The 56017-nt window shown below is 36.5% G+C and overlaps 1 protein-coding gene across 2 annotated transcripts; it reads right to left on the reverse strand.

The window, feature by feature from the left end:
- Window positions 1-6567: 6567 nt before the first annotated feature.
- Window positions 6568-27158, reverse strand: LOC148676321 (cell surface glycoprotein CD200 receptor 1-A-like). 2 transcript variants are annotated; one of them, XM_088606293.1, is made up of 7 exons: window positions 26929-27157; window positions 14906-14980; window positions 13508-13813; window positions 12206-12469; window positions 11732-11843; window positions 10847-10898; window positions 6568-8601 (listed from the first exon to the last, which is right to left on the reverse strand). In XM_088606293.1, the coding sequence occupies exons 1-7, from the start codon at window positions 26999-27001 to the stop codon at window positions 8515-8517; spliced, it is 969 nt and encodes a 322-aa protein (XP_088462419.1). In that variant the 5' UTR covers window positions 27002-27157; the 3' UTR covers window positions 6568-8514. The 2 variants fall into 2 exon arrangements, with proteins under 2 accessions (XP_088462419.1, XP_088462426.1); XM_088606300.1 differs by lacking the exon at window positions 14906-14980 and having other exon boundaries at window positions 26929-27158.
- Window positions 27159-56017: the final 28859 nt, after the last annotated feature.

A 56017-nucleotide genomic window follows, 5' to 3' on the forward strand; every position in this document is an offset into this window, starting at 1 on the left:
TATAAGTATAAGCTATAAAGTACGATTAGTAGTAGCAGTTTGCCTATTATTTAATTTACATGCATCCAACACAAAGTATAACACTACTCAACAACCCAAAATTGTGACTCCCCATCATGCCTGCCTTACTCCCAGTGGTTCAGGTGGGTAGCTGCATCAGCATGCGTAGGCTGCAAAGGAACAAGTAATAGGTTTATTCCATGCTGAAAAAAAGAAGGTCAGTCTTTTCCATATTTAGGTTACATTTCTGCCAGTTCCCACAAGTTTTGATAAAAGTCCTGATTTTTTTTTATCTCTGTGTTTGAGCATTTTTGCACTTCAAACACTTTTCACGTTTTATTGCCCAGAATATATTTATCTGAATTTCTGCCTGAAGTTAAGTGAAGTTTAAGTCCTCTTCTTTCCATTCACTAACTGGACTTTTTCATAATTTAGTTTCATGCATTCTTGCATAAACCTCTGCTCCTTTTAAAAATATGCATCTCAGTTATTGACCACCACATTGGTGCAATTAACTTCACTTAATTCACCCTTTCCTGAACTTCTATTGCAAGCAGAGCTGGCGCCAGCTGTCTCCTGTGTATCTGCAGCTGAAATTTCACTGCTCTCCTTCCTTCTTACTCAAAGCAAAGATTTGGAGCTAAAATCCTCATTCTTCAATTTTCATTAAAATTTACCTTAGCAGGCAATTTTCAGCTCTGCTCTCTTTGTAGGCTTTCATAGTTTTTGTTCAGATTTAATTTCTATACATATCTTTAATTCCTCACAGTAATTACTGAAGCCGTTTTTTTTTCCTTCTCCTTACAAACCAAAAAAACAAGGCTGCCAGATTCACAGAGGGGGAAGGGGGTGTTGCATTACTGCCTCCAAATGTGAAACATGATCGCCTTAAACGAAAGACTAAAACGAGTAGTCGACATTTGGAAATGCCTTTCACGTAAATGCGGCCTTGTTCCTGATAGGTTGAAGAAGTTCAAGTAGGTAGCTGCGTCAGCATGTGTAGACTGCAAAGGAACAAGGTTTATTCCATGCTGAAAAGAAAAGAGAGACAATGTTTCAGCTGTGGAGCCTTCTTCAGGTGTGAGGGAGAGAGAGAAACAGGCAGTTGATAAAGCATGGGAGAACAAAAGCCAGGAGTGGAGAGGAGGTGGGAGACTTGAGTGGTGTGAAGTCAAAAGCGATAAAGAAAAATGTGAAGTCAAAACCTGCATAGACCTTATTAAAAAGAATTAGAAGGAAATGTGTCTATCGTTAAGAGAAGGGGGAGGGTGTGATCCTAGTTTTCAGGATAATTTATGGTTTTGGATGTCTTTTTGCAACAGGAGTTCCAAAACCCCTCTGTGAGGATGCAGACAGAGAGATCAGTATGATTTTTAGAGGTGAAATGTGCAATTATGAGTTTGGAGAGATTTGATCCTCTCAGCCCTGAAATGTTCCCTGAAATAGTCTCCCAGTCTCGTTCCTGTCTCACCAAAGTAAACATTTTCTACTCATAGCTTAACATTTTCTACAAGAGATGCAGTTAATAAGGTTGCTGGAAATAAAAGATGTCATTGAGTGATCCAGAATTATCCAGAATTGTCCAGGCCTTGAATGTACAGTATGTGGTACCGGATATATATTTACAGGTGATGCAGCGAGTTCTGTTGCAGGGGAAGGTGTCTGGTGTGGATGCTCTGCACAGTCAAGGGAGCTTATGCAGATTAGGTAGTTCATGATATGAGATGATGGGGTAGTCAGAAAAAAAGGTACTAGTGAAGGGATCATCTTGTAGATGGGGACATTGTTATTAATGATCCTAGAGATAGAAATAGAGTGGGAAGGATCCCCCTTTCTGAGAGCGTGGCAAGGAGTTCTTCTCATGAACCGTAACTGTATAATTCCCCAGATATCAATGGCAAGAGCCCCACTTGTTTGATTCCAGTTTGCCAGGTGCGCTCATTAACCGCCTTCTTGTTTACTGCCATCCCGACCCGGAACACGACCGAGACTGCTACCAATATTACCCTACTATAATCTTTCTGTGATTAGTTGAACAAGAAGCCAACCTCTGTCTCAGGAACTGCTTTTAAATTAATCTAGAGATTCCAGGTACACCCAATTCAGTGATTTTCTCGTGAGAATTTGAAACATGTGCCTCACCTAAATGAGATGACCTTGCTCCTTGTTGATTCACCTGTGCTCCCAACACCTGCTTTCTACAGGGAGTTAGGGTGATAGGGAAGCACCAATGGAATGAGGTTGTGAGTCCAGCAGTTCCTAATTGGGTTGATGATCCGAGGGCTAGTTTTGACTCAGGAGAAGGCCCTCTCAATAACGTGTGTAGGGTATCCTCTGTTAATGAAAAAAGAGTGCATGGCTGATAGGTTTTAACTTCTGAAACCTGACTCTACTATTGAGTCAACTACGCTCTGTCCCTCTTTTACTTTAGATAGATTGACAGATTGTACACAACTGATGTGTGCAAAAATCAATATTTTGTTCAGATTTGAAGTTATCTCTGGCAACATTTTGGGGTTTTTTTACATTTCTTTTTGGATACGGTTTCTGTTGGGCCCAACCCACTGGGCAATCATTTCATTAAGCAAGATATTTAAGTCAGAATTCACACCTTCATCGGCACTCTGACATTAGAGCTACCATGTTAGTTTTTGCTGACATGTGTTGTAACAGGTTTTCCTTTGTTACTTTGTTATTTAAAGTTCAATAAACATCAGTAAAAAAAAAAAATATTTGGATTTAAAAACTAAAAAAATATTTACTGAATTTGAGTTCCTGCATATGTAGTTTTTACTTCCATTCGTGTTCCAGATCAAATTCATGATTGTGTTTGGACAAAGGGCTTAACGAGACATTTTGTTGCTCGGTGGCTCTGGGACATCCAACAGCTCCTGAGGGGAGAAGCTCTTAAATCTGTAGGTGGCATAGTTGGCTACGTCACCTGCAAATGGAGTTACTATAGTGATATTAGTCTTTTCTAATATAAGAGACTACAAATACCACAAGTAAATAAAACAGCATATAATGTTATTGTAGTGATCTGCTCCTCCCCAACATGGACTCTTGCTGTGCCCCTTGCCCTTCCCTCTCTGGCTCTAACACTTTCCCACCTTTTACCCCCCATAATATCACTGAGAGACTTCTGCATGCTCTCTTCCCTCCTGGAACGGAACAGCATCTCTCTCTTCTTCATTTCATCCTGCTTTTCCTACCCCCCACAACTCCCCCCTCCTTCAATAGCAAGCCCTCTATAAATAAAAAGAATAATAAAATGTCCTAACGATTCCTGAAGAGCCAAGACATCAGCCTCCTCGCCTCCCTCTTTCCACTGACTGCCTAAAAAGCACGGTTACATTATATTTCTTTCATTAGCAACAAGCTCTGGTCTTCCAATATGTGTAAAACATATATGTACAACAGTTATATCGGAATATGTACAGTGAAGAAGGCTCCACAACCAAAACGTTGTGTTTTTGTCTTCTCTTTTCACCATGGAATAAACCTTTACTTGTTCCTTTGCAGCCTACGCATGCAGACGCAGCTGCCTACTTGAAGTAATTAATAACAGCATGTTTGATTTTATGATATTATGAATATCACATTTTCAGTGACATTTTTAAAAAGAAACATTTATTGTTAGAGGAATAAATACTAAATAAGTTATTTTAAGTTAAGTGTGTGATCCTCCTTGATCTCGCTTAGAATTATTTTTTTGCAGTATTTTCTAAACACATGCTAGAGCGACCTCTTGTGGCACAATATTATACAACATAACATTTTCTTGGTTAAGAGCTTACTCATCACAAAGGATTTATTTTAGTTACAAAATCTGTAAAATTGTAATGTTGACAAAACATTAAGTATACAGTCTGAATCTGTGTTTATAATACAAGACATAAGAGTATCTCGTGGTAACTTTCAATAAGGACGCTTTGAAGAGCTTCAACACTCTTTACTGTAATTTAACGAACAGTTAAGAACAACTTCTCAAACGGCAGTGCAGTCTACTTGCTTGCACTCACTTCTCTAATAAGAAAAGGCAGACGACCAACAGATCCGGTTCCAAAGTTAAATGACCTTTGACCTTTAGGTTACGATAATTTACAGCAACTATAACATATCTGATTCTGGACAGTTCTACACTACATACTGAAGTACAGGTTTGTGATTTATTTTTTCTAGGCAAACCCCAAAGACAATAATAGAAAAGTCTGACTGATATCGAATAACTTATTTTAATTGAACTGGTGTGTAACGAAATTGACATAATATAAAAAGGAAAGCTTTTTAAAGGGATCAAATTCTAACAAGAATCTTACAATTTTACTTTTTTTTTTACATTTTATAAGTGTCAGTACAAAACCGTAACAGTATGCAAGGTGTTACAGGCATACTTCATAATGAGAGCGCAAGTCCAAGCTTTTATTTTGACAAAAAGGAAAAAAAAAGCTCTTAATGTGGTTGGTTTTCTTCCAACCATCAGGGTCACTCAGAGCCCAACTGTGTAGATTGCCTTTGGCTCCTCCTTCACTTGCTGAAGAGAGCACCAGGGTCTGTAGGCAGAACCACAGCTACCATCAGTCACCTGTGCACCCCATGGCCTCAGCAGCGCCAGCCCTTACCCTTCAGAAGGACTCCTGGAGTCCATGTAGCCAGCAGGTAAACCTTTGTAACTGTCCAACATATGAACCCTACAGATTAACTTCTGTAGGGTTAAGCTTTGCAACATACAGCACTGCAAAGGATGTTACAAATCTCATTCTACTCATATTATACACAAGAAAATGAGAACCTTTTAATTCTTGAATGAGGAGATTAGGAGATTACAGGTATTCAAAATCCTCAAAGTCATGGAAAAGGCCAGCCTAGTAGTTGTAGCAGACAAGAGGAGTGGTGACTCAGCGGCTAAGGATCTGTGCCTGTGGTTTGAAGGTTGCTGGTTCAAATCCTACAGCTGGTAGAGGAATCCTACTCTGTTGGGCCCCTGCGCAAGGTCCTTAACCCCAGCTGCTCCAGGGGGTGCTGTATAAATGGCTGATCCTGTGCTCTGACCCCAAGCTTCTCTCTACCTACCTTGTGTTTCATGGAGAACTACAGCAATGCTGGAAAGTTGTTATGTGCACTGAAAAATTGGGAATTAAAAATTGAATAATTATAAATTATGTAAATGTGTCATCTGTAATGTACTTAATCGGTTTCATAAAGCCTGAGACAGGTTTTCATATTTTCTATTTGAATAAAATTAGTTCATGTGTCAAATACGCAGCCTAAATACTTAGCTATGTCGATACAGGGTGCGCTAATACTTGAGCTGAGACACAGTTTAGTGCCACATTCGCCAACAGAACAAATGATCGAAAATGAATACCTCACAAAAGTCAAGTATTATGTCATGGCTGAAAGGAATTGACGCCATGTCCTGACGCCAGCTCCGATAGATCACGCACACCTGTTGCAAGCATCAGAAAATGGCTACAAGGCGATAAGATCCAAATTATCTAAGTGCTCAGTGCTATTTTTATTATATTTGTGAGTGAGTGTGTGTGCGCGCCCGCTCAATGTGGTTATTGACATTTTCTGTGGTTCCTATGAGACGATAACTTGTAGGTGGTACTTGGATGCTTTGGTTTGATCAAGGGTGGTACTTGGTCCAAAAAGTTTGAGAACCACTGCTTTAGTCTATTCATTACAATTAGTTACAGAGAGTGTACTATGAGTAGAATTTTTCCTAGTCGAGGAAGCCGTGGGGTAACGGGGAATTTGCTGTTCAGCCATAAATGAGACCTATAGAGATAATTAGTTTCATTTTGAGTTGAAAATCTATGTGGGGCTGGTAATGGTGGTTATTATAGGTGGTTGACTGTGGGTAGCTGAGGTAAGTAGATTGGTCATTTTTTCTCCACAGACAACACAAAAATACATTTATTTTTAATCATTTTTGTTTTTCTATTAATATATATAATTTTATTAATATTAACCATGAGTTAGGGGCAGTGGAACTTGTACATGAGCTACTTCGATGCACTGTTTAACTGAGCGTTTGATAATAAACACTCATTTGAATGTGGGAAAAATAATAGTAGGTTTATACAGATTTCAATCATCCACAAGTGACTTACTTAGAAATAGGAAATAACACATCTCTAAGCACAAATGGAATGTTACAAACATCCAGACATTTGGCTATGGACCTCAAGGAAGACATTAGAGATGTTTGATGTTGTGGAAAGGTGCATGATTTCACTGGTCACATGCTGTTCTTTGTAACAAGGCTAGTGTTTCAAAACACCTGCCTCATCACAGGAAGAGGAGGTTTGAACCCCATCCCTGTTCGGAGATAAATGAAACAAGCGGTACTGTAGCTATAAGTGGGGATGGAGTGGACATGGGATTCTTCAGACAAATGCAAAGGGAGGTGTTTGTGTTCTATATATACTATATCTAATTTCTGTAACGATGGTGATTAGGAACAGCTGTGTGAGATGACCTTGTCATTGTTATCCCTCCCAAACAGCAGTTAATAACTTCCATTGAATAGCAGTAATTAAAATAGGTTCTACTCAAGGCTGAATTCATCATTTAACTTTTAATGTTAAAGTACAGACACAAATAGTATGTTGATAATTTATATTAACACCATTTACATCTTTTCCCATGATAGGTAACATGAAATTGGAAAAATGATAACCAACATTATTTTCAAAGTTCACTTTTAAATGCAGAAATGTCCCTATTTAGAGAAAAGCATTCAGATTGCACACTTCCCCAAGACTGTCCATTTAAAAGGAATAACACAAGAAGAAAAGAAACAGTACAATAGAGTTAACAGGGCACACTCTGTCCACTGCCATTCACACTTCTAAATGGAACTCTTCTCAATATGAATAACATATGGGACTTGCATCAATAACACACATCAATAAACAGAAAAGGATGAGCCTGTTTTATACACAAGGTTTAAATAATCATGTGTTACAGGAAATGCAAGACACAGATCCTGCATTCTGGACTTTAGTTACAAAACAGAACCAGAGTAGACTGTTGCCCTAAAACACCCTGCAAAAACATTTTTAAGGCTTGTGTCCCACACAAACATTTTCTGTTTTCATTTTGTACAGTTCAACCTGCTCTAGAAGAATTGCTACCATTTGAGGATAACCAAAATCAAAGAGAAGGTTTTTGCTGTTACATGTATTTGGATTTCCAAGCAACCTGCTGTAATGTCAGTCGATCCAGCCAATCAAACCACTAAGGATGTGGGACCAAGAGCTGTCACCTGTTTCACCTGGATGCTATAACAATGTGAATCTCACAGAGCAGTTCTGTCTCAGCTATGTACTATTTCCTAAACGTAAAATAAAGAGCTCCCCAAGGGGGGTGAAAGATCATATAATGAAAAATTATTTACAAGACCTTGTTTTGTCACTATACATCACTGTGTAGAGAAAACTGAGGAGTGAAATGTTACATCTAGGCACGTGTGTTCTGCAGACTATTTAAATCTATTGTTATTTAATTTGTGTTCTTTTGACAGTTATAAGGATTCAGAAGTTTGTTCTTTAAAGACCTAATTGGTTTCAAGAGATCCCAAAGCAGTACATATTCGTGATGTTGTCATACAAGGTGAAAAAACAAGTGTTCATTGTGGACAATGTGTTTCCAGACATGCAATTCTGTAGCATTCAGTAAAGTTTTTATTGTGACTTTTGAAATTTGTGACATCCTAATATCTTCCTGTCCAGAAGAAAAAAAAACACAACATTTTGACTGTGCAGCCTCCGTGGGTGTCAACATTGTTTCTTTTCTTCTCTTTTCAGCATGGAATAAACCTTGACTTTTTCCTGTGCATGCTGACGTACTGTAGCTTCCTACTTGAACTCTTTCTGCCCAGTTTTGTTCTGCCACTAAAGTCCCGTGAGCCAATTTAATATGTTCCTGTGGGGATACCTAAAGAAAGGGAATGGATTGCCCATACATTACGAAGGACCTAAAGTCAGATATTGACAGTTTGCTCAATTTCAGCTGGCACACATACAGTAGGAGTGTATTACAGAATCAGGAGGTATGTCTGAAACAGGGTAATATTGTGTATCCTTATGATATAGGTAATGAATAAATAAAAACATCAATTTTTAATACCTTATTCATTGAAAGTGAATACAGAGTAAAGTGTTCTCCCATTTTGGGGTCTAACTATTCCCATTCAAGTCTGAATTGAGTTAACAGGTGTGAATGCTGTTGCAGTAAAAACATATGCATAATGGCCTGTGCACAATTTTCAACTTCACTGTTACAGCCAAAGCTGAGAATTCAAAATGGACATTTTAGTTTCATGGCTATAGTGTAAAGAAAAAAAAAGTCTGAGGTTTCCTCCATTGAGAACAGCAGCTTACTGTCACCAAGCGTCTCCTACAAATTCTATTTTATGTTTCTTTCTCTGATTCCATTCTGAGGAACAGCTCTCAGCCCGAGGTTTTGTATGAAGATGGCTGCTGGGTTGCATCAGTTACAAGTCTATGCATTGCACAGCTCTGCTGATGAGTTGTAGATAGAGTTCACCCGTTCAACATAGCTTGCATAAGGCTCGAGTTCTTCCACATCCTGGACGGACAAAAGATGAAAACAGATAATAAAATGTTTAGGTTTTTTTCACATGTACAGTTTGTTTTAACAGACACAGCTTGAACACGCACCCAAGCTAGGTTTCTGGTTATGTTGTAACAAAGAAGCATTTTTGAGAATACCATAGCAGCTGCAAGATGAAGCCATTTACAGAATAACACTTATTTTTCAGATTCATTTGGTGGCAAATTTTCTGTCATTCACAGGAAGACACACCCTAGAAAAACATTTCGGTCCTAAATCCGAAAGAATTTATGCACATTTCGCTTTTTATATCATCATAACATCCTTCACAGGAAATCTATCTGGAATGGACCTGTATATTGTCATTGACTTGAGGAGTTGTTCCATCTGTTATTAGCGGCTGAACCATTCTAAATAAACAAATCTGACAGTCTGATGCAACACTTACTTTAGATGTTTTGGTCCCCACGTTATAGAAAAGACTTAATGCCTGGAATCAGTCCAGAGTTCAGTAACATGACACATTCTCTGCGATAATGAAATGTCTTACTTTGTGGAGCTGAATTAATTGTATTTTTTTAAAGTCTTGAACACAGAAGGCTAAGAGGAACCTAATACAAGTATTCAAAATCCTCACAGACATTGACCAATTGAACCCTGTGGTCTTTTTGAGAATCAGCACTGAAATGGAACAATAGCTGTCTCTGCTTACTATCCAGAAACCATTTTCTCGCTCCAAACACACATTTTTTTAAATTCCTAACATCAAAAATGAGATATTATGATTTCATAAATTATTTTTTGTAAAGCTTAATTGTCCTTTTGCGAAGTAATAAAACACCAATTTACATATCTGTGAATGTCTTTTTATCATTCAACGCAAGTTTAATTTAATGTCTGGTAACCACCACAGTGATAAGAGATTATTTGTTTTCTAGGTGTTTTTCACCTGAACTGTAATGTTCTTTATATTTAATGTACTAAATACAAAGGTCTTTCAGGACTGAAGCTGGTGTTTTAAAAACAGTCACAGAAAAATAAAGGTATAGGTATAGGTAAAAATAAAATTGAAAAAGAGAGGTAGAAAATCATTAGGCTAAGTTATCATCCCATGAAAAACCTAAACAGTATCTTTTGTATTAATTTTTATCAAAAAGTGAGTCATCCTCAGACAGACCCACTATTACTATACCCTCTTATGCAATGTTTTAAAGAAATGAGACTTCTTTGAAACCACAGACTAAGACACAATGTTTTGCTTAAAGCATTTGTAACTGAGGAAATGCACGCTTGCAAAAATATCAGAAATAATTTATGTTGGCACTTGAACTGGACAAGATTTGCTCAAGTTGTTTTTTAGAGACCGTTAACTTGCAAATATCTCACCTTTCTGATAAGCTTGAGCTGAATCGAAGATACACACTTAGTGCAATAATTGATTTTTTTTCTCAGTGGCAGTTGGTATGTAGGGTAGATGACAAATTTAGGGGATTTTTTAATATTCTACACATTATACAAAATTTAGACTGTGAGATATCACTTGTAATAAGGAGATGTCTGTTAAAAAAGTGTTAATTACAAAATGACATCACCTGCCTACACTCATCTTCATTCTGCAAGCTACTGTCACTACCAGTCCTTGATAATGGGGAACTCATCTTTTGAATATGAGTTTAGAAACCTCTCCTTGCATTTCATTTATTCATTCTATCAAAAAGGAGATGTGCCTCTGCTGGATTTTATTCTTACTGAAATGGAAAGATGACTGATAAAACTCAATATAGGAAAACCGTGATCATATGGCCATATGGACTTTAACATCTAGGCTGTTGATCTTCAGTACTAGGCAGCTGTGGCGTCTGCTGATCCTCAATCAACCAGAGCTACTTACGATTATCTAATTATCTACTGAACTGAACCAGTTTAGTCTTTATTCCTCTGAGTTATTTTTCATTTCAAAAGCTGCAGGACTTGAGTGACACAGCCTTTGTCCTACAGTCTGTTTCTTCCAATCGGCAGATTCTTTCATGAAATTGATTCTCTCATTGCAGCTTTCCTTCTTAAACTGGAAGAATTGTTCATATAGGAGTAAGGTCACTAGCAGACATCTGCTTGTTACTTTATCTCTGCTGAGCAATAACACAATATAAAAAAAAATTAGCCTGCTCATTCCAAATGTTCCCATCTCCTGAAAGAGGAAGGAGACAAGATTATAAGACAATGCAACTATCCATGTGGAATTATCTGACATTTCACTCACCTGTTTTCTGTTGGCTGGAGGTGGTGCAGGAATGCTGGATTTGCAGCAATTTCTAAGGAACACACAATATTTAATTTGATTACAATTACTGTACTAGCAAATGTAGAGTAGAAACTAGCAGGCAGTGCATTTTGTGGGTAATTTTTTCCACTCTTTATTATAAAGCATTGAACAAATTGAGATCCAGCATCACACACTTCAGAAAGAGGTAAGGAAGGTTTACTGACAAGTGCAGATGATCACATCTGATCCTTAAGTGACTTGTGAAAAAACAGAAGAAACAGTGGGGAAAACAGCCAAGAAACAGCCATCTGCAAGAGCTTAACCATCTACTGTACCTAATGATAACCACGATTATGATTTGTTAAAGGGAATGTTCTTCCCCATCTCAGTTGTTCCCTTCCTTTAATTTTGTTTTTTCCCTATACTGCATATAGAAATACCCTTTTAATGTCGAATTCTTACATTCTTTAGACCCCTTCATAGATAATTAATTAAAGTTATGGAGTCAGTGTCACCTAATAGCAGCTTTACTTTTTTCCATAACAACCTGCAAACATAGTGTTTAATTCTAGATAATAGAAATATAATAGTTCTAGATAATATTAGATTTGACCATTACCTAGTGCTTAGAAACATAATCAGATTATTAGACTAACACTTTCACAAAACACAAGGGTTTTGAAACAGAACAGACACCCATATCTAGTAATACTCTTGAATTGATCCTGCTGCCTACAGTGAACTACAAAACTATCAGAAATACCCTGTAACAGTATGGTCTTGTTCTGCTGTGCGCAGTATCTTTATTACACTTAGTAGCAATATTAGTATTATTTAATAAACCAGAAGAAAGATGTAGAACAAAAGACCAATATTACACACCTGATTTTGCTTAGATGTTTTCTTATAAAGAAGGATGCTACAAGAATGAGAACTACAAATCCGGATAAGCTTACAGAAATGATCGTCCACGTGAGAGGGAAAGAAGGGAAATCTAAAAGAAAATAAACCATTCAATATTTTAAGTGAATATCTGTAAATTAAAACAGAAACAAATTGTTGTTTTTTTGTAGAAAAAGATCAATTAAAGAAGCTGCAAAATGTTTATTCGTGAGCAGATTTGTCTGAAAATAATAAAGTCAGAATCTTAAAAGTGACACTGATAGAGAGCACAGAATTGGTGAATGGAAACACTTGAGACTTTACTGCAGTGCTCTCAGTTAATAGTTACAAATTAAATTATTATTACTATCAAAAGTCATCTCTCTCCTTTTTACCTACTTCTTGTTTACATCTAAACTTGGAAAACTAATGACAGACTCTTCACTGTAAAGTTTTTAGTAGCATGTGACATACTTTCAAGAGGTAGTCCGACGGTCTTATGTACACCCTCCTTCCAAACTGGGTGCTCAACTACACAGGACACATTCTGCAGGGATGTGTTGTCAGGGATGCTTGCCAAGCTCTCCACAGTGTATGTGTGATCTGGGTTCTTGGTGGTTTTCTCGGTCCAGTTCGACACTCCAATCCAGGAAATGTTGGCGGCTGGTTTACTGTTCGCTGCTGTACAAGTGGCCATCTTCTGGGTGATGTCATACACCAAATTTATCTTTGGTGGAACTTGAGGAAGAGAGGCAAGATAGCTGTCAATTCAAAACTTACTCCAGAAAATGTTCACATCTGGATATTCTGAATATATGTTCTAAAGATGAATATATTGTGACAGCCCACTGGGCTTGTTGTAACAAGATATTTAAAATAGGGTTTAGATCACATGGTCAAGGACAATAGACACACATATAGCTATAATAGCTGTAAGGTTAAAACCAGAGCTATTCTGTTTAGAGTGCAGGGAACAAAAAAAGACATCACAAACCAAACAAACACCAAACAAAAATCTAAGTTCCTCTATAAGCTACTGACTGAATGTTTTCAAAAACTCTTAGTTCTTTAAGTACCTTCTCAGCTCTTCTCCCTCAGGCTAGTAGCATGCACAGAGTATCTGCCTTCTGACCTCCAGATTGCAGACTCATCAAATGAGCAACACAGAAAGTCCATATAGGAATCTCCATTTTATCTGGACTAACTGCTTTCTCACAATATCTTATACAGTCCATTTCATTCTTGTAGAAAGCTGCTTTCAAAACATAATAAATTATACTTACAATTCACTTGTGTAAGGTGAAATGAAAATTTAAAAGTTCAGTCTTTCTAACTGACCACTGGAGTTTCCAGAATCCTGTTGAGCTGTTGAACTCTGAGGGCTGTTCAACATAACTACTGTACATACCACAGTGGAACTGCCTTCAAGAAGAACAGAACTTTCTTACGCCTTGAAATGCATTTAAATATGTCAGCTAAATGTCACATTTCAGGCTTTACCAAAGCAGGTGCAGAAAGCACTGCAGTGGGATGCATGAGTTTTAGTTCCAGAATAATTTATCTTTGCATACTGAAATGTGATGGAGATGGTTGTAATGATGATAAGTATGTTCATAAACAACTGGAATCTGATTTGTGAGGGACAGTCTTATTTTTTAGAAAACAAAATCTTTCAAATCATTTCTAAGTATTCCATTCCATCATAATGTCACAGTAAAACCTAAAATTTGTGGAGACACTTTATTAAAATCCTTCGATTAGATAGATTTTTCTTACCTCTAGCAGACACGTTGATCTGTGAAGTGTGCAAGCCTCCCTGATAAACTACCTCACAGTAGTAAATCCCTTCATCCTTGTACTGAAAATGAGGGATGTGCAGAAATGTTCCATTCTGTCTGTTTTGTATCCTTTTTCCATCATTACAGGAATTAACTTCTGGCTCAATGGTTCTCTTTGCTATATTACACTCCTCTTTCCCTCCTTTCTTTTTCTTCCAGACAACAAATATCGTGTTGTTCCAGGTCTGGTTTGTGCACATCAGATCAACACTCCTGTCCAGTTCAACAATCTCACTTCTGTGTTCTGTGTAAATAAAACAAAATGAACAACATATCAACTTTAAAAACATATAAACTTTAGATATATCATTGATGGAGATAAGTTGGCTTGATGTTTTTAACATTTTCTTACTGTTGTTTAAGCATTTTACATATTGTTTTGTATCATGCTATTAATTACAACACTTTGTGTCAAATATTAGTATTATAAAATAATATATTGTCAGTGCTATACAGTGACCCCGCCCTTCTTTGATTAATCTTACAGTGTTTTTACAAGATAGATCACCACAATCAATTGACATCATATTGACTATAGCCATGATGAAATGACATAAAGTGACATCATATACTCCATAAATAGCTATATTTCTATTTCTTGCCGATTCACCCTATTTCACTCTATTCTTGGAATATTTATGTGTTAATATTACACCCTTCCACAGAATCCTCTGCAGCTGGATAAGTGATATTATTTATTGACACTGAAGCCTGGCAAAGCATCTGAAATTGTTACACAAAGAGCTGGGTGTGTTCAGTTGGCCATAGACTTACAGTTATGCTGTTATTGCCTCAAAGTCATATGGAATCAAATACTAACTTTTACACTGAAATGAATCAAAAGTCAATACATCTCAGTATTTATGATTACTGGAAATCACTGGGTTTAACAAAAGTATATTTCATACCCAATGTATATTTCTTTTAATATAATCAAATGTATGAGGGAAATTACCCCAAAATAAACTACAGTACATTATCTTATTCTACAGTATATTATTATATCACTCATATAAATCTTCAAATTCCCTGATTGTAAAGCAAAAATAAAAAATTTAACTTAGTAGTCCAAATACTTATGGACTGAACTCTCATGAAGAACAAGCGTGGTTGCTCCAGAATAGTTCTATTCCCTAATTTGATTTAATTAATTTGTAAAGGCATTCAAATATCTGTTCTTATTTCTGTATTTCCAAATAATTTTAATACAGGGTTTCTGTACCAGTCCACACAGTCTGTTTCTTGCTTTGTTCATGTCTTTCTAACACATCAAACAGAGAAGCATTAAAACTGACATTTTTTAAAGTTTTTACAAATGAGCATGATAGTGAATTACCCATTACTCCCAAAGGTTTAGTCGATGTTATATGCGTTGACAGTGGCGTTGTTCCAGTGAAATTAGAACCACTTTCTAAAATAGGAATGAGAATTAGGCGTGATAATACGTTAGTAAAACATTAAAAACAGAAAATTTCATGCATGTTAATAAATAGTGACATTAAGATAGTAAATACACATAAACATGCGATTGTTACTGATCAGATATACTTAAAAAGGTTAGGAATTAGATTAAAAATTAAAGGAGTATCATTTAGTTGTTAGTACAGATAATTAGTTAAGAAGCATTGTACAGTACATTCTGCAGGATCCACCTTTCCTTTGAACAAAAGCAAGAGCTTCATTAAAATACATTTTGACTTAGTCTCTGTTTTATTCCAATGAACGTTAGTGCATCTCAAAATCATATGATTTGTTTATCTTTCGCTGTACATGAAGAACTGGAAACACAGATATTTTTTAGAAGTGTATTCCACAGTCTAGTTCCGAGGTTTCAAGATACAAAGTCTTTCATCATACTTGAATCAGTAATTTATATAGAATAATAATACATAAGTGAGATTGATCAAAGTTAAGATAAACATAGTAAGTTAATTGGTTAATTGAAGTCTGAAATAGTTACCTGTGGTCATAAAAGGATAGGAAGTATGGGAAATTTCATTTAAAAAGATATCTAACCTGCTTAGTTAAGCAAATCACCTGATTAAGTGGTCAAAATGAAATTGTTCCAGGTAATTAGAAATGGATGGTTTAAGGGCATGCTAAGTTGTGCTAACTGAATTTTTACCATTTGGATTTCAAGAAAAACACAGACTCACTGTGGGAACTGTCATTCCCAACTGCCTGTTCAGAATCAATTGATTACCTAATGTTTTGTCAGAAATAAGAGAAATGTCTTAAATAGTTCGTTGAGGAGAGACTGTAAGCAAGAAGTTCATTCTTCTGAAGTGAACCATCCATTATCTAACTGCTTCACACAGTGTTGCAGGGGTCCTAGCAAGCAATAGGAGCAAGGCAGGATACTTCCTGGACAAACAAATACTTCCTCACACATACCCTGGCCAATGTATCCAAAACTCAAGTATGTTTAAGGACTATAAGAGGAAACTGGAGCACCTGGAGGAAACCCACATATACACATGGAGAACAAGCAAACTTCATGGAGACAGCACAACAGGAATTGAATCCAGGACTGAATGCAAAAAGATATCTTGCTGGTAACACTGGTGATTGAGGGCTCAGTTGTAGCAAAAACCAGCAGGCACAGGATTACGCTAAGATAAGAACTGAGAACCACTGGTGCATTGACATTCTATGACCTACTGTATGGTGCTCAGTCTGGTCCTTAAGACTGGAGTGGAGCTAAGACTGGGCGAAAGATCAGAGAAGTAAATGAAGGATGAGACATGTCACTGGCCCATTGCAAACAGGCTGATATGGACATCACAATAAAGTCAGGAGAAAAAAAATAAACAAATAACATTTTATTTGTTTTTTTGACTGACAAGTTCAGTGTTAACATTTTTTCTATAGTATGTTATAGATAGTATGAGCTTTAGAAAGGTTACAAATGAGAGGGCAAATCAGCCCATTTAGTATTTTTCTTTAAAGAAGCCAGGCTTCAACAACATGGCTGAGTGTCTAATTTTGGACTCCCACAAGTGTAATATAAGTATAGTATAAAATTAATTTAACAATTTTGTGTTAAGGTCAGGTGTAATTTTTCAAGACAATGCAGTATAAGATTAAACAGAAACTAAAATCAATGTACAGTAAACATTTCACTCTTCTATGACATTTTAAATGTTGTTTTAATAACTTTGCAGTTCTATACTCAAAAAATCACAAGCCTTCCAAATGTGAAGACTTGTCTCATTTGCTTGCCAGTGCTTGTATTTTGCCCTTTTATGTTCTGGTTTTAGAGCTCCGAAACACTCAACCTGGGTTTCAGAAAGTGTGTGGGAAGTTTGAATCAGATTAACAGTAAATACGACTTGACAAATTTAGCACCTTGCAACCACAACTCATTATATAGACATTTTTAATTAAATTCTAGGTGACATTTCTTAAAAATATTTTGAAACTATGCATCAAGAATGAAAATAAAATTCCACTGTTCTCCAGGATTAAAACGGCCACCTAAGACAATATGTAAAAAAAAGAATTCGTAAACACTGGTAAATCAAAATGAAACTGAAGAGATTGTGATGTTGGACACCAGTTTATAACTGTGTTTTATTTAGTAGCAACCACTACATAATTCCATTTCCTATGGTGAAAAACAAATTTTTATTAGTGAAAAATGGAGGCGGCAAATCAGGCAGTTACTGTAAAGCATCCCACAGTTTCAAGTAGGTGTGTTTTGCTCTTGAGAGAATCCTGGTGTAGCATTATAGTAGTAAACTGTTCCACACATAAGTGACTTTGTATGTAAAACTTCTGTCATCTCTTCTGAATGTGCTTTCAGCTTTCACTTTCCATCCTTTTATCTCCATTTTTCTCGCCTCACATTAGTTCACACCTGAAGCTGACAGCATAAAAGATTTTGAAGACCATAAAGATATCACTCAATAGCTCCTCATAAATATATGTTTGTTTTCATTCTTATGGGATTCTTTGCTCTGTGATCCTATTAAATTAACAAGCAAACTTGTATTTAACTGTACACTCCCTCATAATAGATTCAACCACAGAAAAATAAACTTCCTGAGCACTGCTGATGTCTCTTGTGAGATTAATTCTTGTTTTGTTTTTTAAAACTATCTATTACGAAAATTACAGATATAACATCAGGTTTAGTAAATGTGTTTTTCAAAGTTTTTGAACACGTTAACAAAGTCAATCCAATAGACTTCTTCAGAGTCCGTAGTGAAACACAAAGCAGAAGTCAACAGTGGACACTATGAAGAAGTGTGTTTAAAACCCAGAACAGGAGGCACATCATTACACAAATGGTTGTAGAAGTATGGAACAATGTACAGAGCCACCTTGTGGTAGTGGATAAAGAGGATACCCATCTTCTTTCAAAAAAATGTCATATGAGAACTTTGGTCACTTTTCTTAAAGCTTTGCATGTGTTTTACCTAGCCTGCTGTCATTGGTGAGGTAGAAAGCTAATTGTTAATTGAAGCTACCAAATGGTAGATCCAGACAGCACAGTGGCACGGTGTTGCCACTATCTGTGTGGAGTTTGTTTGTCCTCCCCATGTTTCTTCCGGGTGCTCTGGTTTCCTCCCACAGTCCAGAGACATACCAGTATGTTAACTACAGAATTAGTCCTGGTGTGAGTGTAAGTATTTGTGTCCGTCTGTGTGTGTCCTGCAATGGACTGGTGCCCCGTCCAGGGTGTTTCCTATCTTAAGCATGTTTGCTTGCCAGGCTGCTTACTGGCTCTCCCCAACCTTGTATTGGATGAAGCGTTCAGAAAATGGATGGATGAATGAATTGTAAATCTACATGGTATAGACTGGTGCGCTCTGAAAGAAGCCTATAGCATTAATAACAAGATTATGCTTGCCTGATATCTAGATAAGGATACAGCAGAATCTTTTAAAAGCTAAACTGTGATACTGTAGGTCTGTGGTTATGACAGCCAGCAACAGATTAGAAATGTTGGTGATTTCAGTGTTGTTGGTGGTGAGGTTCAGTTCTATAACTGATCTTGGTATTGTTTTGGTCTGTGTGTTGTCCTGTTAAAAACATCAAAATGGATATTTTTTCTGTGTAAAATTCTCTAGTTACAGTCCTTGCTCTTTCTATCTGATGCTGAAAAAATTGAATCCTCCATCTTCAATGTCCACTTAGTCTGATACAGTGTATCAGGGAGCCGGAGTACAAGAAATGTGTTTGCTTGTGGAGAGGAGCGGAGTGGACAGAGGAAAGTGGGCTGACATCATACTGGACACTGTGAGAGAAACATTAGTTCCCGTCATAAGGATGTGGTCTACATTAAGAGTACAGAAGATACATTTAAAAAAGATAATTTGTTGAATTGGTATGATTACTAGCCTTTCTGCTGTATATTTTAATTTTCAAAGTGTATTTACCTTCTCTTTCTCATCTGACCTTTCATTTTTCAACTGTGTATATGTTTATCTTGTTCAGTTTATACTTTCACATAATTTTTGACAACTGTCGCATTATCGTTCTTCAGTATTGGAGCTTGTGCTGCCAAAAAATGCAAATTATGATTCTTAATGAGAAAAAGCTCCTGATTTTATTAGCTTGTGACTGCAGCTAATAAAGAATCCTTAATTCTTAGGAGACTCTGCTCTAAGACAGATCACTGAAAATATGCAAGATATCCCGTATAATAAAGTATAATAAAGGAGAACAAATTAAGACCTGGTCACCACTGTTCACAACACTGTTCTGTACAACAATAAAATTGTACTTTCATTTTGTCATCTCAGTGGAGAGATAAAGTAAAAAGGAGAAAATATTTCTTTACATCAGAGGGTTTAAGGTAAAATCTGAAGTCATACTTTTTATTATGCCAAACCTTGAGATTTATATAAAATAGATAAATTGAAAAATATTACTAAATAGGATCCAGACTACAGTTTGAGTTTGTGGGACTTCAATATATATTCTCTCAATAAATTGGAATCAATCTGCCTATTAACAAAAGACTCATGTGAAAGGAAGCTAGGACTTTTGAAATTAAACAGCAGTTTAATTCTTTTCTTTTGATCTTGTACTCTGCACTAATAGCAAATTGCTTAAGCTTGCTGAATGCTGACACATCACAAGCAAGGTATGAAATTCAACTCTTAAGAACATTAAAGTTGTTCAGGCACTTTCTAAACCTAAGTGAAAAACCACAGTTAGAGCTAATTATCAGATTTCAGAGAACTGAATTAGCTAAAAAAGTGAAACAGTTATTTGTTTTTTTTTCTTTGTAATGGTGACAAATTCCTTGAGTTAAATGAACACATCAGTTAGTGGTATAAGACTACTTCATGGAGTATTTTACCTTTTGTTACTTATTAGATCCTAAATCTCACAAAGTATATGCTTGAAGTGTAAACTGACATTTTCTAGTAGCGAAGCAAAGGTCTGAAATAAACAGTCTTTTTGTCTTTCATGATCCAAGCTCTACTTGTTTAATGTTACAAAATCCATTCACTACAATACAGTATTAAACATACTGTAGCACATTCCTTATTAACAAGCAACCACCAGCTCTCTTCATGCTTACCCAAAACGCCAAACGTTATCTGTAAGCTGATGGTACAGAATTTACTGTACTGTATGTCAGTGGAATCTGTCTAAATGAAAAGCATCTTTAAAGGAAGAATCACAAAAAGAACAGAGTGGTTTTACAATGAGTAATACTTAAACAAAATCCTGATTTTGTATCCAGGAGCCTAAATTGTGCAATTAATTTTATGATACTGTACGTCATTGTTTGGCTCTGTAGAATGCAGAACTCAGAAAAAGCATCTTGGCCTTAGTGTTTTAGAGTATTAAAATAGGAATGATATATTCAGCATTTGCTACATAAATGCAGAATTAGATTTGGTTTGTTGTACAAAGATTAGGAGATGTTTTTCAGACGGGGACATTCACACTGGAAGCTCAGATACCTTCAAAGGTTTCCATGGCTAAGTCTTGTACGTCCCTGGCAAAGCTAAAGCTATCTACAATGTTGCTGGTCTGATTATACTGATTATAACCATCCCCTATTGGTTTAGGATGGTAGAGGAGATTTACAACAGGACGATTTATTTTGGGGGTTCTACTGCATGTAAGACATTGTCATTCTGTCTATTTTAAATCTTTTAGAGTTGTGTCTGTAAAATGCATTACGTTCAGAATGATGTTTAAAATTGTACACCCTTAATATATTTGTTTAATTAAATGCACACATCACTCAGAATCATGTAAAGGGGGAGTCATTCAGAAAAGAGACTTGTAACCACAACTGGCTGAACCTAAGTTTAACTGATATCATAGGTTCGAAGGTGGGTCATCTAATTAGCCTTTGACCTGGATTCTCCAAATGGTGGAGTACAGTACAGTTGGCTGAGCTCTACCGAGAGTTGTGGGGATCTCAGCAAAACAGTGACTTAAGGTCAGTGCAGATTGGTACAATAAGCACAAACTCTCTTGAAAGACACTGTGCAGCAATCAGTGTCTCTTAAAACATACAGTTCGGATAGGTGGGCAGGTCAGAGGCACTTCTCTGCCTTTCTTCTTTCTTTCTGCAGTACAGGAGCTGGTGCTGGTACAGTATTTTATGGTATAATAACACAAAATAATATATATATGTGAATCATAAAATGGGGGATTTTTCTTTAATTTAAATGTCATTATTTCGATGGGATTTGAATGGTTATCTATTTAACCATTCCACAATGGTTATTATCTAAAAAATACATATTATCATCTCCCTGGCATCTGGTGATCTGTGAATCACATTACTTGCTGCCAAGGATAATAATAATAATAATAATAATAATAGCTGCTTACACTTATATAGAGCTTTTCTGGACACTCCACTCAAAGCGCTTTACAGGTAATGGGGACTCCCCTCCACCACCACCAATGTGCAGCATCCACCTGGATGATGCGACGGCAGCCATAGTGCACCAGAACGCTCACCACACACCAGCTATCAGTGGGGAGGAGAGCAGAGTAATGTAGCCAATTCATAGATGGGGATTATTAGGAGGCCATGATTGGTAAGGACCAATGGGAAATTTGCCCAGGATGCCGGGGTTACACCCCTACTCTTTTTGAGAAACACCCTGGGATTTTTAATGACCACAGAGAGTCAGGACCTTGGTTTTACGTCTCATCCGAAGGACGGCGCCTGTTTACAGTATAGTGTCCCTGTCACTATACTGGGGCATTAGGACCCACACAGACCGCAGGGTGAGCGCCCCCTGCTGGCCCCACTAACACCTCTTCCAGCAGCAACCTTAGTTTTTCCCAGGAAGTCTCCCATCCAGGTACTGACCAGGCTCACACCTGCTTAGCTTCAGTGGGTTGCCCATTGTGAGTTGCAGGGTGATATGGCTGCTTAGAGGATAGACTCTAACTCCCCTGCCACCTGAACTGGAATAAGCACCCTTATAATCTGGAAGAAGGATGGATAAATTGCTTGCTGCACCCGATTCATACTATATTTTTTAAATTTAAGGGATTTACCTGTATGTAATGCATGGCAATGCATTGTGTTTTTTCCTTGCATACACATTTACAGTAGTGTTAAATAGTACTCAACTTCTGTTAAGAGTTAGCCTTCCAGCTTTAAAGTAATCCACGTACTGAATAAATTGAAGTCAATTAAACTTGCTAACAGTGATGTACAGTAAGTGGTGTGAATTTTTAATTTTGCAAATGGGAAAATTTAGGTTAAAGAGTAACTCATTATTACGACTTGGACTGCCATATGAAGATGGATGGAAAATGGGGCAATTCCAGTTTTAGACAGCGAATGTGTCCACAGTTCTGCTCCCCCTTACATGTACTGTAGCTGGTGTCAATATCACATCTTGCTGTAAGGTAAAGAAGATGCACAGGAAGAATTGTCAAACTGAGCCACATTATGAGCAGCCTTCACCAAGCACAAGCATTTTGATGATGCTCAGGCTGCAGCAGGAGTAAGTATTGCTATACAGATGTGACAAACTACAGCTCCGTTCTGTCCCTGTCAATCCTTGGCTCTAAGCATGTGCAACACCACATCCTGCTCACGCATATAACTTCACTATGCGTAAAGACCGCCTTCTCAGCAGCAGCAGAGTTCTACGCCATTTAAGTTTCAAGGGTTAACGTCACCTCGCTCAGTGCACTGAACCCTGTTGCACAGATCATGGGCAGCTGCTTTCATGAGTCTGGTGGAACAGTGACCCACAGCAAATGCTTGTGTGTGTGTTGCTCACATGTAGGCAAGAATACAGCAGGGATTCAGGGATCATTCCTGGGATTGAACACTGGTGCCCTTGTGGAGAAATATAGATTGCTGCTGTGGTCAAGCCTTTATGAAACATGAAGCTGCAGTGCCCATTAGAAAAGGAGGAGCGTCTGTCATAGTTCAGACTGGAGCCATCATGCTCCAGGACAATGAACTGCAACATCTCAGTTGGTACTCTCACTGCCGGTTCTTACTCCCAATTCCCATCTAATAGCGGAATCATATGCTAGTGCAACTAGCACGAATTGTGTGCCTCCATCAAGCAAGCTTCAAACAGTGTCTACGTTCACCAAGCACACTGACCTAAACACTGCTGAGCTCTCCAGAAGTGCCTGTGAAAGGGCCAAATTCACAGAGGGCTGGAAATTCTGATTGCTGGGGTGTTTAGGCACTTTGTGGCTGGTTAGAAAAACACAAGAAAGATCACAAAAGAGAGGCCAACATTCAGGCCATCCTATCCATCTGGTGGTTGCTACACTTGCAGCTTTTATTAGAGACGACCAAACAAGGCTTTCTGAAGGTTAAGATCTATAATTCCTCTCTCACCCATTCAGTAAACACTGCTGTGAAACTCCTCTTCATTAAAAATCCTCGTATCTGAGTTAAACCTAGCAGTCGGAAGCAAAGACAATTACCCACATAAAATTACCCACAAAGGTGTGTTTTTTTCTGATATATTTTTTTAATCAGCAGTGTTATAATATCTTTAGTAAGAAAAAGAAATTGGCAGAAGAAAAATTCTTCAGAAATGGTCAAAGAACAAAATTAGCAATATCACATCATACAGTTTACCCAAGAAAAATGCTTACGTCAGTCATAATTAAAGAAATGCTAGATAAAATGTGGTACATTATGTAGGAAGAAAAAATGTTTTGAGAAATTCTTTCATTTTCTGCTCCATGCTTGAAAAACACACACAGATTGCTTGGAGTTAGGGCCCAAGAATCAGTGCTTTACTGATACAGTGCTATGAAAATTCCACATTTTCTGGTGTGTTAATGTACTCACACAGTGCTCTTTACTTTCTAAGAAGTGACTACAGCTTTCAGAGAAGTGTAATCTTGCATATTTTAGACTGAAAGTAAAGGCATGGTTGTGGTTATTTTTTTCCTTAAACACCTAACTGACATTTTGGACCAGGAGACATGATGGTAAAGCTTTCAGTTTTGCATGAAGAAAAGTCGCTTCACACTTATCTTACTTGGTCATCTAAGCTGCCTGTGTAAGATGGGGCTTGATGGTGCAGATATAAAACAGAAATGTTTAAGAAGAATGGAAGTTAACATAGTTAACGTTCATAGTTAATGTTCTTGTAGTCTTAGTTTTTTATTGCTCTTTTTCTAGCAAAGAAAGTAACACAGCATCTTTTTAGTGCGTTTCTGTCACTTACACTACTTAGTAACAAATCAGAAGTTTCTCCTCCTCCACAGCAGATCTACTCAGATACTTTTCATTACTGCTGCTCTTCAGAGTTAATTATGTGATATATCATTATTCTTTCCACGCGTCTCCCCAGTAGTGACAACCGGGGGTCCCCATTATAGATACACCTAACATGTTCATTTTCAGGCTTTCAACACAACATCACTACTGATTTATTATTATTTTAAGTCTACTTTTACAGCCAGTTATACCAAATGCCTAAAGTGACTGGAAACCCCAGGAGCTGGAGACTGGGGACTCAACTTCATCCAGGGACAGGGACTTTAAAACAATGATGTGTTATATTGCAAGGTGAATATATTTCAGGTTAGCTACTGTACATCCCACAGAGACTCTACCTGGCAAATGGTCCCAATTCAACATGTTACAGAGCTGGGCCCCTTTGACGATCTCCTTTAAGTTGGGAGGTCCATGAGAGCCCTAGTTGAAATTTATCTGTTACTGTATCTCATCATCCCAGCTACATATTCTTACTGTACATAGAAATCAACACCTTCACATAAAAGGTAATCAAGTCTTTCCTGGAAATTCCAGACAATTATAGTTTACACATGTTACACACACTTATTAGAAATTGGCTACCAAAAAGCTAAATATCATATCCTTATTATGTTATCTTTTTACGTTATATTTAAATCTTTTCCTCTCATTAAACTATACTCCCCTTTCCCTTTTTTGTTTGTACTGTAAGAAATCAATATTCACTTCAGCCAGTGCATGAAATTGCTCAGTGTGCTTAGATCCAAATCTCTCAAAAGTGTGGAATTAGGTACTGTATATTTTTCACTATTTTTTAAAAAAGGTTATTTGTCCTCAATGCAAGGACCATATCAGATTTCTAAAGCCAAAATAAAATAATAAAATAGAAGATTAAAAATTAAAAAAGAAACAAACTTGAACTACAGTAGTACTACAATCATAATACACAATCATAATAGTAATGTGTAAGCCCCTCACAATGAATGTTGGATATTCTTGAAAATTAGTTTCTCACATTTTACTAATGTCTTCACTTCAGAACCAAAGCGATGAATAGAATCAAATTTCCACAAATTAGATGCTTTAAATTGTTTTTGTATCACATTTTCAGTTAGGCCTTCACAATATATAACATTGACGTAACTTATTATTTCATAGTCTGACTGAAAGTTAGTTTTTGTTAAAATTCTAAGAAAAGAAAAAATCTTTCACAATATAATGTTGAAAACTCCCTGAAACTGAGGAGGAGTGAGGGACCACTATATTAAATGTGTTTCCTTAACACTGCAAAAAAAAACAATAAGTCAGACATCTAATGTGCAAAATATTTTACCAAATGAGAAATGCAATTACAGTAGGGTTCAATTCCAGATGTGGGGTGCTATCTGTGTGAGTTTGTTTCCACTGTGTTTGCAGGGGTTTCCTGGAGTTTGTGTGTTCCCCCCATATGAGCTTAGGTTTCCTGGTGTGCATGTACAGTATGTGTCTGTGTGTACCCTGTGATGGACTGGCGTCCCACCCAGGTGTACCCTGCTTTGTGCCCATTGCTTGCTGGAATAGGCTCCTGCTCCCATATGATCCTGAACTGGATGAAGTGGTTAGAAAATAGATGAATTAATAAGTGCAATTAAATTGTAGCAAACGTTTGTATAGTCAGTAAAAGGTTGCACTAAGCCTCTGTTTTCCACTTCTTGGTGAACATTTTACTCCTGCACAATGATAAATATATTCCATGACTCCATTGTGTTTGCAGCACAATTTTATTTCTCATCATCTATACTGTAAATCACACTACTTGATAGTATGACATACAAATTATAGTTCTGTGTTAATTCCAGTGTCTGCACGGAAACTGGATCAAATAAGAGTCAATACATTTTAGTATTTTTTAGAAAAAAAAAGGTGAGTCAATGCCTTATTGGAAAAATAATTTTTAAAAAATCACAAAGTTTTACAGTAACCAAGATTTAAAATAATACTTATTAATCAATGAAAGATACATCATTTGATTAAACACCACTTACAGAACAAATATTTACTTTTTTAAAATTGAAACACAATCCTGTTTTGCCATATATATATACATATCTAGACATATTTAATTGATATCAATGATAAATATTTTTCTGGACATTGCTGAGTTAATATATGTGCTGATATAATATGATAATTCACGTTTCTCTTATTAAGATGCAAGTATTTACTGTAATTTTGTTGAGAAAAGTAATAATTGCCATTGTAATTTTACTGTGGAGCTTTTATAGTGCCAAATTGTGTTTAAGCTTTAAAATTAATACATTGATCCTCATTTTCACAAGAAATTACATTGTAATGATTTAGAAAATTCAGGACAGGTCCAATCACATTGTTAATATATATCATTGCCATTTTGTTTGTTAAATAAAATTTACCAGCCAGCTCATGCTCCTCCTTATAATTTAGAAAGTAGTAAAGAAGTGTGCAAAGATTCGGCAGTCACATTTTGAATCTGATCTGAGACACTCAGGTGTCTCCCGAGACTCTTTGAGCAATGTTCCATAAACACTCAAAACAATGCTTTTGTAATACACATAAGCATAATAAAATCTCTGGTATTCAGACAGCATTTTCAGAAATAATTCCACTTCTCTCAAACAACTGGGAAATAATCCAGATTGAAAGAAATATGATCTTACCGTTAATCGCCAGACTCAGACTAGCATAAAAAGTCAGAAAGAAAATAACTTTAACAATCCAGTTCTCTGTCATGTCTTCGACAGTCCCAAGACTTCCAATGCCCAATAAACTGTTACAAGGCAACTGCCCGAGTCACCCAGGCTCTCCTATATTTAGATAAACCACTGGTGATCCAGCAGAGCATTGTCTGTTCTTCTCAGATACTGAGAAACTGTCTTGACACATTCATTTCCTGCCGCCTGGGTTATTGTTGCCACTGTAAGCACGTGGTGTGATTATCAGAGTACTTGGGAGCATTTATCCAGAGTGTACAGGCTTTTCAGAATTTCTTTTGCCTGCTTTCATGAATACTGGCTTAACTACTTTTTTTTCTCTCCCACTTTCCAATTTAGCTCAATAGCTGCCTTCAATTGTTTGCCCCCTATTGTAGTTAGTTAATATGGCTCAGATGATTTCAAACCAAACTATTCTCTTAAAAATAATTGTTATGCAGTATTTAAGATTACTGTAAGTAAAGCTACTGGTTCCAATACAATAAGATCATATATTTGTAACAGTAGAATAACCTGTGTGGAAGGAGGATTCATTGTTTTAAAGGTAGGTCTTTCTAACCAACATATTAGAGTTCTTTGAACAAGCAATGTAAACTGTAATGAACAGCACACAATACAATGTACTTAGATTTTCAGAAAGCTTGTATAATGTACAGATTATGGGTGAATGCTAAAACTGGGGTGAGGTAATTGGTGGAGTTCCACAAGGATCTGTACTAGGACCAATGATCTTCCTTATGTACTGTAGATCAATGATCTGCATTCTGACTGTTAGTAAACTAATCAAGTTTGTAAATAATAAATAGGAGAATTAGCAAACTGTAGAAGCAGAAAATAAAGTTAAGAAAGATTAAGATAAAATTCACAGCTCGAGAAATACTTGGCAAATGGTGTTTCATGCAGTCAAGCGCAGAGTTTTACATGCAATCATGCAATTACTAAAAAAATAAAATAGGAAATATTGAGCTTGAAGAGGCTACTTCTGAAAAAGACAGGTGTTTATGTTGACACATCATTTAATAATAATAAGCTTACACTTACAGTATATAGAGCTTTTCTGAACACTCCACTCAAAGTGCTTTACAGGTAATGGGGACTCCCCTCCACCACCTACGTGCAGCCCCACCTGGATGATACGATGGCAGCCATAGTGTACCAGAACGCTCACCACACATCAAGTTTTAAGTGGGTATGACAACAGAGTAATTAAGCCAATTCATAGATGGGGATTATTAGGATGCCATGGGAAACTTGGCTAGGACAGCAGGGTTACACCCTGTTTTCAACAAATGCTCTGGGATTTTTAACGATTCAGGACCTCAGTTTTACATCTCATCAAGAGAATGGCACCTTTTTACAGTATAGTGTCCCTGTCACTATAATGGGGTATTAGGACCCACATGGATCACAGGGTGAGCACCTCCTACTGGCTCTTCTAACACCTCTTCCAGCAGCAACCTTAGTTTTTCCCAGGAGGTCTCCCATACTGGCCAGGTCCACACCTACTGAGTTTCAGTGGGTTGCCAGTTGTGAGTTGCAGGGTGATATGGCTGCTGGTACATAGTCTAGATAATGTTAGGACACAATAAAATGATAAATAGACTATAATGATAGCTAAGGGTATAGTAATTTATTTTACTTATTTTACTTTATTTATTTTTAATTTGTTTTAAAATTATTATAATAATAAATATATAAAAACAATATCTAAAGGGACAGGTGTAAAACTAACTTAAAAGCTTTGTAAAGAATTGTACAGAACAACAGGAGTCAATACTCTGGGATGATGTCAAAATGTGAAAACAGAGACAGAAATAATTCCCTTCATCACATTCTAATTGTTGTCATATAAAGTGAGATATCTGGGGCAAACTGTGAAAAAAATATTTTTTTGCAACATTTCAAGGGGCTTTATATACATCAGATGTAGGACAATAGCAGAAATGACCAAAATTACAGTAATCAGTTGATTGGTTTCTATTCAGCATGCACTGCTCCCTGTAAGTATACAGTATGTTGTAGTTTAATTCAGCATAGTCTAGAAAGTCAACTTCCTGTGCTGTCACAGTCCGGGTCGTAATACTAAAAAAAGTAAAATACAGAGTTGTCTTTTGAAGATAAGACCTTTTATATTTTGGCAATGCTATTGGAGATTTTTTCTTTCGTTGCAAAATATAATGTGGTTCTGGCATCTGGTGATTTTGCACATTTATAATGTCATACCTTTGAAGATGCTATCAGTGTTTCTTTGTTTTCTTTACAACTTGTGGCTTATGAATAATTAAGGAATTGCAAAGTTTTTAATGTAACATGCCTTTCTGGTGTACACTTACTGTAAGTGTGTATACAGTACTGTATGTAAAATAAATAGGAAATGATGGGATAATTATATAAGAACATAAGATGTGCTAAAATGAAGAGAAAAGAAAGATTAAAGAAAACATTTTGGGACATCTGGCCCCTTTGGTTGTAGTTATTTAAGCCATTAATCTTATCCAGCTATTTCTTGTAAGGACCAAATATGGGTGGACAGCTTTGTTCCAAACTCCCAAGACCCTCTGGGAAAAGAATTGCCTTTTGTTCTCCATTTTAAATGCACTTCCATTTGGGTCTCATTCATGTTTCACTTCATTATTCATCAGGAGTTTTGAAGATTTTGAATACTTTTATGAAGTTCTGTATCTCTCATTACTCCAGGATGATGTTAAAATGTGCACATGGTTCTTTGAAAACAAAGACAGACGTAATTCCCTTCATCATATTCTAATAGTTATCATGTAAAGTGAATACACAGATTTGGAGCAAAATAAAAATTAGGTTTTTGCAACATGACATTACGTACATCAAATGTAGGAGGCTAGCAGAAAATACAACAATTAAAAGACTCATTTAATTGGTTTCTATCCAGCATGCACTGCTCCCAGCACGTACATGCTGCAGTTTAATTCAATGCCTTTTGTTCTCTGTTTCTGTGCTGTCACTGTGCTGACCGTAATACTGTACTAAAAAGAGCTCAAATACAGTGTTGTCTTTTGAAGATAACACCTTTTACATTTAAGTAATGCTACTGGAGATTTGTTCTTGATTTGACTAGCACAATGCAACGCACTTCCCTGTTTAAGTATAAAAAGGTCCAGTTCCTTCAGCTTGTCAGTGTAGGGCATTCCCTTCAGCCCTGGAATGTGTCAGTTTGTTCTTTTCTGAATAGATTCCAGAACAGCAACATATTCTGAAACCAAGATCAGCCCATCCTCTATCAATAGGAGTATACCTATATAATATATTAGTAAAACCTAATCAAAAACTTTTGAATGATACATAATTTAATATTTGGAATTGCTTTCCTGCATTCCTTAACAAGGTTAAATTATTCACCACAGGGGACTTGGGTTCTACTTCTATCTTGATGACACATAGATTGATTTACAAACCAAAACAGATACTACAGTTGAAGTACAACTTTACCAGGAGTATGTCTAATGTATGTCTAATGTACCGAGCAATGCAACAACGTGCGAGATACACTCTAACAAAACTGCAACTGTAACATTAAATAAGACAATGTTTTATTTTTCTAGAGCCCCTGAGTGGTGGCTGGATGCGATGGCCAAGTCAGAGGTGTGTGAAAGGCTCCACATGGCTACACCCGTGTGGGCATTTGAGCTTAATTACTGTGTCAAAAACAACAGTAGTCTTCAAGAAAAAAAGACTATTACTGCACCTAAAGGTAATATTTAGTTTCACAGCATCTGGTCTACTGATTCAGATTTAATGTCCTTATTCATTTTGTCAGTTACTCATTCAACTAGTACCTGGGACTTCATTCTAGTCTACAGTTTCACCCTTGGAGATGGAGGGAATTAGGTCTAGCAGTTCATTTACTGGCCATCAGGAATCTGAAAACCTATCATAATGCACTGACTATCACAAGGGTTATTATTTGGGAAAGCTAATTGAAGTGAAGAAGAATCGATCATTGTCTTTCAAATCCAGTAATGAACAACACTCTTGAAGAGGCTGTGGTCTAATGCAATTGTTTTCTGATTTAAGATTGATAACTTCCAGAGTCAGACTGTGACGCCACTTATGAGAATAATTTATTTTCTCTCAAATGTACTGTAGTGTGTATCACCTTGCATAGTTTCATGCAGTGTCTCCTCAGCAGGTACCTGAATCACATGGACTTTGGATTCTATTCCCACTGCCTTATTTCGGGATTACAATTGTTTCCTTGGCCCTTTAACTTCCAATTAATATCCCTCTGTTTATAAAAGCAGAACTTGAACTCCAGTCTGCTCTGTAATTACTGGTCCTTTGCTATTCCGTTGCACGTTCACTTGTACTCTGCAAGTAAACTTTGACAATTTCAGAGTTACTAATGATCTGCTCATGACTACTGACAGGTTTTATCTAGTGGATTCTTGTTCTGCTGGACTACAATGCTGCCTTTGACACTACTGATCAGACCAGATGATCAGACTGTTGGTATTATTTTGCCTTGATATAGTTTAAATCTTATCTAACTAAATGAAACAATTTGCTCAAATCATGCATTCTTCTCTGTTGCAATGCTGACATCTGTGGGGCTCTTTGTATTATCCAGTTTAGTATCTGCTGTATATGTTACCATTTGGCTAGTTTATTTTTAGTTATTTCAACAGTTTTCACACAAAACCTGAATTTAATAATGCAGCTTCTGCCTTAACGCTGCTTAGACATTAAGAAATGGATTCAACAAAATTTTACATCTGGACTGAATTTCTGAAGTTATTATCTCCTTAACAACTCTCCAAATGAGTCAACATTAATTTGACTATAGAGGGTTCTAAAACCAGTCAAAATATTCAGGTCAACTTGAGCTCTAGATGCACATCTTCACAATGTTGTTAAGGAGTCTATCTTTTTTGTAACTCTTGTATCTACGCTGGGTAGCTTGTCCCATATTCCTTCAACTTTTTGCATAAAAGTACCCCCTGTTCTCTCTTTTAATTCCACTTCTAAGAAATATAGACATTGTGACAAGTTGTGAATTCGGTGGCTCAGATCTTAACTAAAACTAAAATGCTTCAGCATATTTAGTATTCATTTTAACTTTGTTTGCATTTGCTGCTTGTGGATTTAGGATTAAGATCTGAAATATTGCTGCTCACCCTTGCTGCTCACAAGGGTATGAAAGGTTTGTCTTATATACAGTAATTGTTTTCAGCCCCAGTCCTGGGGATCACTGTGCCTGATGTTTTTTTTCATCTATACCCTAAATCTCCTGTGCTACCTGGTGCCTTTAACTGATTTAGACTTTTCATGAATGTGTTCCTGCGCTCATCTCTGAGATTCAAATATATCCTGGTTCTGGGGTTGTGTTTCCAACAGCGTATAAGCGGACTCTCCTCAGTTTCTCACCCTTATTTCTGACTAGACAGAAATAATAGGGAACTATTATTAAGAGTAGATCTTAATGGGGAAGCAGTTTATGAAGCATACAGTTTATGAAGAAGAGACCGATGGAAATGTCAACATATTTATTTTTAAATAAATGACAAAATAGAATTTTTGTTGTTAAATGAGGTTAGTTTTATCTACTAATTGGACTTGATAAGGACTAGGCAAAGAACAAATACTGTATGTCTAACCTTAAAATCCTAAGGGTTTGTACTTTTTCACATCACTGTAGTTTATTTTTACTCTCTGTTTTACTATGTAAATTTGCTTTTCCATTTAGCTTTGCTTTTGCATCCTTTGTTTGCATTTCATGTGTGCTCTTGTAAATTGACCAACTGTACAGTAGGCTTGTTGAAGGCTGCTCATAAACAAAATGGTATTTTAATTATAATAAAAGAGTCTATGGACACAGATGCTGCCTCTTGCTAGGGATCAGACTCTAGGAGGCATGTGAAAGCAGTTGTTTAGCCATGTGTACCATTTCAGTTTCAGCTGCTGCCATCCCTGAAGTTTTTTCTCAATGTATTTGATGAAATTAAAATCTCCTATAATAACCACTTCTTCTTTCTATGATTTCAGTTGCATCATAATCACATGCTAAATCAGTACCTACTATTTCTAGCTCTCAGCTCCTAATACTTTCCTAATACTGTCATTTTGATATAAACACTTAATTACTTGCTCCTTTGCTGTTTGTTTTTTTCTTTTAGCTGTCTTTCTGACTGTACTCTCTTGCACAACCGAGGCTACTCTGGATGCACTGAGAAAATAAAATCTATGATCTCCAATAACTTTTTGTTGACTATATATTTATATTCTCAGTAAAGAGCCAGAGAACAGTTTTTATTTGTGTTATTTTTGTGTTTTTATGTTTATATGCAGCAACTACTAATGAGATCCTAAAAAGAGCCTGTCAAAACAATGTGAACAGAGAATGGGAAACTGTGACTGTTAAAGAAGATACAGTTTAATTAAGGATTGGTCAATAAGCAGCTTGAGACAGAGAAATGGAGAGCAAGAATGTAAAAATATTTATTGTCAAAATTACTCCAATTACACAGCAGAACAATACTGAAAATCAACAAATGTTTGAAATGTTTTGAGACTTGTACCAGGGATAATTGTGAAGGTTGTATGAATTTCCTAAAGTCTCATTGAAGGGCATTTAAAAAATGAGACTAAAAAGGTCTTTTCTTATACAATTTTATTAATTAAGCTCTCATAAACTATTGTCTTTTCAATAAACAAAATGCCAGACTGTCCCCCTAATACAAACCTCAAGTTGCAATTGCAGAATGAGTCAAAGATCTGGCTGTTTCACAATCATGCTAATAACTATTGTTTTTTTTGCCTTTGAAGTCTTGAGTAATATTGAGCAATGTACTTGCATAACAAATATTCTACTGAAAGGCATGAATATACAAGAATAATGTATTGGAACCAAGTCCTATAAGGCATCTCAGTATACCATAAATACAGCTTGGGTTTTAGTTCTTAATACTGCACAGTTTAGCTGAATTGAGAGTTTTCTAGTACCGTTGGTGGGTTTCTGCAGGATGATGTTTTTTATTACAGTATGTGTGTTAAAAGCAACATGCTTTGCATTATTAGCGTAGCAAAGCATTTTTTGAGCTGACCTTTTAATGTGAGTTGCATGATTCAGGATGCATCTGCACAAAACTAAACTTGCAATCAAACGACTGCTGTCACTGCCAGAGTACTGCACACTGCTGATATCAGTAGTTTCAATACAAAAGATTTTAAGTGGTGTTTGAAATACAAAGGCGTGTGAAGACTTCAAAATAACTAAGAAATCAATGATAAGGTTCATATTTTTCATAAAGGCCATTGTCTTTTTGGTGGATTTCTTTGATATGCAGATCAATATTGAATATATTGAATGTGTCAGTTACTACATCTATTGAAACAACTATAAATCTATGTAAAACCTTACAGAGAAAAGCTATCTACTTATGAAGCACTGGGCTTTAAAAAATGTGTTATCCAACTCAAGAGAAAATATAAAACTGCATTATGTTCTATAGTATTAAATGTTTAAAACTTAAATGTTTGTGATGGACTATACAAACCCCTTTCAATAAAGAGGGCTACATACAGTTTTCAGAATCTGAACTAAATTTACATAAAAAGTGAAAATTATCTACAAGCAGTGAAGTTTGTTGGTATTGTGTGGTAAGTCAATGCAAAGTAAATTAAACTGTTTTGGAAGAACTATCATGAACCTGTGTCCATAATTCCCCTGAACAAGGAAGGTTGTTCTGTTAAGGAAAAGTTTATTTGTTGCCAGACGAGATATGGCTACAGAAAGCCTAGCTGCTGTTCAAAAACAGGAAAAAGCTGAAAGAGAAGACAGACCGATTACTCAGAAGCACCAGGGTAATCCTTTCCTAACCTCCTCTCTTGCTAATGGCAGGAAAATTACAGCTTGAAAAAGATGGAGAGAGAGAGCTGTAGCTTTTTATCAGACAAGGAAACACTTAATAGGCTTAGAACACAGACTAAATCCTAAAAAAAATATTAAAAAATAAATAGGGTTTTGTTTGATTTTACTCAGGAAAAAGAGGTTTAGAAATGTCACAATGATCTATCCAGTTGCCCCACCAATTAAAATCTAATAGTATGACTAGAAATAAATTGTGAAATTTGTGTGAGAGAATGCCTATAGTATGTGCTGCTATGATTTATTTTTACGAAGAAAGATGAAACAATACCTTATCATAACTCTCTCTTATTAGCTGTATTTCAGACTCAGATAGTATTGACCCATATTAAAAATGAATTACTTTTAATTAACTGTCAAAAGAGGATTTGACACTAATCATAGAACTTACACAAATCAGTTTATTTTCAGTATTTATTTCTTATATTGCATTGCATTATATTGCATTTGTATAAATAAACATTTAGTTTTAAAAATATTAAGTACTCTGATAATCTACAAATAATTACCCAACATTTGGTATGTAAGGCTGTAATTTTATATTTCTAATGTCTGTTACAAAGTCCATATTTGGTATAGTTTTCTGTTTATAGTGTTAATATAAGTAAGCTTGAAGTGAGACCTTTGCTAGCTTAGATGTCTACATTGTGGGTTTAGTGTTCCTGTGCTGTTATTTACTGAACAAGCAGTTACACACCCCCTTCTCACATAAGTAAGATTTTGTTACAGATACATAATTAAAAGGATGTGGAGGGAAATGCTGACTTTGCTTCTGCGTGGGTTATTTTACAAAATATGTCCTTTTGCAAGAAATATAAAATCAGATGTGTACTGAGGGTATGGTTGATGATCTCTATCGCAAGGTCTTAGTAACGGTTGAGGTTACATACCATTTAGAAACAGATTGGGTGATCTTAAAACTAGACTCTTAGAATTTATAAGAATATCACAATGAAGATTTAAAAAAAAAACTGTGATCTAGACCAGGACTTTTTGTTGGCTGAAGCAGCCCACTTCTGACAGAGCTTTCTCAGTGGCCTTGTGGCTAAAGATCTGCCCTTGTGGCTTGAAGGCTGCTGGTTCAAATCCTGTCGTTGGCAGAAGAGTCCTACTCTGTTGGGGCCCCTGAGCAAGGCCCTTAACCCCATCTACTCCAGGAGCACCATATAAATGGTTGACCCTGTGCTCTGACCCCAAGCTTCTCTCCCTGCCTGTGTGTCTCATAGAGAGCCACCTAGGGTATGTGAAAAGACAAATTCCTAATGCAAAGAATTGTATACAGTATGGCTAATAAAGTGATGTTATCTTATCTTACAGACCTCTGTGGGTTATTAAGATATATCTTTGATAACCCATCATTCAACAGAACTGCAGAACCACTAAAACAAAACATACAATATAATCGTATAATATAATTATAATAATGTCGATATCTTCCCCTTTGTTATATATATATAACTTAAATTGCTAAAAGTGACTCCCATTTACATAGTTCAACAATTTAAAGCAATTCACCCAAAGGTAAAACTTTGTTGCCTCACTTGGGATTTGAATTCACAACCTTCTCGTTACAAGTACTGTAATACATCACATACTGTATTACAAGTAGGAATTACAGAAATTAAGCAATTGTGTTAAGGAAATTTACTTTAAAAAGGTATTCATTACACTTGTCCTTATGTCTGTAAGGTAAGTTTTAACTATTTTTAAAATCAAGAGGAACGTGGGGGAAAATAATCTTACCAAGCCATCAGTTATAGTGTAGTGAAAATACAAGAGTATAAAGTGTAAATACAATGTACATTATGTACAGTATTACATTCCCTCTTGAAAGCAATTTCTTCTTAATAAATAAAATAATTTGGTGAGCTCGAAGAAAGGTGAAAAATTTAAGAGGTAATTAAAAATCAATATCTGGGAAGGGAGAACAGCTGTTCATTTTTTTAGACAGGGAGAGAAATAGCAGAGGTAGGTAAAATGTGTAAGATGTAAAAATGTACTATTCTGGACTCTGCAAATCCAAAATCATTTCCCAGAGTGTCACATCTATTTATCAGTGTGAGACAGTGTAATACTTTGGTCGGTTTAGCAGAATGTTTTTGTTTTTGTTTTTGTCCACAATACAAACAAGAAATCTGATCTTTTATAATTCAGCTCCATATAAAGAATTTTTAATCATGATCCAAAACTTAAACAATAGCTCTAGAACAACTTTACTTAAATTATAGGAAGAACTAAATAGAATTAGTGCTAATAAGTGTAGATCAAGGTCTGTGATACCACTTCAAAGTATGTTAAACACCAATGAAAGGAAATGCATTGAACATTATTCTTTCTGTTTCCTACTGCAAAGCCACAATTGATGGTTAAAGTGTTACAAATTGCATCCAAGCACAGCTGACTGAGGCAGAACAATTTCCTCCTGCTCTTGTCAACATCCCTTCAGACCCCAGTCCAGATTTGATTGATATTTTGCAATTAATTCAATTGTCACAAAATTGATGTGAAGCCATTTTAATTGGATGCTCAGTCAATATGTTGTTCCCTTCCACTAAACAGGGCTACCCAGTCCCGGTCATGGAACACTCACATACACACTTGCTGGTATTTGTTCCAGCCCAGATCTACGTTACACAATTGACGGACTTCATAATAGGATTAATTTAATCTTTTTGACTGTTTTAAACTCCTTGGAGGTTGCCTATTTACAATTACCCTTCATAAGTGACAAAAAAACTGAAGCTTTGCAAATATCAAGCAAGCAATTAAGTATTTCCACTGCACAAGTAAAAAACAGCCTATTTGAGTAAAGAGGCAGACTCTCTCTCTGAATCATTGAAAGCCTGCAAGCACCTGGGAGACCACAAGGGTCACTGTGCATCCAAGATCCGAGAGAGCCCTGGCTGATTAAACCCACTGTACCCTCGGCAGTGCTCTGCCTATTGACATGACCCAGACTCGAATTTGCGACAAATTAATCAGTTAACCCATTCTAGAGTCACAGACACATTTTTAAAGAAAAAGTATTTTTTATATCTTTCATCACATACATACACCTATATAAACTTTTCACAACAGTCAAATTGTTATGCAACTTTTTCTTTAAGTCAGCTCTGTAATTATACTGTACTGTACATGCTTTATTCCTCCCTGTAACTTATGTATTAGTAATTGTCATTATTTGGAATTTGTATTGGGATGTTGGTTTAGGAAGTGCCTGCTGTTCATAGTTCTGTTCAGGGATAATAATAGCCATACAAATGCTCATAGCTGTGACTCTGAGCTGGCACTACACGTTTTGTTAAATGAAGAAGTGTTTAATGCCCTTTCTCCTACAGCTTAAAATAGGAAGCAGAGGCAGCTGTTATTATTATATCTCTCCTGACTACCATAAGCTTCGAATCATGACAAATTCAATTATAGAATAGAGAAATGTGTACACTATTTTTAATTTCTATTACTTAAGATAAAATCACTTTATTAGGCATATACAACTTCTTTTGCTAGGAATTTGTCTTTTCATATACCCCAGCTTGCTCTCCATGAGACAAACAGACACAAAGACAGGAGAGAGAAACTTGGGGTCAGACATTAATACAGCACCCCTCTGGAGCAGATGGAGTTAAGGGCCTTGCTCAGGGGCCCAACAGAGTAGGATTTCTCTTCCGGCTTTGGGATTTGAACTGGCAACCTTCCAGCCACTGGCACAGATCCTTAGTGCCACCGCTCCACCCACCGATGTTCTTTAAGATCATTTTGTAAAAAATGTAAGAAAAATACAGTAACTGAATTCTTCTTCTTATAGATTTTTTTATGCTAGTAACCTTTCAATCTATAGGAGAAAGACAGCAACTATGTCAAAAGTAGTCATAAAGAAATGTCTAACTATTGTGTTGTAGTGAGTGGTATCCTAATGTAGGTATGTTTGTACATATTTATGCTGGAATTACTTTTCAATTTGAGGGCACTTTCTGCCAGGACATTAGACTAAGCAGCTGGTTGCGTCTAGACACGTGGCTTGAATGCATCATTGTCTTAGTATGCTGAGCTATTTCAGCACCTACCAGAAACTCCAGTTTGTTCGTATCACCTTTATTTCTATGTTTATCTCGAATACTGGTTATTCCACAATAAAGGTTCCATAACCAATATAATGTATACAGTATGTCATGACACTCTGCTTAACCTAATGCACTCCTTGGAAACGTAAGCTTAGAGCAGTGTTTTTTGTTCAGAATATGTGGTTTGCTGCTAACATAAGATATTTATATTAATATGTATTGACATCACCCTAACATGTCTAACTATAATACATGTATGCCAGCATATTAAATTATCCATTTTTTAAAACGTGCTGGTTAAAATACAAGAGCAAATTGAGAAATTCAGTTACATTTTTGTCTCCAGAAAGTTATTTTACATTCAATCCAAACAAAAAAGGCTTGCATCCTTTATATTATCACGAACTATAAAGGCAACACCAGCTGTATTTCCTCCACTGAAGCATCTCTACCAGATGGGTTGAACAGATGAGTTGCATAGAGCCTTTGAGAGAGTGAAAACCTGTAAAACAGCCGGCCCAGATGATGTCTCCCCTCAGGTCTTTAAAACCTGTGCAGACCAGCTATCTCCTGTGCATTCAGACATATTTATCCTCTCTCAGTGTGTGTCAGTTGTACCAGAGTGCTTCAAGAAAACCAAAATTCTGCCACTGCCCAGGAAGACCAAGGTAACTTGTTTGAACGATTACCACCCAGTGGCACTCACTTCAGTGATCATAAAATGCCTGGAAAGCCTAGTATTGTCATATATAAATTGCTCTATTCCATACTCCCTTAATCTACTTCAGTTTCACAACTGGACACTGGATTTCCTGACGGGCAGACCTCAGGTGGTAAAAAAATGGCAAGAATATCTCTGCTACAGTGATCCTATACACTGGAGCTCCCCAAGGCTGTCAGCAGCAATGTTGCCCTGCAACTCACAGCTAGCAATCTGCTAAAGCTAAGCTGGTGTGAGCCTGATTAGTACTTGAATGGGAGACCTCCTGGGGAAAAATGAAGGTTGCTGTTGGAAGAGGTGTTTGTAGGGCCAGCAGGGGGTGATCACCCTGAGGTCTATGTGGGTCCTAATTCCCCAGTATAGTCATGGGGATGCTGTCAAAAATAATACGTGTTGTGTTTTCCTCTATCAGGATTCAAAATTCAGGCCTTGAAAGTTGAGTCACAATCTATGTAACCAAGCAACAACATAAACTTTATAAACCCAAAGCATCTTTTGCAGCAACAGCAGTAAAGAAAATACTGTAGTGAGAACCAATGTAAAAACTTCAGTGACTAACATAGAGAATTCAAGACTACAAATGATAATTTGGGTGAACCAGGCCAATGAACAAACAAACACCTGCTGATCATCAGGAATAAACATGGTCTTGAAATTGTACTGTGAAGCTCACTGTGAATGTAGGCCTTGTTATGTAATGATGTTTGTATGTAGCAGATGGTTTCCTGCTTTACTTTCTGTTTGCTTGGCCTAGTGGGCTCTGTGTGTGAATGTATGTATGCATGTAGGTGTGTTTGGAAGCCCCCTTTGAGATTTTAGGTTTATGTGGACAGTGGGTGGTCTTATTTTCCTCTCTTTGTGTGTATGTGTTTCCTCTCTCCCTCTCAGTAGTTCAGTTGTACACAGCTTGATTAGTAAACAGTGGGCAGTGAGTTTAGATGTGCAGAAAGAGCTGTAGGAAAACTTATCTATCAACTTATCTCAGTGATGAGAAAAGGTTTCTGAAGTCCTAATATGATTATGAGAAATACATTTACTTACCATGGTATACTGGTTTAATTGAAACTGATCTTTTCTTAAATAACCAAATGGGTTTGTTTTTACAAGTTCAATCTTTTTTTAGATGCAATGGTGTATAAAGTACACAAAATTAATTATTAAGAATTAGTGTACAGTATGTGAAAAAATAAACAAACTCAATTTAATTGAGCATAATTAAGAATCATGAATAATGTGGTTAAATAACTGGGTAACAAGCAGTCAATGATGGGGTTCAGGCAGCTCTGTCTTATATATCATTCAGAAAGGTTGTATATACAGTAGTCTTAACATTCAGGTTAGTGGAAACATGACATCCCACAATCAAAAGAGATTTCAATGAACCTCAGAGAAAGAGTAGCAGATGCTCTTCAGTGTGGAAGGGGTTAGAAACCCATTTCAAACATCTGAAGCTCCCTCCAATCACTGTCAAACAGATGGTCTACAAATGGAAAACATTCAAGACACAGTGATTCTAATCAAGACTGGCTGTCCTGCCAAGATCTCCCTCAGAGCAACCCAGAAAAAACATCCAGGAAGCCAAAAAGAACCCAAAAGTAACATCTCTTTTCTAAACAATTGCACTTGTGACCACAAGAGTCACAATGAGAACAATGCCCAGAACAATGAGTCTGGTTGGCTGGAGAAGCATGCAGCTGTTCATATTATCTACTCCAGTCTTTACAGGAGTACCATAATGTTCAAGAAATCCAAAATCCATTTACCATATACTGTAAAAAACCAATGTTTAGTTCAAGCTCAGGGAGAGAGGTTTACACCTGCTTTAAAAAACATATTTTGCTCACATTCTTTTTGATGAAGGTTTATGTTATGACACATCCCCATAACACAGCCAGGAAGTTTCAAAAGTGCATGAAGACTAGACAGATAAAGGCAAACACTAATGGACTCCAGATTATTGGTTCATAATTAGACTCAGCTGCATTTACCTTATAACTCCTTTAAAAAGAATCAAGAGTCAAGGTACTGTAGAAGTATTTTCTTCTACAAATAAACACCAAGTGTAGCCTGTTACCTTTGTCTTTTTCTGAGATCTATGCCAAAATACAGCAAAAGAACACACTGTCAAATATGACACTTTGCCATGCCATGAATGAAATAAGAATTGAAAGTATGATGGTAAAAAAACTTTTGTGTTTATCACTGATTAAAAGTTTATGTATGGTGATCGCAACTGGGGACCTTCACTTTTAAAGTATTAGTCATAGTTTACCTTGCAGAGGTGTTTGGTGGTCACTCATTTGCATTTAGCAATTCATTCCGAAACAGTTAGCCCATCATTCTTGTTAACATCTTGTGGTTTTGTGTATACAGTAACAGCTGTTTGGCACAATAGTAAAGTGTATGAAGCCACTGTGTCACAAGTTTGTCACAATCTGTTACATTACAATTCTATTTTTTTTGCATTTATATTTTAAATAAAAATGTTAATATTCAATCAAAATGTTTCAATGTGTTTTATTTGACTTCTACTGTATTTTTTATACAGTACGTGTTGTTTCAGGGCTTCAGTTAATTCATTTTTTAAATAACTTAAATAACTATATGTAAAACATATAGGGATGACAGAACTGATCTTGTTAATTCTTCCTTCACTAGTGATTTAGTTAAGAAGTAGAATAATTAGACATTACCAGAGATTACCGAGGAATGCAACTGATTTTTAAAATGTTTTTAAGGATGAATAAACTTTATATGAATTTCGCAGCCATCCCAAAGATATTCTTCAAAGTACGTTTCATATGGGATAATTAATAATTTTTTTAAACGTCATCTCAGGCATTCTGTATTGTTTAGAAATACAGTATAAAGGTCATTGCAGGTAAATTGACCCCAAACGTCAGTTTCTCTAGCCACTTCACCACCTACAGTACCTGCACTAAATTTGTAAGTATTTTTTGCTCCTAGAAACAGTGAAATAGTCTTATGGCTTTGTTTATTTCATAATGCAAAAAAAAAGTATTAATTTAAATTTTATAACAAAACATTTAAAAATATGTTAAGCAATTTCCTCTCACTTCAGCTCAGAGGCTGAATCAGACAATTTCAAATTAAAGTGAAGTGCCCTTGTTTGAAAACCTCTTTTCCCTGAACCTTTCACTTCCAAGAATTGGGCAATTCTTGATTTGACTCTTTTCAGTTGTTTAGGTAATTCCCAATTAATTGTGAAAGGAGGGATGAAATGTGAGTAGAGTATTTAGCATGACTTGCCTAGCCGAGGAAATGGTAGCCTAGCTCACAAGCACTATTGTGGTGAATGAGCTCGGGAGCAGCTGCAAGGGTATAGATGGGATGATTATAGGGGTGCAAGAGAATTGCAAGAAGGGAAGTCCAGAGTGAGAGATATTTACAAGTATATACTGTATACAGTACAAAGCAGAGCAGAAGTGGGATAGATTAGGCTCTAACCTTCCTCCAAAACGTATGTTGTAAACTCCATTTGCTGCAAAAATAATTTGAGATGATAAACCACCCCATGCTCATTGAAGATAAGAAAGTGGAGGTCCTAGTGCGTTCCAGATTATTACATTACTAGTACTCTTACACTTCCTACAGTATGGGACTCTTCACTGTGAAAAGTGGACAATTTACAAATATCATCATAGACAGCCTACAGTATATACAGTATAATTAAAAATAGTTTTGATTATTTTGAAAAACACTTGGATATTATTTATTTTTGTAGACATCTTAATTAGGGAAGGAAGTCTAAATAAACATCCATCTAATTCAGGATCACAGGAGAGCTAGAATCTATCTAGGCAAGCAACAGGCACCAGGCAGGTATAACCTTGACTGAACACACAGGCACACAGGCACACACGCACACACACCATTTTCCCAGAAGCCAATTAACCTACCAGTATGTTTTGGACTGTATTTTTAGACTGTAACCACAAGAACACAAATACAATATACACACAGATAGCTCTTTAGGTCCAGCATGGATCCCAGGACCCCAACACTGTGAGGAAGAAATGCACACCACTATGCCACCCCCAAAGAAATGTGCTCTTACAAATTCATTCAGTTTATAACTTTTTTATTTATTTTCTTATTTGCATGTAGTAGGTGTTTCACTTTTGTGAGCAATATGCTAATGGGTAACGTGTAAAGAGCAACATCTTGTATACATTTGAGACCATTTCAACCAGAAGATTGGTTTTACCCAATCAGAGTTTGATCTGAACAGAACCAGCAGCATGACTGTGCCTCTGTAGGTGGAGAGCAATCCCTGACCTACAGTTTCCTTCCTTTGTTTACAAATAATTTCATAATCAATCTGAATACAACCTTACTCAGATGTTCCACATTTGCTGATTTCCTTTTAGTATAGCTTTGTATTCCCATAAATGATGTGAAATGAATGCGAGCAGCTTGGTTCATTTCTATTCTCGTTTCAACAAAAGACATAGATTTCACATGCTGACTCAACTTTGGACCAAAATTTGCGGTCGTCATTTCAACACTTTTTCTCTGCTGAAGCGACAGCAAATTTTCTCCATGCACTTGGATCACTTGGGAAAGGAATAAATAAGTGCAACCCAATTCAAATGTCATTCCATCATTTCGAACCATACCAAGAATTTGATTTCATTCATGCAATTAAAAATTTCATACAAAAGAATGGAACTCAGCTTGGCTTAAGTGCAGGTAAAAAATAAAAGACTGACAAAATAAGGTACACTAAGTGAGTTATGTCATGATTATTTCTTGTTTGGTCCATACACCTCTGGGTGTAGAGGTGTCTACTCTTCTGGGTTTTAAATGCACTTCCATGTACTGTACAGTAGTTTTCACTTGTATCCTCTTGTTTGTGTTTCAGTGTTCATTCTGAAGACTTCTATTGAATTGATAATGTCAGTAGCTTTGAAAGTCTTGAATGCTTGTATTTTATCCCTTTGTAGCAGTCTCTGTTAAATTCGAAAAAGGTCAGGTTACTTAATCCTGTCAGGGTAGAACATTCTCTTAAGTCCAGGAATGTATCTGGTTTATCTTCTCTGGACTAATTCCAAATCAAAGATACATTTTCTGTAATATGGTGACCACAATCGCATGCAATATTCTAAATGAGGCCTTTATAATACATTAGACAATTTTACATTTTAAAATAAAATCTCTTGATTTAAATTCTATGCTTTTATGTAGAAATCTTAGTATTTTGTTTGCCTATTTATTGTTGCCTCACATTGTTATGGCAATATATACATCTAAGGCATTTTCATAAGCCACAACTCAATGGAAATGTTTCTTATTTGTATTTAGAATGTATATTCTTAACCTGCCTACGAGACTTGCTTTAAATATTCAGTGTATTTTAAAATATTTAATGTTTTTAGCAGACACAAGAATCAGAAATTACTAAATATTCATGTTAACTCTGGCAATAGTAAGAACTGTTTTACACATCATTACATTTCATATTACCGTATGACAAACTACACATACTGTAAGCACAGTTATAAAATATCACTTTTATTATATTATTGCAATTGACTGGGATTTACTAGCAGAGTTTTGGAGTTGATAAGTGTGCCTTTTCAGTTTACAGTAGCAAGATGACATCAATTGTCCACTGGGTAAAACTTTTTAAAACGCAAACCAAGCTTTTGAAAAGAAAAGAAGTCTTTCAAACAGCTGAGACATTATTTCCTTGTATTAACAATGCCTTTGCATCATCTTTAGGGTGGAAAACAGGGGATGTCCCTGAAGTTGGAAGGAAGAAACCTATAGTACTGGATTGATAAACGTTCTAACTCCTGAAAGTAAACAAATGTTTTTTACAAGTAACCAAATTACCAAACAATAAAGAGTAGCACAATGTATAATAATCTGCGGAATTAATATGAATACCTCATGAATGCATGGTGAATTAAGTACATTTCAGATTGACTCAATAAGAAATAGTTATTACTTCATACAGTATATAATTACACTACAAGGGTGGTGAGAGTGTGAGACATGCTACCCAGCCATGTTGTTGACGTCCATCAAGAAACAGCTCCTCAGCAAGATACATTTTCTCCCTACAGAAAAACCAAATGAAGTAGATGGTTCAGACGGCCTCCTTTCTTTTGTATTTTCATTTCTGTTGTTCTACAAACACATTGCAAAGTGTTCCCAAGTTCTCAACAATTACAACAGCAGCTCTAAATTTCTAGTTTTCACAGAATGCAAAATGATATAGTTTTGTTTCATGTTTTCAGATAATGCCACCTCTAAAGGAGGGTCCATTATCTAATAATTGAATTTATTTAAAAAAAAACTAAAGTTTTGATGTGCATTTTTATTCTGATGTACAAGCAAAATTATTGTTAAATAGAAGAAATAATTTGTGTAGCCCTTAATTTTCAGTTTTTATCAGATCATTAACGATTGTTCTGTGAACCTTCATTATTTCAGCTGCAGAAACCACTTCCCTGGTAGCACGAAGAGGCACATCTATCTCCAAAGGTTTCCCCACCACAGTTACAGAAAACCGCATGTGATAGGCATTTTATTAACTGTCAGTTTACGCCTCTTCCAGGAAACGGCTGTTTTAAAATAGGTAACTTAATCAACAAAGAAACAAATATATGTAAGTGATGAGTAAGCAGAAACAATTATGTTTAATGTTTTTATATTAGGGAAGTCATTTGGTAAACAAGTCACACTACAAATGTTGATTAGAGGTTAAATTGTCTTTAAATTGATCATCTCAAGAGTAAATGCAATAGCTTGCAGAAATGAAAACAGTGTGTGACAACAGTTTCCTAAAAAAATGATAAAAATCTGAAATTTCAGGTTTTTTCAGTCTACTTCCATTCTTTTTCATCTTCATAACCTTCCCATGAACAATGCAAAGGGAACTTGTGATTCAAGTCATTAAAATGCTTTCACTTTTGATAAACCCTACACTAATACAAGCATCACAACAAAATGGACAGAAACTGCTGGGGAAATTCAATGGGGTGGGATGTTCTATTAGCCTGTAAAAGTTGCACATCTATAAACAAGAAAAACTTACTTTCCTCACGACATGAGGAAAGTCATTTGCGAGAGTAATTTGCCCTGGAATTCAGAACACACTTGAATATTTACATCACTAAATATTTTTAAACCAGATAGCTGCTGCAAAAATGACAAAGTACCAGTAGGAGGCAGCGTTCCTGTTAGCCCAGAATGTCTAAACCAAACCTCAGTATGGTGATGGAATACATTGAGTTGTGGTGTCATCCTTCGCATCTAAACACAAAAACACAAGTACTGTTACAAATGACAGGCGCTATTTGGTACATCTAACCTGTTTGATATGGTTTTATTCACCACATTATATGAAAGATACTGTGACATTGTGAATTAAACACCTACATACACCTATAACATGAGTTACACATCAGTATTTGTGTTGCCTGTTTGGTGTTTCAGCTCTTTTAGCAACACAATTTGCCAACTGCCTTCATGCAGGAGATTTCAGGCTTTGCTTGTACTCACTATCCACAATATAAAGCTAAAGAAGCCAAATATCTGTCCACATTCTCCTTCCTGTGGTATTTCAATATTTGATCATTTGTATTTTAGTACTCAGCAACAAGGGTTTGGGACCCTAACCTTTCAAACATGCAAGTTAGTAAACAGTGTGACTTGGATGAAATTGGGATCTTACAGATACATACAGTATCAGTTCCTCACTATGAGGCCCGATACCGATATCTGATCTGCATATATACTGTATATATATATATTTTATATACATTTATATCTAAAAATATTTTTAAAACTTTTTAGCTATGAAAGGGTTTGAAGATAATTATTTTTTCTACAAGCCAGATTTTGCATTCCTAAATTATCAATTAAAAATAACTCAAATATTGTAGACATATAAAAATTTTAGTGTTGGATAAGCACTAAGTGATTGATGGGGCACCGGCGATGAAGTGATTTAACCCGATCAATGTCAAACCTAGTAAAAGAAATGCAGGAATGATTAATCATGCCCCACTGATCAATAGAACAATACTTTCATACTACTGCTAAGCTGGAAGTTGTACTTAATCAGTCATTCAGTGTCTAGAAGGTCTAGATTGGTCATAGACAGCAATTTCTCTCCTGTCAAGACATTACAGTTACACATTGTCTATCAATGACAGACCACAAGGCATGACGTATCGAGGTTGATGAGAAGGTCTGTGTGAGTGTCTGGGCGGCGGTTCTGCTACCAAACTCCACTGTTGTGCTTAATGGTAAGCTGACTGCACAGTGCTACAGTGTGACCTCAACTATAGCCCTTCCTATGGGTTCATCCTGATGTGACAACATTCCAGCACAACAACATTTGTCCTTCTGCAGCTTTTGTAAGAGATGAGAATGTAACTGCTGACATGTAAAACTGACAGCCATGGATGTTCTACTACTTGAGCCCCAAGGAGCATCTGTGGGATTAGAGGGGATACCATGTAGCATCTAGGGCTCAGAGACCAGTGAACAGGAGTACACTTATCCTAGCTCTACAAAAGGAACAGGGCAGAATCTCAAAATATAGTTTGGGCAACCTGGTGCAGAGCCTTGCAGGTATTTAGTATAGTTTATATAGTTTATATACACCATCATCAAGTATGCTGACGATACCACAGTCGTGGGCCTGATCACTGACAACAATGAGACTGCCTACACGGAGGAGATAAAACAACTTGGAGACTGGTGCCGAACCAACAACCTATGTCTCAACATCAGCAAAACCAAAGAGCCGATCATTGACTTCAGGAGACAAGGAAAAGTCCACTCCCCCATCTACATTGAAGGGTCTGTGGTGGAGATGGTGAATAACTTCAAATTCCTAGGTGTTCACATCTCTAAGGACCTCACATGGACATTAAACACCTCCAATCTCATCAAGAAGGCACAACAGTGACTACTAGTTGTACTATTTATTAATCACCATATTATTTTTGCACTGTTCACTGTATTACCTTTGCACTGTTCTTGTCCTGTCTGTATACTTCTCTCTGTTTGTGTATTTGCACTGTTTTTGACAATTTTGCACTGGCACCATACTGTTGCTTACACTGCTATTGTTATTGTTTTTCTGTCTATTGTCTTGTCTGCTTTTCTATTTATATACCGCACCTGAGAGACTAATGAGAAACACTTTTCACTATACTATGCACCCGTGTAAGTATAATGACAAATAATGTTGAATTGAAGATAGGTGGCCACACATGCAAGGGGCCTGCGACATTCCAAACTGAGATGTTGATCAACCCTTTTGATAGCAAATGTTCAGAGCAAAGAATCTACTATGTCTACAAAATGTCTGTGCACTGGCTACAACAATATATACTGTATATTTTGCTATTTTTCTGATAACAATTTATTAATTTGTTGCAGTTAATTTAAGTGATGAGGGGCATCCCGTCCAGAGTGTACTATGGCTTGTGTCTGTTGCTTGTCTGGTTAGGCTCCAGCCTGTTACCCTAAATTGGAGGAAGTTAGAAAATGGATGGATGTTAAGTTATAAGGGAATCTGATATTCAGTTTACAACAGAAAGCTCCCATATTCTTTTAGCACTGAGACCAGGGCTTTTGTGTCAGCAGAGGTAAAGAGCAACAGGCACAGTAAGAAAGCAAGATAACTCTGGGAGAGTTAAGATGTTCAGCCTGATGAAACATGGGCCACATGTATCCAAGCTGAAGGCTTGTGGGAGGTCTAATTACTGAAGTCTTTCTGATCCCTTCTTTCCTCTGCCTCCTGTAGTATTTTAAAAACTTTTCCTTCCTGTTTCGTATGAGAAAGGCAGTGTAAAATAAAAAGCCCACGATCATCATTCAGTCATGAGTTTAATTAGCAAAAAAGTAAAAAATGTAAAATATTTCCCCTCCGAAGCCTGCAATTGACCAAACTCAACAAAAATATTTGTGTTGTTTTAATAAAACAAATACCATCACCTGATAAAACAGAGTAAATAGAGTACCAGACTCTCCTTCCTGTCTCTTGCCCGTCCGCTGCTCTGAGCTTTATGAGCTCTCTCCTGTGCCTCCTCAGTGCTCCAGCCATGGCTTTTGTTTTATGTTTTATGTTTTATGTATTTAAGACGGTATGAAGAAGGTATTCAAACTACTTGATCATGTGCCATGTTAAACACTTATGATGGCCATGGTAGGGAACTGGAGTTTTAGAAGTACTCCTATAGACTTGTATAGTAAAAGTTAATTTTATGTTTTCCCATATTCATACATTTACCCATTATTCTCAATATATCTTCATAAAACCACAAGTAAAACTGGAATTTTACAGTATGCTAATTTACTGTTTGAAAATGCACAGTGTAAGATTGCCTGTAGTGGTGCAATGATAGTGCTCAGTCTATTTGCTTTGCTCCGATTCAGTGCCACTGAAGTCAGTTGGAGCACAAACACAAAAGCCAAGCTCACGTCAAGTTCCTGTCACATGTTCTGAGAGCACACCATCAAAGACTGTCATGGTAAACATGAAAGAAAGAGAACAATGTGGTCTTTACATTTTTCACAGCGAGGTGCACAACATCAAAAGGGAGTTCATCTCATTTGTGTCGCAGAGCTTATTTATGATTCTGTGGAATAAGTTGCAATGCAGCTCGAAACCCATGAAGAGCATGCTCATGGGAGTTGTAGGTGAGTTACAGAGTGTGAAATATTTTCCACTCTTAACAGGCTGAGAGGAACACTAGAGCTCTAGTTCTTGGAGGGTGGTTGGGTGTTACAGATCCTCACAAGTAGAAAGAGGCTGGGCAAGCAAAGGAGCTGGAGTAGAATAACCTCTCTGCAGCCCACATGGAAACATTCAGCACAGCAGTTTTCATATGAAATAATTTAAATAACCAATCTGATTCATCTTTATATTTCCTTTAAATGAAACTGCACTTCTCCTTTTTATAGTTTATAGCACATTTTCATTTTGTCCTAAATCAGAAAGTCACATTCCTTAGACAACTTTATGATTTCAGGTACCGTGTTTTGTGCCAGTTCGGCAAAATGGTTTGACATGGACTACTTTTTTTAAAATTAATTTTTAAAGAAGAAAATTGTTCAAACATGTTAGTGGTTAGTGCTGAAGCCTCACAGCTCTTGGGTCCTGGGTTAGATTATGGCCTGCGACACACTCTGTGTGGAGTCTGAATGTTCTCCATGAAGACATGTGATCCCACAGTTCAAAGACACACTGTGGAGATAAATTGGTGCCTGTAACCGTCTCCACATATCTGTATGCATGTGACTGTGCACATTGTGATGACTCGTTTCTGAGATGTATCCTGTCTTGTACCTGTTGCCTATCAGCTTCAGTTCTGGCTCATCATAACCCTATATATAAGCTTTTCTCTTCCTGAAGAGAAACTTACCTGAAAACATATTATTAAAAAACCTATACTAAAAAAGGATTGTCACAGAAAAGTCACAATATCCCACAGCATTTGAACTGCAGTGACCTGCAGGACAATTTTTCAATGGTACCCATTTTTAAGTGGTAATGGAGATGCTTTGGTTGAGTAAGTATTTTTAGTCAGCTAAGACATTAGTAAATATTAACAAAGCAAATGTAAACTTCAAGTTTTAACACCAACTACGTTTCCATCAAAACCACAATGGGTTCAGTGTTTGGTTCCTTCTCAACAAACAGCAATAAAACTGGAATTTTTCATTCATTTTAAATTTGAATTGTCCCAAGGGTGTAGCTGCAATTTCTTTCCCCTACATTCTTTAATATAGACAATTTGTTTTGAACATTTATTCATCATTGCTCAGAACTGCATTTTATACAGAACTGAATTTTATGAGGGCACGTCCAGGAACTAGTGCAAATTAAATTTTCTGAGATATGAAACAGTGATGTTCTTGGATCAATAAGCTTACAGCATCTGAAAGAGGAAAATGGGACAAATATCCACTTCACAGCAGATTGTAAAGAATCAGAACTATTGCACTTTCTTTTCTAATTAGCTTTTTCCTTTGTGTATTTTGTTGCATGCAAAACTATGATCTAAATATGTAATAAATAACCAAACTTTAACCCTGCTGTTAAAGTAACATACTGTAAGTGAATGATCAAATTTATAATTAATTTTATAATTAAATTATAATGAACCATCTACAGTGATAGCATTGCACATCACTGTAAGAGAAACGAAGTAGTAATGATAACAAAAGCAAACAACCCATAAGAATGGCATTTACATTTTAAATTAAAGTCCACTTCGTAGTCCTAGAAGCAAGTAAAACATTTGTCTTACAGTTTTAGTGTCTTCAGTTTTAAAGTCAATACAATCCTCTAGACTTTTCATCATAAAAACACATTATAGCTTATAGCTATATACTTGTTACAACAATACTTCATTAAAAGAAGCTGAAAATCTTTGATTTATTTGCATTGTAAAATGTCAGTGTGTATACTCTCAAGAGAGATCATGCGTCTTTGTAAACACAGGGAGAAAGAATTCAATGATCACTTTTCAGGCCTCATGTAATAGTAATACATTGCTGTGCCTGGCAATGGAAGAAAGTAATTTTGTTACTTTTTGTTTTTCACTCCTCAGTGAGCTCTGTGAGATGCTCTTTTTGACTGAACAGCTTCTTTGCCTAAACTGTTCATCTTTATTCTGTTGTCATGACACTTCATCGTTGTGTGTAGGAGTTTGGAGAACTTCACCTGAAAAAAAATCATTAGTATGAATTTACACTTGAACACCAGTTTTTTGTATAGTGTCAGACTTTCATGACTGCACTTTAGCAATGATATTCAAAATCTGTAAGACATAGACAGCTACCTGGAGCAGGATACAAGCAGGCTATAGTCAATGGTAGCAATCATATAAGGTCCTGAAAAGGAAACAAAATGAGACTCTGAAACTGAAAGTAGGCTTTTCAGCCTTTTTTAAAGACACAAGGACAGTAAAAGATATCATAAAAGGATCAGAACATAACTGAAACGTAAGTTTCCACAAACTCTGTTTCAGAATACAAAGTCTGCCTATCCCCTGTATTCGGAATGTATCGTAATGACGTGTTTTACAGTGAAAGACCCAGGGGTGTTGTTGTTGCTACTAAAGTGTATATCTTTTCAGCTGGGGAACTAATAAGAAGGCAACAAAAATGTTCGGATATTTACTGTAGTTAAAAGTATATAATGCAAAGGATGTTATGTTAAAACTGTACAATGCACAAATAAGACCTCATTTAGAATATTATGCACAATATTGTGCTTAAGGATCCTTCACTGATGCTGAAGGAAGTGAATCTTGTAAGTCGTAAACAGAGAAGAGTATAAGACACCTGATACAAGCCAAACCAGAGGATTTCAACAGAATGAACAATGAAACTAAAGAAGACAAGACAAAACTACATGGAAGTGCATTTAAAACTGTAATTTTACCATGATGTCATTTTACAGTTTCCTATTGTTTCACAAGGGCAAACCTTATAAGTGTACTGACATGTGATTAATAAAACCTGAGAATTATTGAAGTCTCTAGTAATACATTACAGAAAATGTTTGTTGCAGGTTGATTCACTTTAGGAAAAAAAGACGTTTTTTGCAGTTACCTTGCATAATTTAAAGTTTCTCACACATTCATTCCAAATATTAGTTATCACAGTGTAACATCTTTAGTCAATCTGTAGTACATATACAGTATGAGAGAAGATATTTTAAGGATATTTTCCCATATACCAATTGACTTAATGATAATTGATAACTTTTATCAATTTAACAGGTTAACTTTTGCCAATTTAACAAGTTAACAAGCCAAATTTAACAAGTAACAGCATGAAAACAGATTTTGGCCTAGAAGACCAACTAAGACAAACAATTTCCAACAGGATAATTAGATCTTTAATTATTTTTAAACCAGGGTGCTGCTGGTCTGTTTGATGGTTTCTACCCTCTGGATCAGAATTTCCAAACCAACAACCCAACATGATGACTGGAGACACTGTAGGATATGTTTTTGATGCAGCTATTTCTCATTTCTCACACAGATCTGCTGTTCAATAAAGCTGCTGGTGCAAAATGGCAGTGTCACCCAGGTGGGGCTGCTGTTGCAGAATTGCCACTGTGTGTCACTCAGGTGAATTGCCACTGTATGTCACTCAGGTGGGTCTGCTGGTGCAGAATTGCCACTCTATGTCACCCAGGTGGGGCTGCCGGTGCAGAATTGCCACTGTCTGTCACCCAGGTGGGTCTGCTTGGCAGAATTGCCACTCTACACTATGTCACCCAGGTGGGGCTGCCAGTGCTGAATTGACACTGTCTTTCACTCAGGTGGGGCTGCTGGTGCGAAATATCTGTTGTGTTCCTCTCCTATATATAATTTGCTTTGAGTCATTGTAAAAAGCATTGTATTATAAACTTCATGAGTACAGTATAAAAAACAAATCAAACACATCTTTAGTAAAAGTCTGGAACAAATTACACAGCTACTGTACAGAATGTTGTTACAACTTTATAGAAGATATATTGCTTTAAATAAGTCTATTTATCTCTCTGTAATGGAACATATTCTGCTCTGTGATTACATGATTACATGTTTCAAATATATGGAAGGTAGGGTGATTTTGCAATTGTTAAAATTTTGTACCACAGTTTACTGCAAATTTACAACTACTGCATTTTGATGAATGAGATCCTCTGTTTCTAGTCTGCAGCACTCGCATTCTGTATCTAAAGCAGGTTTACACTTGAGAGTTTCTTCTTCAGCTACTGTACAGTACTGTTACGCTCCCTGTCTTAAACTTTCTGAAAAATAATGTTACAGAATTGGTACTGTACAGTATATAAATACAGTATATTTATAATCTAAACAATTTTCACTCTATATCCCATTTATATTATTTTCCAAACCTTTTAGAGCATACTGTTACAATTCAATCCAATCTGGTTTCAGATAATTACACGCAACAGAAACTGCTCTGGTTAAAGTTACTAATAATATTTTTTATGGCTTCTCTATCCTTATACTCCTTGACATCTGTGCTGCTCTTGATACTGATAACTGCGACATCTTACTTGCCCATCTTGAGACTGTGTTTGGAGTTTCTGACATTACTGTTAAAGGGTTCAACTCTCATTGATTTGTCTCCCTTGGGGGTTTCAGTTCTTAAGGTGGTTTCGTCTGGTGTTTCCTACTATTCAGCACTTACAGTTCCCTCTTACACTGAAAATATGAGAGAAATCTAACCTTTCAGTGAAGTAAAATTATTCAAAGAAAACAATATCCTTATAAAAAAATAAACATTTTTCTCAAAAACATGTGTCACAATTATTGGCACCCCTGCATTAAGTACTTTGTGCACCCTCCCATTGCCAAGGTAACAGCACTGAGTCTTTTCTTATAATGCTGGATGAGGTGGGAGAACTCAAGGATCTCCAGATCCTTCAGAATCCTTGGTCCTTGCTGTGGACTATCCTCCTCAGCTCACCCCACAGGTTTTTAATGGGCTTTAGGTCAGGGGACTGGGATGGCCTCTCCAAAAGCTTGATTCGGTGGTCAGTGAACCATTTCTGTGTAGATCTGGAGGTATGCTTTGAATCATTGTCCTGCTGGACGATCCAACCATAACCCAGTCTTAGCTTCCTGACAGAGGCAGCCAGATTTTGAACTAAAATCTCCTGGTATTTGAAGGAGTCCATGATGCCATGTATCCTAACAAGATTCCCAGGACTTTTGGAACATAAACAGCCCCGCAACATCACAGATCCACCACCATACTTCACAGTGGGGATAAGGTTCTTTTCTGCATTACCTTGACTCTTTTATGCCAAACCCACCTCTGGTGTTTGTTGCCAAAAAGCTCTATTTTTGTCTCATCTGACCATAGAACCTGGTTCCAATCAAAGTTCCAGTGATGTTCAGGCGCTTACGTTTGTGGTTTGACGACAGCAGAGGCTATCTTCTGGCAGGCCTTCCAAATAGTTTGTTGGCATGGAGTTGGCATCTAATTGTAGTTTTGGAGACTTGGTGACCCCAGGATGCAACCAACTCCTGCAATTGTCCAACTGTGATCCTTGGAGAAAGTTTTGCCTCTCAAACCATCTTCCTCACTGTGTGTGGGGGCCAAATATATTTGTGTCCTCTTCCAGGCAGGTTCATCAGAGCTCCAGTTGTTTGAAACTTCTTAATTATTGCCCTAATAGTGGAGATGGGTATTTTCAGATGTGAAGCTATTTCTTCATAGCCATTGCCAGATTTATGAAGGTCATCAACCTTTTGTCTCATTTCATTTTTGTATTCTTTGAACCTCCCCTTCTTGATGGATGACTAAGAGTGTTTGGCCTGCATGTTACCT

Source organism: Lepisosteus platostomus, chromosome 2, assembly GCF_059453375.1.
Source record: "Lepisosteus platostomus isolate fLepPlt1 chromosome 2, fLepPlt1.hap1, whole genome shotgun sequence".
Classification (NCBI taxonomy): domain Eukaryota; kingdom Metazoa; phylum Chordata; class Actinopteri; order Semionotiformes; family Lepisosteidae; genus Lepisosteus; species Lepisosteus platostomus.

Excerpts from the sequence above, each read along its gene's own strand:
- LOC148676321 (XM_088606293.1), bottom strand. The coding sequence starts at position 27,001 with ATGACAGAGAACTGGATTGTTAAAGTTATTTTCTTTCTGACTTTTTAT. Across the intron at positions 12,470-13,507 it reads GATCAACGTGTCTGCTAGAG|TTCCACCAAAGATAAATTTG; the intron begins GTAAGAAAAATC and ends CTCTTCCTCAAG. Across the intron at positions 11,844-12,205 it reads CGTCGGACTACCTCTTGAAA|ATTTCCCTTCTTTCCCTCTC; the intron begins GTATGTCACATG and ends ATTTTCTTTTAG.